At 40.0% G+C, this 58,516-nt stretch overlaps 1 protein-coding gene across 1 annotated transcript; it reads right to left on the reverse strand.

Annotated features, from left to right (window-relative positions):
* Positions 1–6,814: 6,814 nt before the first annotated feature.
* tacr1a (tachykinin receptor 1a) lies at positions 6,815–52,384 on the reverse strand. The gene is made up of 5 exons (XM_036599105.1): positions 52,159–52,384; positions 31,166–31,360; positions 12,834–12,984; positions 9,998–10,194; positions 6,815–7,701 (listed from the first exon to the last, which is right to left on the reverse strand). Exons 1-5 carry the CDS (start codon positions 52,359–52,361, stop codon positions 7,389–7,391), a joined length of 1,059 nt encoding a protein of 352 aa, XP_036454998.1. The 5' UTR covers positions 52,362–52,384; the 3' UTR covers positions 6,815–7,388.
* Positions 52,385–58,516: the final 6,132 nt, after the last annotated feature.

The raw sequence follows: 58,516 nt of genomic DNA on the forward strand, positions 1-58,516 counted from the left end.
AGTTAGCTCCAGAAAATGGCAAAGCTTTTTTTTTAATTAAGCTGGAAGCAAAGACCCCCCCGAAAAGCTATAGAAACATCAATGATAACGTGAGTCATTGGGCAACTCTGAGGCCAGCGGTGGGGAAACCGCCAAACAAAGTATGCTGATCACAAACTACAGTGACAGGAACAAGCCTGGAGCGACATGGGCCAGAAAACACATCATTTTCCTGAAAATACTCCCCGGCTAGTACACTTCCTCTCAAATTCATTTCACATGACCAAGCTCCATAAGAATCCTGTTTTAGTATCAGAGTCCATTTTTACATCTAAATGCATTCACCAGAGTCTAAAACAGGGGTGCCCAGTCCTGGTCCTGGAGATCTACCACCTGCAGAGTTTAGCTCCAACCTGATCCAGTTAATGAAGGCCTTGAGGAGCATCTGACAATTAGGCCCAATCCCATTTCTTATTTTTACCCCTACACCTCAAATGGAGCAGCAGATACATTCTGGTTTTTCAGGCATCAGTACTTCTGGACTGTTTAAGGTGGAATGGGAAATTTAGCTAGCTTCCAAGACATCAGCATACTACTAGCGATTTTTTATGCTTGTTATGAAGAAAAGGACCATAACACATTCAAATGACAATAAACTAAGGTAATCCAATAGGTATGGAAGCATTTGTGGGTTTCTTTGGTCTCTTGTTCAGCCATCTTGCCGATTTTTCTTTTTTTTCCTCTTAACGCTCTGTTTGGACTGAGCCTTGGAAAAACCTGTTTTGGGGGGCCATGTTGCCCTAACACTTCATCCTATTCCTCTATCTCAACAAGAATCGGGACACCCTAACCCTAGGAATGGAGGGCTAAAGGCTAAGTGGTAGGGGCAAGGGGTGAAATGGGATTGAGCCTTAGAGTCAGGTGTGGAGGACCTGAACTCTCCACAGTGGTAGATCTCCAGGACAAGGTCTGAGCCCCCTTGGCTTAAAAAGTGAATAATGCTAACTGTTCAGCACATTTATTCCAAAATACTATTTTAGGATCAGAGCATGTTTTATCATCTAATTGTATTTACTAGAACCTAAAAGGTAAAAGTTCAGCACATTTATTCCGAGAACTGGCCAAAATCCACCAAATGATTTTGAAATCATGAAAAGTCCAACCACAATAAGCAGGTTAGTCCCACCGGTGCACCAATCAATAGATCTTTAATGCAGCAGCGGCTAGCTCTGCAGCAAAGCAGCATTAAATAGTTGAGACATAGCGCTAATAGTGCTCCTATGGTCCACTCAGTATCTTCCATGCTAAGGATCATTTTCTAGCCCATTTTCAATCCCATTTTCTACACAAAGATGGACCACAGTTTATGGTCATTTTGTCCATGACTGAATGATGCTCATCAGAAACCTTCTGACATGGTTTGGTGTGGCTGAAGGAACTTGTTATTCAACGGAGACAGAAGGTGAAAACAGCCTCATTACAGATTGACCGCAACTTGAGAATGGTGTGGTGATGGATTTTTCTGGAAGGTCTATATCTCCATGGTAGAGCTGTTGGAGGAACGCAGCTGGCTTGCATCTTCAAAGACTTGAGGCTCTTCGCATTAACACTGAAGCTTGTTTCCTCAAAAGAAAAAACTAAGAACAAATGGCCTAAAATTCAGAAATGAAAGTGCCCAAAGAGAAATATCTAGATGCTAGTGAAGCTTGTTTATTAAAGATTGCTTAACAAAAAAGCAGAACATCATAAAATCAAAGAATGTCATATGAGAAGACTAGCATCGTCTTCAAGCTGCCTGAAAATATGGCATCCGGTAGCAGTGGGGTATTTTTGATGTCTTTTTTGTAAACACTTCTTTGCTGAAACTCCAAAAAGCAGCAGGTTGCTTAGATGACAGTCAGGCACCATTCAGTTAGCAAAATATTTTTTTACTTCAGCGATTTCCTGGAGTCCAGGTTTGCCAGCAGGTGCTGTGCAGGTCTTCTTTGTGTTCTGATGCATGAAAAACAATCAAGGATTTTTGACTTGAAAGTTCTGCACAGAACCTCGGTCCTGCATTCATTTGACGCTGTTGTAGAAAAGTTACGAGGCCAGACCGAGTTTCCTGGAAGGCCTTATCTAGTCACTTGATCTGAACTGTGATCTCCTGATATAAGCTGTTTTTTTAGAAGAACTAAATATAGTCCAGACTGAAGATTAGACAGTTGCAGAGGGAGAGTTCCTTATCTTTTCCACTGCTGCTTGAACCTTGAAGTATTATGTAAATTAGGTGTTTTAATTTCCTGTGATGTGTCATTTCACGCAATAGAAGCCAAGGCAGCACCACTAGAAGCATGATAGAGGACTTTGAGATTGAGTTTGAAATGTTGAAATGTTGATAGGTCATTCTGAGAAGGGCTTCAACCTCTAGATCAGTCCATTTGTCCATTTTGACCACTGAGCTACACAATTTGCCACTTGATAATTCCAAAAAAATTGTATTGTCAAAATGGAGGTCATCAGTTTTATGTCATCTGTGATGCTTTCTTTTGACTAAATGGTTACATTCCATGCATGTTTTGAAATGCTGGACCGTGGAAAAGTCTAGAACAAGAACTAAAGAGGTTCCTGAAACTACTTGGAAATCAGCCCTGGTTCTGTTAATGAAAAAGTTCTGAGTTCCTGAAAAAGTTGGCAGAAAAGAGCCTATAGTGTCTTCCTTATGTCTTCCTTATTGCATGAGGAACAACAAGAAATAACATTCACTGGATGAAGAGCGGTCAAATTTGGTCAAACCTGCTCAGCCTTTGCAACAGAGTGATTGTTTTTAAGCACAGTGAGATTTACAATATGTTTGCGTACCACCATGGGACAAGAACGCCTCAATCAAGTCATACTATTGCACTGTCAGGAGACCACCACAAGAAATAGAAACCTGGATGCTGCAGCTTAAAGATTCATCCAGCAAAACCACAGCCTTAAGGAGAAATATGTTGCTTCTGACGGCCTTGGTGAGGAACCGCCACCTCCAAATAATGGTAACTATATATACACAATATATATCTATGCAAACCAGTCAGGTAAAGATACCTACAGTAGCCTGCATAGCCTGCATTCACAATAATATCTGAATCACACCCACCACCAATAAAGAATGTAGGAATCTAAGGGCTACAGGCTACCGCACACTAGACATGTCGGGAAATAGTGACCAGACACACTTCCTTTGTGCTAAGACTCTCTGCCGGTACAGCACGGAGCTTCCCGTCTGGTGTGCGGTAGCCTTTAGCTGGCTGCAGTAGTCTTTCTATGCTTTCTTCTTTGGACAGGTAAGTAGGACGGCGTTTTAGGGGCACTGTTAAAAAAATAAAAATAATAGACTTTGAGAATAAAGTCGTAATATTTTGAGAATAAAGTTGCATTTTTAATATAAAATCATAATATTCCGAGAATAAAGTCATATTTTGAAAATAGTTGTAAAGTTACAAGAATAAACTTGCGATATTTCGAGGATAAAGTAGGCTAATTGGCTGCCGTAACACGTGGGGCTTTGGTTGCTGTAGTCACAACAAAGATGCCGAGCACGTTAGAGTTCTGCTCCTTTGGAATTGATCATTTTGATTATCATCTCATTGTCTTCTGTGAAACTACATGCCCTCTTCGAAAGTCACAGAGATGTAACCACCAGTAGGCTTGTAGACGTCACTGCCTGAGTTCTCCTTCAACAAAACAGAGAGTTTCCTCCGAGTCCGTCTGGCTCTTTATTCTAAATAAACAGTTTCTTGAACAGCCATTTCAGCCATTTTTTATACTAATAACAGGCTGGTGCTGATGTGTCAGGAGAGACCAGGAGACTGAGTATTTATTTATAGGAGAAATCGATACTCTGCCAACTCCTCAATGTCCCTCGTTTTAACACAAGGAGGTTGCTACCTTCTTTTTGCAAACCCTTTGGCTGTAATATTGTGGCTTTCCTGGTAATATCCCACTTAATGTCGTAATTCTACGACTTTATTATCGAAATATTATGACATTCTCAAAATATTACGATTTTATTCTCAAAACATAATGAATTTATTCTCAAAATGTTGCAACTTTACTCATAAAATGTCATACCATACGACTTTTTATCTCAAGATATCATGACGTTATTCTTAAAATACTATGACTTTATTCTCAAAATATCATACCATACAACTTTTTCTCAAAATATTATGACTTTATTCTCAAAACATCACACCATATGGCTTTTATCTCAAAATATTACGACTTTATTCTCTAAGTGTACTATTTTTAATTTTTTTAAAAAAAATGTAAAACGTTGTAGGTAAGACCGAAACATAAGACGTAAGGTCTTCACTGCCCTCTGAGTTGAGGCATCTCATGGTTCCCAAGAGAATCTATAATGTTAGTGACAACTTTCTTTTGTATATAAATGTTATAAAAAATAAAAATTATAATTAAAAAATTCAGACTCATCCTTCTGTAATTATCCAGTTATCTACCTTGAGACTTAGTCACCATTAATTCTCAGTCAATTCAGAATAATTTATAGATCAACAGAATTGCTCTTCTTTCTGGACACGTGAAATCTTTTCATTTTTTTACAGTTTCCTAATAATTGAAATGGACTAGGACTGGCCTACATGTTATGTTACCAAATAGATTTTGAACAATTGAAAACACTGATTCCAAACACGTGAACGGTACTGTACACATCCACACATACACACACACAGGTTACATGGAAAGATGCATAACACAGTCATTACGTGTGAATAGTGTCCAGTGTGCCAGCATGCCTCCAGTGGACTAGAACAGTGTGATCTCTTAGAACCCTAGGAACTCTGCCAAGCTAGAAAACTGACACCACTGTCACATACCGGAGTCCATAAACTCAAGCAACAGGTGCTGCATCCCTCCCTCTTTAAACCTCCCTTTCACAGCTCTCCCTCAATGCTTTGTCTATCATTGCTACACCCCCCGACGCCTCAACTACTACCAAACCATCCCCACTGCGGGGGACCAAAACAAACTCAGCAGGGGGGCCGGCTGACTCTGGAGCTAAATTTGTCAGTGGGACGCTAGTGTGTGAATGCTCGCTCCAAGAATGGGCGGATGTTCAGGGGAAAGCGGGGAGGGGGGCTTGAGTTTAGAATACAAACAGAGTCAGACAGACACTGACAGCTATTCCCAAAATTGGAGGGACGAAACTCACAAAAACAAAAAAGAAGCCAAAGTCACGAGTCTTGGCTCATTGTATATATGAGCTATTAGTGCTTTTGAGCCAGAGGAGTTCATGATCGCAGTTTGGCACCGGAACCCTGCTAGGCCTCCAAACATTTAATCACAATTTAGCTTTCCAGGCACAACTTGAAAAGTCATTGAATATCCTTCCATTCTAGGTGTCTGAATACGTTGTATCTGGCACAATCTCATGAAAAGAAAGATTGCACAAGTGCTTTTGGAGTGATGCCACAGAAAGTCCACCTTTGGTTCCCAAAAGAACATTTCAATAGATGTTTTTTGGTAATGGGATAGGTTCATTAGGGAACAATGAGTGGTTCTTCTATGGCAGGGATGTCCAATCTTAGGCGCAAAGGGCCGATGTGCTGGCAAGTTTTCGTTCCAACAAACCGGTGTGTACGTGATCAGCTGTTTAAAGACTGAGATCGACTGATTAAAGAAGTAGAATCAGGTGTGCTTCTGCTTGATTGGAAAGAAAACTGGCAGCTCCTGTTCTATGGCATTGCTCCAAAGAACCTTTTCGGAACCCTTAATTTTTAAGAGTGCAGTTGCTCTTCTGCAGTCCAGTCAACGTCGCATAACGTTGGTCCGTTGCTGATGGATTTGGTCCAAACTTCTCAGAGCTCACCTGAGAAGCCTTTAGTCTCAAGTCCTCCCATGGATCATGATTTCACTGTAGAATTCAGTGAACCAGATGTGATCAGTTGTGTGCACCATGCAAGCCATATTAAGGCAAATCAGCAAAAATGGGGGGGCTGATTGTGGTTTCATTTTGCTACATGTCCTTATTACTGTCCACACTGCATTTCACTTTGCGGTCATTGCTGTCATAAGACCTTGTATCTCCAAAATGGTAACTTAGGAAAAGGAAAAAATGCCTTTAAGATATGTTAATGCAGTTCAACCACTAGTAGCCATCATGGGTTCGATCACCAGCGATGCCACAGCCATCCGTTACTGGTAGACCAAGAGAGCATAACTGTTTTTGGTCTCTCTGGGTGGGTTGGATGGTCCTCCCTCTCCCTCCATCACTCAGGGTGATGCTAGCCGTCTGTTAGCTGACTTAACAGAATTAACAGTTAGCATTCTCCTTCAAGCACATTGACCTGTCCAAGGTTTGCGTTAGCAGCAATTCGGAGGAAGCTCATGCTAGCCTTCATCCTCCCAGCTTAGTGGCATCATGTGGGGATCAGATTTAGATAGGGTGCAGAATTGGACGTGACTAAATTGGGGTAGAAATCAAAAGCATAAATTCAATATCAATTATGAAGGTGCAGACGTCCGTACTACATTTGTGTTAATAAGCAGAAGCGGAGATATTTGATTGTGAAAGAGAAAAAAAAACATTCTTTATAGTTTTTCCACTTCGTCATTTCTTGACATTAACAGATGCAGAAAAATGTTGAAAAAGCAGCTCAGACCTGTTGATATGGAATTTAAATAGAATCTATATGTAAGTAATTGCGTACCTTAGTATGGTATTGAATATGTAATTACATTTGAACAATGCAGCAAAATAAAAGTAACAACTCGACTACTAAGGGTTAATTTTTTTTTACTTTTTTAAAGTTTTACTGCATAATTCCTTGAAATGCAATGGTGTTTTTAAATGGCGTAAAAAAATAATGCTATGCGATAACCTATTTTATGATAGGTGTCCTGCTGAACCTGACATTACAATGCTGCCTCATGCTGAGCTACTGAAGAAACACATTCACACACATTCACACAGAGGGGAGAGGCTGCGTGTTTAGGTTTTGCATGGGCTACACATTCCTCAACGTCACATGCGTGTAAATGTAAACTGTAATACACTGTGGCCGGCTCTTCTGATCTTGACCACATCTGTGTCTGTACAATGCTCATGATGCTGGCTCGTTCCATCAAGATCTCTGGTCACGTCCGGTACCAATGGGACTCCTGTGGTCACTCATTGCTAGGCTGGATAGTTACTGGGGTGAGGAAAAAGTGGTCAGTCTCCTCAGATGTGGCTGAATAAGGCTTTCAGAGAATGGTGAAGGACATGAGCCTCATGGGAACCAGACAGAAACCACACAAACACGAAATGTCTGATCAAAATGGTCCGTAACAGAGATTATACAGAGATGACAGGTTCATAGAGATGAATAGATCCAATAATTCTACCGATACACGTTTACGTAGCACTCCTTCTTCGTGTTTCTCTAGACTGGGAGGTTATTACTGGAGTAGAAGCTGGAGGTTTCTGACACGGTCTTGGACATGCTTCTGGAGGAAGAGCCATTAGATGTCACCTCCATTGAAGGGCTGTGGACGGGCGAGCCCCGCTTGGCTCCCGCCTTGGCACCATCCTCGGCCGAAGGCAGCACAGCTGAGACGGTGGTCTCCACGCGGCTGGCCTTGTACACACTGGTCTGGGTCTGCAGGTAGCGAGTGGACTTCAGCTCCAGGCCTTCGTATGAGCTGGCGGTCACACATGGACACCAGCGGAAAGCTTGTTTGAACCCGGCACGAAACCTAAAAAAAAAAAAGAAAAAAGCAGATTTTGTCAGTAATCTGATCAACGTGTTTACATGCACTTGAGTAATCAGATGATGGGGAAACTCCAGGTCTACATGAGTCAGGCAGATTTCTGCTTTGCAACCAGCCAATAAACTCACATATTTCCAGTATAGCAGTCTGTTTTTGCACATGCGCAGACTGAGAAATTCGAAAGAAATCAGAGTAAGAGTTTACATGCATTACTGAGCTAAAATCCAGCTCTCTTTAATCAGATTTCTAGATCTAGATCTAGAGTATGGTGTTTACATGACCATTTGAATAATCAGATAACTGCAGAAATCCGATTATGATCAGATTATTGAGTGCATGTAAACACACTCACTGATTTAATGCCTTGAAAACTGTACACTGTGTTTACTTACTAGGTGACCATAGAACAGGTGGTTCTGATGCTTTTGAGCAGGAAAATCACCAAGCTGTACCAGATAGTATCATCAAATGTGAACTGTGACAAAGTGAGTCGCTTGATACACGTAGCCTACTGTTAATAAGTTTTACCTACTTACTTAGTAAAGTCCAGCATTTTTTAAAGAAAGAAACGGTCAGATCAGTATCAACATCATTAAAGTGAAAGTGGCACTGTGTATCTCTAACATAATTCACAGTAGTTGCTGGATTTTAACCGAATAATACGTCTAACAGATCTTCAGAACAGTTTTTTCCTCTCCAAAATTAGCTTTCTGAAGATACAAGTGATGATACGAAGGACAGATGCGCCTAACGAGATGAGTAGGTGAGGAAAGAAGTGTGAAAAAGTGTGTGAGAGAGCAAGAGAGACAGTTTTAGAGTGTGTGGAAAATGAGCTGATGACAGTGAGTGCTAGACCGTACTTGAAAAGTAGAAGTACAGGGAAGGAGAGAGAGCTCCCACAGCTTTCAGTAATTTTTTGTTGAACAGGATTTTTATAGCAACATCCTCTTTCTGCTGCTGCAGTATCGACGCCAGACAGCGAGCATTTTTTCCTGTGCCACATCTCAACAACGCTGTGCAACGGTCAGATAGCACCCTTCACCAGTTTAACTTCCGAGCAAAATGGCCATAAAATAGAAGTTATTTATTTTTCAGCATCAAAAAAAGCAGAAAACAGATGTTTCTGAGCAAGAAAACAATTAATTTTGTACATTTTGCAGTATTTTAATTTCTCTCTTCACTCCATGTCCAAAAAATTCTTCTCTGCTGCTACTCTTCTGGGAAGGCTTTACACTATATGTTGGAACATTGCTGTGAGGATTTGATTGCATTCAGCCACGAGAGCATTAATGAGGTCAGGTACTGATGTTAAATGATCATAAACAACTCATCCCAAAGGTACTGAATGGAGCTCCATCACTCCAGCAGTTCCACAGCCCAATGCTGGACCCTCCAGCCAGCGTTCGTCATTGTGCATAATGACTTTAGGCTCATCTGCAGCAGCTCCAAAATGTCTCATTTTATTGGTCAAACTGTTTTGTGGCTGCTTGTGCACATCGGAATGCTTGTATTAGCAGTGGGAGCTCCTAGAAGGTGATTATTCAAATACACCACTTTTGTACTGTTAAAACAGACAATAAAGTTATTCAATAAAGTAAAAAAGGTTTTTGGCCAAAATAAAATTCTCAGGCTACTGTGAAATGTAAGAATTTTTACTAACTTTATTTAATATTTTTGTGTATTTTGTGTACTTTTAAAATAATTATGTGGTAAAATTTCATAAGGAATTTTCTCAAAATGGTTTTCCAAAGAATCATAATCTTATTGAACTGTTAGGAGGTCAGCGAGATTTACACCCCCTCTTAAATATTCAAATTAAAAATATTTATACTGATTGATAGTTTTCCATTTTTCTTGAAAACACCTCCAAAGTTCAGTCTTAGAAGTTGGTTGTATTTCCTGCTTCTCACAATTCTCACAATGATTTTTTTGTCTGTTTCCTTTTCTCAGTGAGGCTTTTTGACAGGTACACATCCTTTCAGACCCATAGCGTTGAACTGTCTTTTCACAGTGAAGGGATGACTGTTTTCAGATCTGAAGCAAGAGTGGAGATTAATTTTCTCCTCTCTCTTATAGATGAAAGCTTAAGTGCTGTTTATCTGACAGTGTTGGTGGTCTACCAGGTCTTCCAGGTGGTTGTTAGGAGCCCCATTTTTTCTATATTTTTACTCATTACTCATTGATTTTCCTCTTCCTTATGCAAGTCTTTCTCAGTACTTGCTGCAAGTCTCAAGAGATCCTTATATTTTTGCTTTCTGTGGTCTATGTGTTTGTGACATACCTGTCATTGAGGCAGCAGTAGATGATGGGGTTGTACATGGTGGAGCTCATTGCGAGCCACATGATGGCCAGGTACACCTGCTGGATGAAGGGTCTCTCGAAGAGCGAGGGAAAGAACTGGTGGAGGAGGAAGTAGACATGGTACGGCAGCCAGCAGAACGCGAACGTGCACACCACTACAATCATCATCTTCACCACCTGCAGACCAGGAGAGATGGGTCAGCATACCTGTGTCAGAAGATGGTAGTAACCGCTTCCATTTACTCCGTTTTATTGTATTTTGGATGGATATGTGTCCTTTTCAAAAATGGCCACAATTCTGAGTTTATGGGTTTAATTTCATTTTGTTTATTGGTTTAACTCTTGGCTCACATCTCTCGCTTTTGGTGCTTTAGTGTTTTATTTTTGGCCCAAAGGAACAAGACATGTGTAGACCCAAAACTTCAGTTCTGACAGACGCTGTATTTACTAAGAAGCTCCTCTGCACTACAAGGAACTTGGCATTTGAGAAGTTTCTACACAAAACTTTTACTTGAGTATGGATTTAGACCACTTTACCCACCTCTGCTTTGAAAGACAGAGCGAGAGAGTCACTGCTAATGAGGAGTGTAGGAAGTGCTATAAAAGATCCAAAAGAAGAAGCAAGAGAGCAAAATAGTGTTAAAGAGAGTTGAGAATGAGATCGAGGCCCCCAAACAGAGCAGAAAGGAGTGTTGGAAAGAAAAGATGATACAGCATGAAAAAGAAAGTCTGAACAAGCAGTAGAACTGCAGAGAGAAGGAAGTGTGAATAGAGATGAAAGCAGAGAGCTGTTCTGGTTGGCTGAGAGTTTCATAGGGAATATTTCACAGCATGAAACTGCATGAAATTCCCAATGCACATGTTTCTCCCAATGTGACCTCACATGAGGTCTCAGAGAGCGAACAATCTCAAATGAACGGCATTCCATATAGGCAGTGTTTTCTGGAATACCTTCAGCATGACTGAACCATTAACCATAATCTGTCACTTCATCAGAGAAGAAAATACTTTGGAAAGGAAAACAATGAATGAACTTGCTTTTTACTAAAGCCCTATTCGGCTTGGATTAGTTTATTATCTGTTATACATTTTTACACATAAAACTCTTGCAGCCAGATATAAATAACATGATGGCAGGTAAGGCGAGCTTCTAGTGGGTTGTATTTTCTACAATCACAGAAATCTAAGAGATGATGATATTGTGCATATGTGAAAATTAATTAATGCTTTATACATATAGCTGCCATGTGAACTGCCCCTCTAATAAATCTGGCTTATGTTCTTTATCCTCCTGCTAATGATCTTCCAGTGTAGAGAGGATGGATATGAAGTTCCACCACCCAGACCAAGTAAATGGTTGACAGAGACTTCCAAAGCAGCCATCACTTTGCGATGTTTAAGATGGACACCTGCACTTGGAGGCTAAATACGTTAAGTAGCAGCAGTCAAAAAACATTTTTTTCCAACACGAGGTGATATCTGCCTAGAAAATCACAGAAATGTGGACTAGAATTATCAGATGACTACTAAGTTGGGTGAAAAACTTAGGTAACTCTGCCTGTAATCTTCTCAGAAGAAAATGACAACAAATGTGAGTTACTCAAAGCTAACATTTATCTAACCAGCTGCAGTAACTAGCCAGCTAATGCTAACAGCTGTTTAAACAGCTGCTTGTGCCAGCGTTTAAAATGATCAGATGACTGCTGAGCTGGGTAAAAAACAACTGCCTCTGCCTGTAATCGTCTCAGGAGAGGAGGGACGAAACACCAACATGGCGGATCCAGACAGAAATAAACTCACACAGTAGCAGCTGTTAAAAGAGGAACTAAACTCAGGCTCCCATTCAGATTTATTCTCGTCCAAATTAGGCTTTGTTCTAAATTAAATCTAACTTTTATCTTAGCCCTTATCCTGTCCAAATGTGTTTATTAGGTTTATAAGGAGCTAGTCAGCTAAACACCTTGTTAACTAGCTTGGTATATGCATAGTATAGGCTAACTTGTGGTTTGGTTTTAGCTAGCTAGCTCAGTCGCTTTCAAAGCTGCCCAAACGTTTTACCCAACAGAACTTTTAATAATACCTGTGGTAAATGTCCTTACTCAGCCCTTAAAATATCTACTTTTTTGTCATTTAATGTGTAAATGGAGCTAGCTAGCTCGCTGGCTTTGTTTGGGCATGGTGTAGACTAACGTGTGGCCTGTTGGTGATTAGCATGCAAAGATTTAAAGCCAAATTTACAAAGTTACTTGTTCATTTACAGTTTTTTTCTTCTGCCTCATGTGGTAATCTTTTACTCAAGCCTTGTAAGGTTCCGATTGATCAGATTGGATGTACATAGAGCTTGCAAACCTACTAGCTAGTTGGCTTGGAATATGGCATGCTAAATGGACATGCTAACTCCTGTCTCAGTAGTTAGCAGGCTATGTTAATTTTAAAGCTGCTTTTTATTTCAGGTCACTATCAAGAGTTCCATCACCTCCAAATTTCTGATTTAAATCTTCTGCTGAAAAAATTATAGAAAGCCATTAAAAATTACTACTGGTTCCTGGTGGAGTACCAATAGTCAGTGATGGTATTTTGTGTTTTCCTAATGGGTTGATATTACCGTGTAAAGGGTTCTAATTGGGTAGTAGGTGCTCTGGGACTGATACCAGACGCCTTTGATGGTTTCCTAATGGGATCTAAAAGTGTTCTGCAGGAAACTAGTGGTCTCTATAATAAATATAAAGTAAATAATAAGCCAATTCGCATCAGAAAGCAAAAGCATCAGGTTTTAATTGTTCTAATGGTATTTGTGTGTGTGTGTTCCCATAGACCTTTCGCTTAGCGGCAAGTTGCTCCTGGTAGCGTCCAGAGGAGTCTCCGGGGATTTCGCCGGCCCACAGGTTTAGTCCCACCACCAGGTATGCCCAGCCCATCACCAACAGAGGCAGGAAGTAGATCAGGATGGCCACACATACATAGTAACTACAGAGAAAGAGAGAGAGAAAACCAGAACGAACGTCAGAGAGACAAAAAACAGTGAGAAAAAAATGAGGATAATGCATTTAGTTACTTATACCAATTAATGTGTTTTTGTAGAACCATATGTCCAAGAAAAGCAGCATTTAGGAACCTTTATTATGAAGAGTATGTGGGCCCACACTTCAATTACTCATAACTGCATAACATATATTAGTTTACCATATAATATACAGTAGTTACAAACGATAATCTTAAGTCTTAAGATCATGAATGCAATAATAAGCTTGCAGAGGTTAATACCATAGATAACTATGTTTCTGTCCATCCTTCCACTGTAAGAAGACAAGTCAGCGCTATGGGTCTGAAAGGATGTGTAGCTGTCAAGAAGAACCTCACTGAGAAAAGGAGACGGACACACCAAACAAAGAAGCTGAACAATGGACTGACCACCCCAGAGTCCAGACCTCAATATCACTGAATGTGTTTGATTACTTCAGAAAATGATCAACCAACTTCTAAGACTAAACTTTGAAGGTGTGTCTGCAGATTTCTTTGAGAAACTGAAAGTGAGTATCCTGAAAAGAGTGGAATTTGTAATGAAGGTAAAGAGTGGACACAGTGAATATTAAAAAATCTGACATTATGTTTAGATGAGGCTTCTTTATAATCTCCATTAAATATTTGTTTCTGCTGAAAAATCAATGATTGGGCCATTTTGACTGGAAATTAAGACTTAACGACATTCTCTGACTTTTGCACAGTACTATTTTGATACAGACACTTCATAGTTCTGTTTGTTTTAATGTCAAGAAAATGATAAACATGCAAACGTTGCAAGATGATTTTTCTGGCTGCAAAACAAATAGAAAATTTTCATCAGATTCGTATCATAATAAAATATCTTCTCTTCTTCTTACAAACACATATATAGTAAGGATTGAAAGCTTAGAGGCTGCACTTTTGACTTTCTCTACTTCTTAAAATGTGGTGTTTTTTATTTAAATAATACAATTATTATCAAATTATACCACTGCCAATAACGGCAACTTACATAGGTCTTTTAAAGTTGCATCAGTTCCTGACTAGGGTTTTATTCCTTTTGGTGACATTTCTGCTCCCTCAGTTCTATATAAATTCTCTTTTAAAGCACTGCTGGTGTCCTTAAGTCTCTCTGGAGTAAATCCTGTCGGCTCCAGTTCACTGGAGCCACCCTCAGACGAAGATGATGCTTGTCTTGCAGCTGACCGTGACTGCGGATCAAAACCAGGACCACACATGCACAAGACCAACAGTCACAATAACGGGTTCCTCCAGCACTTGGTTTCAATAATACTGGAAATCTACATTGTGTAGATTTGGTCCTGGTGAGCCACATCGCGACTCAGTTACATGTTCCTCCTGCCCAAACACATCTGATTACACACGAGAAGTGACCTTCAAACGCCTGAGTCAGGTCTGTCTGAGAAGGGGAAGAACTAAGGCTGGCTTTATTTTTATTTGAAACTTGCATGCAACATTAGTTGCTTGAGACCTACATGAGACTAAATTGCAATTGCCCTTGAGTTGGATGTAAAGTGTCCTGCAACTCATTTGAAACTTGCCTGCAACAGTTGCAAGTGTGCCACAAGCAGTTTCATGAAACAACCAATCCAAATGCTGAAAAGGCATCATGTGATCATGTTGACCGACATTGTTTCAAATGATTGATTTCACTGAATCAGTGGGCAAGAAAATAGAACAGAAGATGGTTTACTGGGTCGTTGAAAAGCAGCTCCTCCAGATTAACTTAACAAAGGTTGGTAGCTTTTCATTTTGTTGGCTTTCTGAGCCATGACAACAAAGACGATGCTAACATTTCTGTAACCAGCTGCGTTAACTAGTCAGGTAATGCTAACAGCTATTTGTGCTACTGTTTCCTGTTATTTAGCCTCCTGATTTTAAACAGAAGAACCATAGACAGATAGATTATTAAATAAATAACAGATACACCAAACAGCCTTAACATTAAAACCACCTCCTTGTTTCTACAATCAATGTGTGTGTTTACATGCACTCAATAATCCGATCATAATCGGACTTCTGCAGTTATCTGATTATTCAAGTGGTCATGTAAACAGCATACTCTGATTTCTTAGATTGGAAATATTAGTATAAGGGCTAAGATAAAAGTTAGATTTAATTTAGAACAAAGCCTAATTTAGAACAAAGCCTAAAAGGTCTAGAAATCTAATTAAGAAATCCGATAAAGAGAGCTAGATTTTAGCCCAGTAATCAGATTTTTCAGTGCATGTAAACTCTTACTCTGATTTCTTTCAGGTTTCTCAGTCTGCGCATGTGCAAAACAGAAATCGGATTACTGCCTGACTCATGTAAATCCAGAGTTTCCTCATTATCAGGTTACTCAAGTGCATGTTAACGTGTTAATCGGATTACTGACAAAAGCTGATTTTCTACAGTTATTAGATTATTAAGCGCATGTTAGCACTCATTGTCCATTTTATCAGCTCCACTTACCTTATAAGAGCACTTTGTAGTTCTATAGTTACAGAGTGTAGTCCATCTGTTTCTCCATATACTCTGTTAACCCCCTTTTAACTTGTCAAGTTGCATGGAAATAATGTTGCATGCAAAGACCACCCACGACTGGATTTGGACACTGCTGGTCTGATATGATACAGTTGACAGTTCATTTAAATGCTGTTAATTGATTTCATGTTTAAGATGAGTAACAAATAATCCAATGGATTTCCAAAATCCATTTTTTCCTCCAACATCTGGTTTTATGTACCAAGAACAGTCTTAATTCATTTTAAATGACCACCTTTCAGCCTCACTTAAAAATCAAACAGGCTGTTTTTTACAGTGCCTTTTAGACTGATACATGTAAATGAGCTCTGATCTGATTGGGTGCCCTGTATTGCGCTTCACTCTAAAAAACAGTCCAACCTAAAACTTGTTAAAAAATTTTTTCACTTTTTGCCTAATTTTAAAGCACATTAAAGGTTCATAATGAACCGACCAACAGAAATGGCCGAAAATAACTTGGAAAAAAATCCTGTTCCATTAACTTCCATTCAAAGTAACGAAGGTTTTTTCCTTCGCCTGTAAAGCTACCTTTTTGGAGTTCCGACAGAAACAATATGGAACTGTATCCGACTCCCATTATGCCAATCTATTCCCTTGCACTCAGCTCATGCCTTTCCACTTGGATCAGTTCAGCGCAGCTGGAGGGCGACAGCGTCCAGCAGGAATTAAACCCATGACCTCTCATATCATAGGAAAATGCCGTGACCGCTGGGACACCATGCATCTCAGCAACAGGTATCATCCCAGGATTCCGCAGAAGGAAGGGAAAAATCAGACCATGACTTCATTAAACCTCAGCTAATCTAGGTTGCATAGAGACACAGGTGGTGCCGGTGCCATCGAGAGGCTTTTGTACAAATCTATGAAAACAGAAAGTAGTGGAACCCCACAGAGGAGCTCTGTAGGGAGACGGAGCCCAACCTATTCGCCCTGACTGGCTACCGCACAGCTGAGGCCTTCCAGTTCATTTCCCCACCAATTAACTACAATCAGAGACGGAGAAGGCGTGATCAGAACAGATCACCTGCTGAGCTGTTGATTAAAGTACACTAAAAATGGCAAAAACATTAAGCACTCATCCATCTGTCTGCAACAAGGCAGCGCACACACAAAAAGCCTTGATAGATTTATCATGCGGCCGTCCAGGCAGCCAGTCAAAACAACATTGGAGATGGACCGCGTGTCTTACTTAACTTGATATCTTTCAGTAGGCTTTTAGAAAAACGTGGCTCCGTAATCAAGGCTAATTGATCTCTCCTCTTACTGGAAGACATGAGCGCAATTACATGCTGGGATTGCGACATGCGTCAGAGCAGAAATTAAAATGCCATATGTCTCCACAAAAGGCTCGATTCATAGCTCTAGGTGAGTGAAGGAGCAGCGACGGGAAGTCATTTCTGAGACAGGCTCCTCCGGTTACGCCGTCCATCCGTTCAAGAAAGAAACGTCCGAGGCCTCCAAGCGGCCGGCGGTAGTAGGCCATCAAATTTCCTGTCTCGCTTCCACCCCTTCCAGTCTAAACACCCCGTGGTTTGTTTGATATAGCCGCGGGACGTGAGCGCACTCGTGAGTTATTATCCTGCTGCGGTGTTTAGAGAGTGAGACTGCAGAAAGCTTTTCGGTCTCACTAGACTGTCAAACACGGGTAAAATGAATAAGAACAATTATTGGCTTTCAAACGGGGCAATGCAGATAACCTCAGAGATATATATACAAACGCAGGTGATGGTCTTAATAACATTTGAAGCTCTCATACACAGACTAAAGCCCACCTAGTGATAGATTCTGGACCGGGACAACACATTGTGTAATCCAGAATGCATGTGGGTGCTTAACCCTTTAAGGTGGACGCAAAAAAAGTGTCTGTTTCTGCCATTTAATGTCATTTCTCAATGCTGCTGTTGCATTTACGTTGACATATAAAGAACATGATATAAAATAGACAAAAATGTGCATCACAAAGTACCTTTCTGAATGAGAACAAAGCAAGAATAGGTCATGCAATTAGACACGTTTTGTTGTTACTCTGATTTGACCAAACTACAGTAAGCTCTTACTGGACTGAACTGTGTTTTGAATGAGCTGAAAAAATCGCAGAGCATTCAAACTTTTATACAGTGATAGAAAACACAGTATCACACGAAAAGTTTCAATTCTATTATGATTTTTACTATGGCTGATGTGAATGTGCACGCACACCATCTCCATTTGAATGAGTTACCGAACCAGCGAATTGTCACTGTCCAAAGAAAAGGCATCTCCAAAATGGTAACTTTACAGGAGAGGGCAAAAACGTTCTTTACTTTTAATGTAAATTAATGTAAAGAGATCTTATTCCAAGCAATTTTGGAGCATTTCTATTGATCCGTTCATCGTGAAATTTTCACACAATGCAAAGGGCAGCCTCTTTGCTCAATTGAGGTAGAAAAATAAGAAAAAAAATGGAGATATGTTTTTTGGACAGCCACAATATGCTGTGGATATTGGATGCTGATATGCTGGTCAGCAGCAATCAATGATATTAGGCTGATCATCAGCAAAACCAGTATATCACTGCTGTCGGAACAAAACCCTGTATGTCCATTTTTGTCGTTTTTCACTTTTTGAAACAAATTGAAAATGCTTGTTTCTCTGTACATGTACGTGTGTTGATTTCATGACAAATGGACCAAAAAAAAATGGCCAAAAATGACTTGGGAAAAATTCTGGTTTCATTGACTTACATTAAAAGTAAAGTATGTTTTTTCCTTCTCCTGTAAAGTTACCATTTTGGAGATACAAGGTTTTGTTCCAACAGCAGCGATATGTTGCGCTTTGGATGCTGGTACGCTGGTCAACCAGCAAAACCATGCTGGGTGCCTAGCTAAACCAGCACTAGACCAGCACAGACCAGCTTCAACCAACATGGAATTCAGCAAGGTCAACATACTGGAGGAAAAAGTAAAACTTTATGCCTATATGATTTTTTTTTTTTACTGTTTTCAGTGCCACCACTGTGCCCTTCTAATACAACAGTGATAAAGTGACTGCGTGTTGTCCAGAGCACGGGATGCTGTCCAAAGGTTCTTGTGCCCAAGGGTTTCAAGGACCTACATTCGTTCTTCTGTACAACCCACTTCAGACTTCCTGTACACAATTTGCCGCAATGTATTGGCATAATAGTGTAGGTTATTTAATGTTATTCAGCTTATCCTTTCAAACCTCTGGAGGCCAGTGCTTCCTTCCACCCTCCCTGAGAACATTATTTCACCTCATACAGTGGGTTAATAGCAACACAGCCATCCTGGGGGAGAGATCATTTCATTAGAATCCAGCCAAGCGAGCGGCAGAAGAATGCAGACAGCGCACTAGACGGAAAGGTAGCATAATTGCGAAAGCCACAGCAGGGTTTTTCAACACGCATCACATTTCTATTCTCGGATTCTTCTGTTCTGAACTCTGCATGCCTCGCTGCTGCGATCCGCTGAGTTCTGCACTGGGAGAACACCGAATCAAAGTGGCGTTTGATGAATTTGTTAGACGTCTGTGTTGGAATGCATGTAGAAGAGGCATCATAAAGAAAAGAGTCAACCTGCTAATCTGTCGTGGTCAATGTGACGCATTTGACAGCGCCTTATTATAATAACAGCTCATATTACGTCTCTCTCAGGAGTGTCTGGCGATGATGTATAATGTGTTTTAGCTCAAGGGAACTGGAAGTATTGTGCTAGCATCTTTCGCTAGGATCTGCTGCCTTATATGGCTATGAAAAACTGCGTCTGCCAAAAGGCAAGACATGACACCTCATTAGCAGCACTACGTATGATTATGCTGGGCTAATACAATGGAAATGCACATGTAAACAGTCAGAGAGGACCTTCATTTAGCTTCATTTAGATATCCGATCAGATATATCCACACACCCCCTAGGCCTATATAGACAAAAGTATTGCCCCCCCAAAGCACAAAGCCTTGCAGTCTCCATAGACAAACAATAGCAGTAGAATGGGTCGTACTGAAAAGCTCAGTGACTTTAAACATGGCACTGTCATAGGGCGCCACCTCTGCCACAAGTCAGGCAGTGAAATTTCTGTCCTGCTAGAGCTGCCCCAGACAACTGTAAGTGATATTATTGTGAAATGGAAGCATCTAAGCACAACAACAGCTCAGCCACGAAGCAGTAGGCCACGCAAACTCACAGAGCGCACAGTGCCTATCCTCTATTAAATCACTCACTAAACAGATCCAAAATGCCTCTGGAAGCAACATCAGCAAAACAACTGCCTATTAGGAGCTTCACAAAATGGGTTTCCATGGCTGTGCAGCTAAACACAAGCCTAAGATCAAAATGCACGATGCCAAGTGTCGGATGGAGTGGTGTAAAGCGCCGCCACTGGACTCTGGAGCAGTGGAAACATATTCAGTGGAGTGACTAATCACTTCTCTATCTGTCAGTCTGATGGACTAGTCTGGGTTTGGTGAATGCTGGGAGAACATTACCTGCCTGACTGCATTGTGCTGACTGTAAAGTTTGGTGGAGGAGGGATAATGCCATGGGGTTGTTTTTCAGGGGTTGGCCTAGACCCCTCAGTTCCAGTGAAGGGAAATCTTAATGCCTCAGCAGACCAAGACATTTTGGACAATTCTGTGCTTCCAACTTTGTGGGAAGAACCTTTTCTGTTCCAGCATGACTGAGCCCCAGTGCACAAAGCAAGGTCTATAAAGTCATGGCTGGGTGAGTTTGGTGTGGAAGAACTTGACTGACCCTCACAGAACCCTGACCTCAACCCCACTGAACACCTTTAGCATGAACTAGAACAGAGATTGTGAGCCAGGCCCTCTCGTCCAACATCAGTGTCTGACCTCACAAATGCTCTTCTGGATGAATGGACAAAAATTCCCACAGACACACTCCAACATCTGCAAAGGTCCTGTGAGTGTAATGTGTAGTTGTCCCAATACTTTTGTCCATATAGTGTATCTATATATCCTGTTTTTGTTCATTGTTTAAACATACTAAACACAACATACACACACCTGTTTCTGTTCCACGTGAGCAGAAGTGTGTGAGTGTGTGGAAATGGATGTGCGGTGGTGGTAGAAAGTGGGCAGGTGTGTCAGTCTCGGCCTGCCTGGTGGTGGTGATGGTGGTGGTTGGGGGGGCGGTACAGCAATTTGAAAAAATCAGTGCTTAGCTGAGTACCACCCATCAGAGTCCAGCACAATGAGAGAGACAGTAAATTACACAGAGGGGGAGAAAACGAGAGAGAAGAGGGACGGGGGTGGGGGCAGGGGGGGCAGGCGAGAGAGAGGGGGAGAAAAGATAGGAAGAGAGAAGTAGAGGGAAGAGGGACCTCTGATGAGAGGATGAGAGGGAGAGAGAAAGAGTGAGAGAAAAAGAGAAGCAAAGAGAAAGAGAGGAAAGAGTGAAGTGAGTGAGGGAGAAAAGAAAGGAGTAGAGATGTAGAAAGTAGAGAAAGAGAGAAGACGTGGAGAGAAAGAGAACAGAGTGATAGAGAAAAAGACAGAAGAGAGAAGGGCAAAGGGAAGAGTGAGAGAGAAGGAGAGACAGAGAAGGAAAGAGAGGGAGAGAAGAGGGATAGAGAGAAGAGAGAAAGAAAAAGAAAAATGACAGAGGGAAAGTGAAGAGTGAGAGAGAAAAGAGAGATGGAGGGAAAAAAGAGTGAGAGCAAAGGAGAGAGAAATAATGTGAAGACAGAAAGAAAGAGAGAGGGAGACAAAACAGAGTGGGAGTAAAGAAAGGAAGAAAAGTAGAGGAAAGAACAAGAGAAAACAGCAAGAGGAAAAGAGAACGAGAGAGGGGAGAGAAAAAAGAAAAAGAGATAAAGAGAGGGAGAGAAAAGAGATCGAGAGAAAGAAAAGAGAAGAGAGAGAGAGAGGCAAAGAGCTGAAGATGGTGAGAGAGGAAGAGTCAGTGAGAGGGAGTGAAAGCATGAAGAAGTGGTGGTGCACAACACAAGTGGTAACGAAAGAGAGAGAGAGAGAGAGAGAGAGAGAGGGAGAAGAGAGAGGAAAAGGGAGAAAAGACAGAGAGAGAGAGAGAGAGAGAGAGGGAGAAGAGAGAGGGAAAGGGAGAAAAGACAGAGAGAGAGAGAGAGAGGGAGAGAGAGAGAGAGAGGGAGAAGAGAGAGGGAAAGGGAGAAAAGACAGAGAGAGAGAGAGAGAGAGAGAGAGAGGGAGTGACAGCTACACATAGTAAAAGACAGGTGATGAAGACAACACATAAATAAAAGGGTTTGGGTCACTGGCTGGACATCTCTGCTTTTTCTGGTCAGATTGGAGACCACCTGCTGAATGAAACCCCCTCAGAGAGAAACAACCCCCACTTTTTTTGTCAGTGAACCACAGAACAGGGTGGAGAAGTTCTAATAAATTTAATATCAAGAATAAGGTTCTAAAATTTAATATCCAGAATGAAGTTCTAAAAAATTTATATCAAGACAGAAGTTCCAATAAAATTCATTTCAAGAATAAAGTTCTAATAAAAATAATATCAAAATTGAGGTTCTAATGTAATTAGTATTGAGAATCAAGTTTTAATAACATTAATATCAAGAAAAATGTTATAATAAATTTAATATCCAGAATGAAGTTCTAATAACATTAATATCAATAATAAAATTTTAAGAAAATTCATGTCAAGAATGCAGTTATGAGAAAGAAACAATAAAATCTGGCACCAGGCACTCAATTTCACTCAGATTTGATTCTTTAAAAATAACAAAAATCAAGATTGAATTTATATTCAAATAAATATTTAATAGAATAGAATATTAACTGTACTGATTACTGTGATTTCAAGTGATTAAATCTCAAGGAAGTTGAGCGAAAATGACTTGTAATGGATGATACAGTAAATTCTTTATCATTAATAACTTTTTTGTTATTTTCCCACAGAAAATATAATACATAAAATGTGGAATAAAACATCTAAAAATACCTTCTAGTGTCTTGCTTAGAATATTTAAACATACAGTCCAGTGCAAAAGTCAGAGACCACCCTTCATTTATTTAACTGCCAGTCAAATCAGCCATTAAGTACAACTTATTTATTTTTCTGAATCAAGAGTGGAGCTTGGAGCTTGAAGAGTGGAGTGCTGTTTATCTGAAGCGGGCAGTTCTGATGGTCTACCAGGTCCAGGTGGTTGCTAGGAATCCCATTTTCCTTGTAGCTTTCACTTAGTTTACTTTGACCTGCTCTTTCTTCAAAAGTGGATTATTTTATATCTGATCTCCTCAGAAAAATCCCCTGAACAAATTAATAACTTTAACTTCTGAACAGTGCATCTTTGTGCCTATGGGCTATGCGGTCAGTCTCTCTCTCTGTCCAGCACCCGAATGGAGTGGTGGGGGATAAGCTGACACCCGGCAAAATGCCGGCCGACTGGCACGGCTCACAGACTCCAACACAGGCTTGCAAATCTGGAGCGTGTGCATGTCTGAGAGAGTGTCAGACAGAGCGAGCTATTGTGTGTACAGCGAATGTGCTATGTGCATTACCTCCTGCCAATGTGTAGCTAGACCAGTAAGCAGAGCGCAGGAACTCAGGGTGGGAAGCCAAGCTTTCATAATGCTAACGGCTCTATTTATACACCCAGCATTCATGTTCATATCACCACTAACCAAACCTGTATAAGCTCTGGATCTGAGGTCTCTCATTATTTGTCCAAACCCGACAAAGCCCTATTACGCCAGGTGTCAGGTTTGGACATAATCTCTCACATATTTGTTGGGCTCGAATCATAGTTGAAGCACCACTGAGGTCCATCAGAAGAACAACACTTTAACCTACAGTTATAGGAAAACTGTGTGGGGCAGTCGTGGGCTAGTGGTTAGGGAACCAGCCCTGTGACCTCAAGGTCGCCGGTTTGATTCCCTAAGTTTGAGTATGTGACTGAAGTGCCCTTGACCAAGGCACCTAACCCCCAACTGCTCCCCGGGTGCTGTGGATAGGGCTGCCCACCGCCCCGGGCAAGTGTGCTCACTGCCCCCTAGTGTGTGTGCATTCACTAGTGCATATGCGGTGCTTCACTGCACAGATGGGTTAAATGCAGAGGTGAAATTTCACTGTTGTGGGACTAATAAGGGTCACTTAATCTTAAACACCTGGTCTAATTACACATTCTGTTGACCTTCTAAGTGATAAAAAGTCGACACGTCCTCTAACATATTGGGAAAAAAACATAAAAAAATAAAGGGTGCCTTTAGTTTTTCACAGGCTACATATTACATTTTATTTTTTCCCCAATATGTTAAGTTCAGCACATAAACAGTAGCTGTGCATTAAAATGTGCTGTTTGTTCTCTGTAGAGGACGGTACTTCAATCAAGGGCGCCAAAACCTTTGCTAGGCTATTTAACACTGTTACCTATGTAGCACAGCAGGCGCTATAATTCAGAACTTTTTTCCAGGGGGAGGTCGGTGAGTTCAGGTTGAGTTCATGTTCAAAACTTGGTGTTGGGGTCAGATTTGGGCAGAGTGTTCTCGGGCTGTGTGCAGGTTCCGGCCGAAATTTCAGGCCTGATTAAAGCTCTCTGAAAAAACCTGACCTCCAGTCAGATCCAGCACGTCACGCTACACGCTACCTTCACCATTTAACCCAGATATGCCAGACATGGTGGCTTCATTATGAAGATAATAAGCGCCACAGCTCCTCTGACATGATCAGGCTAATCCTCATTGTGCTGCGGGTGGAACCGGGCCGGCTGGGAGACGGCCTCTGGACGGCCGTGGGCGACGCTTTCGGACTACTTAGCACTCATTGTTCTTCTTTTCAGAAAAGGTGAGCGTGAGGGCACGTCTCCTCTCCTCCGGCGATGATACCTCGTTGTTCTTTCCGCCTGAGGGTGAACAGTCTTCTCTAAAGGCTGTGTTCACACATCGGGAGAGAGTCATCGCTTCGCTCTGCCTGTTAAACACGTGTAGCACCGTGTTAGTGATGAGAGTGAGAAACTGAACATGCTTCACACTGCAGACTCAGACAGTGTTAGCATTCGAACACTCCTGTAGGAATTCAGGCGGAATGGAGGTAACCGAACAGCTCTATTTTGGTGATTGTGGAACACTGTTAAAGGGCAACTGCACACATTATAAAAAAAAATCTGCATAATTAAAGGGTTGAGCTGTATACAAAGTCATTCAGAGTGGTTTGGTGTAAAATGCTCTGTAATAGAGAAACTACTCGGGTCAGAACTGTTCACAGTGGTGGTGATAGGAACCAGACGTCTAAAGAGTTCAATGCCTTTAATAGCCGTTAAACATATCTTTAAAACACATGCAAAGTGGAGAGGTACATGCAGGGTGTTGTGAGGCAAAATAGTCCCCAGACCTTTATTAACATTACATATATAGACTCAGAAGACAGATGTAGGCTCATTGTTGGTTTTGGATAGTAAATAAAATGGCTATATTTGGGTTGTAGACATAGGACAAGTTCTGGTTCCGTTACTTGCATAGTGTTGCCATATGGCAACAATTACTTTATCTCAATTCTACCAAAAAGCAGTAAAATAAAATCTCTGTTTTCCCATTTAATTGTGGAAAAAGGGTCTTTTACTTCGAAAGGACTAAGGACATGACCAGGAATTCTTATTATGATGCTGTTTTTAACCATATGTTTCAAATACCAATTGAAATTGTATTAATTTACAGGATTTGTAAATACTGGGTTATACATTTCACTAAGCATAAGTTGGATTTGTTTGGTCTTGTTTTCAATAAAAGGATGTTTTTAGAGAAAGACTTTTATGGTGCTTTATTTTTTTAGATTTTATAGTGCTATGGTATGATTGTGCATTGTGAATTTACCAAATTATTTTTTCAAATATTTCCAATTTGTAAGGAAATTTAAATAACAAAAACACATTAAAACACATGGGTTTTTTTTAACGTGAAATACCTTTCAAAAACATTGTTTCATTCCAAAAAAAAAAAAAAATATTCTGGCCATTTTAGCACATTTTCAAATGAATTTGATACGTACATTTCACATTTACTTCTTTTCTGAATGGATTGCTAAACTGTTTTTATGAATGAGTTGTGGGTAACGCTTTCTAAGCTCTAGGTAACTCACAATAATTGGATAGTATTTCGAAGTACCTCATAAGTGGGTTTCCATTTGTTTTTTAAGAATTTTGAAGATGTGCAAAAAACATGAATGAAAAAAAGCCCTAAATTCAGAAAAACACCAAAATATCACAAAAAAGAATTTTACGCTAGGATGAGGTGGAAAAGTTAGAACATCGCTAAAGCTCAAACGCGAAGAAAGGGTGGTGGAAAAGTGTTTTTTGAAAAACTGTGATGTTTCAAGCCGTAAGTGAGAAATGATTGGCCCTACAGATGGTTCGGTTATGGCGCCTAGCTTTTCAAAAGGTTGCTTTTGACATTCTGCAATGTCTAATTAAAACTCGTTTGAAAAGTGACTCAAAATTGTGATCCCAGATTTGTCTGGTGCATTTGCGTTCGCAGATGCAAGGTGGGCGTCGTTGGCATGGAGATTTCAGCCCTCATTAGGTGGGCCTTTGCTCAGCCTGCCCTGCATCTCTGAGCTGCAAATGGCATGGCAATAAAAAGATGGCAAATAGCTGTAAAGATAATTCTACTTAAAGCAAAAAATGAGTTAAATATCTCCATCTCGCTCGTTTCAATGCAGCCTCTAATCATAGTGGCCTATGTCATCTAAAGTTTCTTTGCGTAACTGTAGTGGATGGAAACAAAACTTAATCTGCATTTTTTCTACTGAAATTTTGTAAATGCACATTATATTTGCGAAAAAGTGAAAACCCAGCCATAGTTTGCTAGTGAATTTTTATTTGCCAATTCGCCACAATGTGTAACTTAGCGTTGCAGACCTCTCCAACAAAATTTCACATCAAATTTAACTTAAGTGAACTCTGACATGCAAATTCATATCCTCAACCAAATGCGCCACTACTTTGGCTGTGTTGACTGTCCGCATGGGTGGCCCATCTTATAGCACTAAACCTCCAAAGTGGAGCAAATGCTAAATTAACCCAGCACACACCTTTTAACAACTCTTCCCCACTAGCTACAATCAAAAACACAAAAGAGAGACTGTATGATTCACAGTCAGTCAGAACACTATATTAATATCCTTACTTTTGTGGTTTTGTTGTTTGTTTTACACAAGTTAGCAAGCTTGCTAATTGCAACATTTGCTTCAGGGCTAACTGCAGCTGCACACAAGTCACCCAATTGCCAACAAACATCTACAAGTCAGTCTGTCTAAATTACATCTACAAATTACAAGTCTAAACTAAGCAAGTCTAAACTAAACTACATCTACAAATCAATCAAACTAAATTATATCTTCAAGTCTAAACTTAACAAGTGTAGCTAAATTACAATAAAATGAGTAACAGGTTCAAGCTATTAAGCTGACAAAGGAGATAAAAATATCTCATAATTAATTGGAGTAAGAAGGTGGTTAGTACAAACTAACTGCTTGAGAAAAACACAACTTCAGTGTCGCCTTTTTGTCAAGGTGAACTTTTGCTTGTTTAAGCAGGCAAGTAATTTGGAAACGCCTCCAAGTAGCGGGTAGCCAAATGGTGCGAAATGATGAAAATGTCCAAAGATAGTTTTCTGATGTAAATGGTAAAGATCCAGTAAAACTACAGTAAGAATCATGTATTTCTTTTACAGGTCAGATTCAGTATCATAACAGGTACATACTGAAGTAAGACTCTTTGTACTTCATTCATGTACAGTCTTTTTGTGCCATGATGTAGCTGGTACTCTTCACCCAAAACAACTGCACAATACTTCAAACTTCAAACCCAGCTGTACAGCTTACTTCTGAAAGCCTTATCATGCAGTATGAGAAACTGCTTTATTCCCATCTGCCCAAAAACATTCCACTATAAAATCGCTTGCCTAACTGGCCCTGATGACCAGAGCGCTATGTCTTTAAAAAGAACCAATTTCTAATGATGTAGCTGAGTTCATGGCCGGCTACCCTTCAAATAGCTGGACATAAGTCTACATCTAAGTCAAAGGAAGAAGCCAGCAGGCTGTATTTGCTCATTCAAATTAGCATCTTTTTAAGCAGCCTTACTGTAGGACAAAGTTGGGCCACACATCATGTTCATGCTAGGATAGAAGAGGTTACAGTCTCATGTCTGGAGATGGGATCAACACAGTGAGAGAGGAAGGATGTTTTAAAGGAAAAAGAGAAATGGAAAGTTGGAGGAAGTAGAAGTAGGAGGGGATGAACAGAGGAAGAAAGAAGGGAAATGCTCACTGAACCTGCAACTTGTGTTTTCAGCTGAGCCGGACCAAATCCCATTGACTTAAGGACGTCTGTAACAATTCACACCATTTCCTTTTATCTCTCTTTACAAACTGTACCCCAAACTCTTCAGTGGTTTTGCTCCCAGAGCTCTGCCGAGCGTGCAGTGGCTGTCTGTTTTAGAAGCGTGGGTGTTCTCGCTCTAGGCGGGTCTCTGCATGAGAAAAACGCGTCGCCTTTTTGTCAAGGTGAACTTTCCGTCCCGCTGCTTCTTTGGAGGACGAGGGCTTCGTTCTCATTTTTACACCCACGCTGTTGTTTTTTGCAACGCTCCGCTGCCAAAACCCAAGAGACGATGGGCTCATAGAAAAGTGAACAACCATGAAATTAAGTTGTTTCATGTTCTTCTGAACCCGAGTGCAAGAGCGTCTATTGGACCCTTGCATATACAGTGCATTTCATGATGAAGGAGGTGCCATAAACTATAGGAAAATAAAGCCTCAGACAAATTGTCTGGGTTTTGCTCAATCTTAGCTTTATGAGTGATGTTGTAGAAGAACCACTTTCGGTTCCCTAAAGAACCATGTTTGAAAAAGAGATTTGTGAGTGTGAAGAACTTTTTAACCTGTTTTCACAGTAACTACTTTGGAGGTCTCTCAGTTGAACTGTTCAATATGTATTTTCTCCAAAAATCCTTTATTTTAAAGAGTGTAGTACCCAAATGAGTCAAGCCATCTTTCAAATATATTACAGTTAAACAATCAATTAATATGGTATCTCCTTGAACATATATTAATTGGACATTTAACCAGTGATGTCCAGTACGAAAACATGCCTCATGGTCTTGAGGTTTGGTTTAAGCCTGTGTTTTCGAACTTTGGTTCTGGAGGCCCTGCACATTTCAGTGCTTTAGCACTCTAAATTCAACCAATTCAATTCATAAGGGCTTGTTAATGTGCTGGTTAGTTGGATTAACACTATATATATGCAGGACAGGGGGTCTCCAGGACCTCCAGTGTTAGGAAACGCTGGTTCAAGCTATCCAGCTAAACTGAATTCCTCCTTTCTGAAAGAAATCACTATGTCTGGAATGCGTTGTTGGAGCGGCTGGGCGGTCTTCTTTGGAGAGCAGTGATCTGGAAAAAGATCCAACGCTCCAGACTGCCACAAGCTACTGTGATTAATTTATTAGGCTCAGAACTGGAACAGTCTGGAACTGCTTTATAGCCATTAAAAAGGACTATAAAATTATACTTACAGTGAACGCTTGCCAAAAAAACTATTTGCATGAATTTCATCTTATTCCAAATGTAATCAATATCCCAAGACATGTTTGCTTCTTTAATTTAGGGCTGGAGTTAAGCGGCTAATGTGGCTAAGTAATGTAAGCTTATACCCCACCAATTAGCACTGTGCAAAATGCACCTTGCCTCAATCTATGCTACATTGTTAATCTCAAACTGTTTTTATGTAATGTCTTAGCTGATTGGTCAGCTACAAAGTTAGATTTTACACAGAACTATCGCTTTATGTTTCCATGTTAAGGTGCCATGACCTGATCCACATCCTAGACCAGGGGTCGGCAACATGCGGCTCCGGAGCCATATGTGGTTCTTTACTGCCCTGTTGTGGCTCCACAGCAAAATGAGATTTCTAGGTAAAAATAAAATAATCCTCCTTTGCAGTAAAATAAAGCTCTGCTGATCGTTCAACACAGTTTTAACAATAAATTAACTTCTTGGAGTTGGAGTTAATGTATATCTGCTAATTCACTCTTTAACCCCCTAAGATTGGCGTGCAGACTGCTGATCACCATAGCAATGAAGACAACAGTCTCACCTTGCTAGTAGCTAACAAAAAGGGAAGGGAAAGTTTTACAACGAACATCGATAACTTGCAGACAAATACTTATTTGCATTTATAATTGCTCCAGCTGGTTTCCTGATATGTTTAATCTGCAATGAGAAACTGACAAACACTAAAAAGGCCCAAAGCTGAAGTCAGTTTCTCGTTAGAATTCTCCTGTACCACCTTAAATGGTGCAGCAGTTACATTCCGGTGCCTCAGGCACCATTTAAGGTCGAACGAGAAAATTCGAACAAGAAGCTGGAGAATGAGAAGCGACTTCAGCCTCGCAAAAAGTCGAATATTAGGAGACACTGCTCTACTTTTGCGGAAAAGTTTCCTGCCGGAGATGTGAGAAAAGCGGTTATAGGTGAGCTAAAGCTTAAAGCAGAGCAAAGTGAGTCTGCGTTTTCGTTTATATTATATTTTTTCACCTTTACTAGTACATTAGCACATACTGAGTTAATTTACAGCCAAGCTGGCAAAATGGACATAAAAATGTTGTGGCTTCCAAGGTGGTTTGATTTTTGTTGAAAGGACAAAATGGCTCTTCTTAACATTTGGGTTGCCGGTCCCTGACCTAGACCATGTAAAACGCCAGTTTGCTGAGCACAGGCCTACCACTAAAGCTGCTATAACCACTGAAGACAAAAAGGCCACTGTGAGCTAGACAGTCCAGTCTGATTTCCTTCATGTATCCAGAAAGGGCCTTAACTTTTCCTTCAGATCTCAACAGCAGCAAACTCCAGAGTTTTCCACTCTGATCTGTATTTCAGCAAATCATTAAACTTATACCTTGTCCAAACACACAGACCCAGCCAGGTATAAAAGAAAGTGAATCTGATCTGAGCCTTGAGTGTAGACTAAACAACTGTAATTGTTTAGTCTAGGCTGAACAGACTAAACAGTATAAATAAACAAGAACTCACAAGAGGCTTTGAGATTGAGCCTTTATCTAATTAACACCAAGATAAACCCTGTGCTAAAGGGTAGATTGTGTTTTCCAGAGAAAGATTAATTGTACTGTAGGACTAGCACTGTTGATTGAATATCCTCCAGTGAGATACGGAGAGACTACATTTTTCTAGTTCAGGCTTAAGCTGTATCATCATTTTTAGCAACTTCATCTGATGGCAGACTAATTGGAAATAATTCCACCAACCTACACATGAAACACTTACAATATACGAGACACTCCATAAGGATGTTATTTATATTATGATAGATTTGCTTTTCTGAGTATATGATGGGTATGATAAAATTGAACAACTGTTCAAACCGTAAAAAAGAAAAGATTTAGACCAATCCTAGAGAGCCTGTAACTACTCAATAGTAACAGCATAAACTGTATGGTAACAAGTAACTGATAGGGTGTCAGCCCATGATGACATCATCTAATTATATGAACTTATTTTTACCAGTTGTTTTCTTACTTGTTTGCAAACCTTCCACCCCCATAAAAGCCCCATTTCCACTCCAAATGAACGGCAGAATCATTCTTACATTGTTTTGAAGTTCATGACGGTGTATTCAGGCCAGTCGATGTAGCAGACGATGCGGCCAGGCAGCTCATCGGTGTCGGAGTAGTAGTACTGCGGGAAGGCCAGGAGGAGGGCTAACACCCAGATCACCCCAATGATCACCTTGGTCTGAGTGGACGACAGCCGCTGCTTCAGTGGGTGAATGATGGCCATGTACCTGGACGGAGGAAGCCGGAGAGCACAACAGTTATCAACACTGAAATCACTCTTGGGTGTAGGTAAAAGCAAATGGACAAACCTTGACTGAGGTGAAATCTTCACCTGAGGGCAAGGGGCAATAGCCAAGACCCTAATAGGTATTCATTGGTCTCACACATTGTAAACCAGAATGTGATTGGTTGATTTCTCTTTTGCTTAGTTATTTTGGTGGTTAATCCAACATTTAAGGCCTTCTGTTCAGCTCCTGAAGTCCTAACCAATGGGAGAGCTCACTTGGCTGTAGCTGCCTAGATACCAAAGAAAAAAATCCTGATTGTATAATTTTTGGTCGGACATTTAAAGATTTTAACGTTTTTGTTTCCAAACAAATCTTAACAACAAAGTATCACAACAACACTTGTAGTGTTTAGGGACAACCCAGAAGGCCCTGAGGGTTCCTCAGTATCAATTTCCAATGTTACCTCATGTGCACCAGTAGCCATCTCTGTCATTTCTGACTAAAAGTAGATATTGACTCAGTTAGTACATGAAGCAAAGTGGTGAATGTACCAGCCGCTTAGCCATTTTGGCTTTTGGTGAATATTAATCTTCACTAAAGAGCTTTTTTTTTCAATTTGATGAATTTGTTAGTCAGGTCTCTCCCCATCACATGATGTTACCAAGCTGGGGGAAGTGAAAGCTTGCATGTGTTTCCTCTGAGACACAGGAAGCTCCCCCACATGTTTTTGAAATGCTGCTAATGCAACACATTGGACAGTTCAACATGCTTGGAGGAGAACACTAACTGCCTCTTCTGTAACGCTAGCTAGCAGATGCCCAGATTAGGTAGCATCATGCAGAGTGATGGGGGAGTGGGAGGGCTCTCCTACCCTCCCAAAGAGACAGCATGGACAATTATGCTCTCTTGGATGAACCTTCATGGATAGAACACTGTTGTTACTCATATTACAGGCAAATGATGTAATCTTGCTTGTGAAATCCAATTTGAAAATGAGTTTCTGATGCAAGTGAAATGTGAACAGCTCTTGGTAGTGAAGTCAGACTTTTTGACCCTAGATGTGATTTATAATGGCACAGTGCTTTTAGGTTTTTTAGGTAATTTCTTGAAGGCCACATTACTCTACAACCTCTTTCAAGCTGATTTAATTTAAAGTCCGGCACTGTCACTGTATTTTCAGAGCACAAGGACGTCATGTTTTCTTTTGTCTATAATATATTTATGGATTTTTTTTTATTCGGTTAATTAGGCATGTTACTACTTGTGTGAATCATTTCGGCTGATTGTGTTAAACCAGGCAAATCAGGAGAGTATCTTAACAGAGATAAGCCTTGTCTATTCTGGGTCCGGCCTTGTATCCATCTCATGGTGTAATGCATGTTCCATCCAGTGCTTTAAATTCATTTTCTCAAATTTTAGTGTTAGAGAACGTCCCATTAGTGAAAAACAAGTAGTTTCAAAATATTTTAAGAAAAAGGTTTGCTGGAAGCAAAACTATATTCAATGATTTTTCTAATGAGTTGTAAATAATAAAAATAAAACCAGAGAAACATGCCAGATAATCTTAAATGATCTATAATTATTTATTTATTTCTTTTTGATTTCTAAATGAAATTCAGTTAGAATTTCACGGGATTCTTATAGGATGTCCAATAAGATTGCTGTAGGATGATCAATGGGATTCCAACAGGAGTCCTACAGGATGTCCAGTTTGATTACTACAGGATGATCAATCAGATTCCAATAGGATTCCCAGACGATGTCCAATAGAATTGCTATAGGATGATCAATCAGATTCCAACAGGATTCCCAGACGATGTCCAACAGAATTGCTATAGGATCATCAATACGATTCCAATAGGATTCCTACAGAATGTTCAACAGGATTGCTATAGGATGATCAATCAGATTCCAACATGATTCCTAGAGGATGTCCAATAGAATTCCTATAGGATGATCAATAGGATTCCAATTGGATTTCTACAGGGTGTCCAATCCCCTGGTCAAAAAAATCCTATAGGATTCCAATAGAAAAAAAATGGGAATATTACTGGATTTCTATCATATTTTGGAACTAATCCTGTAGGAATCCGTTCCAAAATATGGCAGAAATCCAGTAAGTCCAGAAGTCCTATGGGATTTTTTATGACCAGCAAAACCAGATCATCTGAGATATTTAGTAAGGCTTTATGGACCGGTGTGTATAAATGTGTAGTTGGGAGAATTTTGGGATCATGAGAAGCAGAAAATATAAACAAGTTCAATGACTTGGAAAACTTTCCACACCTCTAAAGTTCAGTCATAGAAGTCTCTTTGCAAATGTCTTTAAATGGACTGAAATCAAGTCTCCAGAAAAGAATAGAAGCTGTAATGAAGGTAAAGAGCAGATACACTAAACACTGAAAAATTTTATATTTTATTTTATTATATCATATTATAGACATTACATTTTGACTTTTGTGTAATTTTCTGTCAAATATATGTATTTGTTTTTTTTACAGTGAAAAATGAATAATGGCTGTTTTGACTAGAAATCACATAAATGAACGGTGATCTCTGACTTATGCACAAAGTACAGGTTTTCATTAAAAGAACATTCAGGCTGCATTTATTTCCAGTGAACCTCCTTATGAATATTTCATACACCCACTCTCCCTAAATGTTCCTAGATCAGTAGACGCAACCTGGAAATAATGTATGTGTGTATTTATCTGCATGAATAAACAACTGCAAACATAAAAACAATCTTCCTGAGCTTGTTTCACTTAGAGATTGTGTAAGTCTTTGCAGTCACTGATCGCAAATAAACAACTAATTGGCTGCTTTTGAACTGTTGTGTCGTGGTTTGTACAGAGCAAATTTAATTTGATTTCCCCAAACAGCTTCTTCTCTGCATCTGCACAGAGAACAAAGCGTGTTAGCACCATTTGCTTGTGCTGGTGAAAGTGAAGCAGCGCTTCAATCGTTCTTTTCACGAGAGAAGAATAGAGTAAATTGTGGTTCCATTTGACTCACAGAGCTGTGCAAATGAAGGCAGGTCACGTGTGCTTCTGTCGCACCCAGCCGTCACTTTGCGGATTAATGAGGCAGTGGATGACTCACACGACTTTATTTATGCATCATTTAAATATACTATATGGCCAAAAGTATGTGGACGCCTGACCATCATACATATATGAGCTTGTTGTACATCCCATTGCAAAAACTATGGCCATTAATAAGGAGTTCCGCGCCCTGCAGCTATACCAGTCTCCATTCTTCTGGGAAGCTTTTGGAGTGTATCTGTGGGAATTTGTGCCCATTCAGTCCAAAGAGCATTTGGGAGGTCAGGCACTGATGATGGATGAGAAGGCCTGGCTCGCATTCGACGTTTCAATTCATCCCAAAGGTGTTCAGTGCGGTTGAGGTCAGGGCTCTCTGCAGGCCATTAGAGTTCCTCCGCACCAAACTCGTCAAACCATGTCTTTATGGAAGTCGCTTTGTGCAGTTATGCTGGAACAGGAAAGGGTCTTCCCCAAACTGCTGCCACAAAAGTTGGAAGCATATAAGTCTAGCTGCTGTCTTTGTATGCTATAGCATTACCATTACCCTTCCCTGGAACTGAGTGGCCTGAAAAACAGCCCCAGATCATTATCCCTCCTCCACCAAACTTTACTGTTGGCACTATGTATTCCGGTAGGTTGTGTTCTCCTGCCATCTGCCAAACTCAGATTCATCCATCAGACTGCCAGATACTAAAGCGTGATTCATCACTCCAGAGAACACGTTTCCACTGCTCCAGAGTCCAGTGGTGATGTGCTTTACACCCCTCCAGCCGCCGCTTGGCAATGCCTTCAGCAATTTTTTATGATGTCATTTCATTGTGCAGCAGTTTTAGCTAGCATGTAGTCTCATAGGTCAGATGTGATCTCGTATTGAGAACCTGTTAAACCTTGGTTAAACCTGGATTGCTAAATTGATAAAGTTACACTCCCACTAAACCCGGCACCAAAATTGATTTAGTCCATGTTCTTTTAACATTCGGAATACAATGATAATACAAGTTAAACAAGCTAGCTAGCAAATCGATATCCTTAGCTAACGGAATTGTCTTTCCCGAGATAATGTTTATTTAACCACATGTAATTTGTTCTCTGCTAACATGTGACTATTGCTAATGCGACTCACATCTACATGCTTAAGTGGAGTTTTTTGGAAAAGGGGGGGTTTCAGTGATGATAACTTACATTACGTATATGGGCTAACGACAGGCTTGTTGTTCATTGAACAATGTTGACTATCGCATCATCACCCCCTGCTGTGAGCTCTGTCTTCATGGGGTGTTGGATTGGTTAAAAAAATTTACACAGATTGTTATCACCTTAGTAAGTCTATGTTGCCTCCCACATTTAGCCCAAAATTTCAGATATGTATTCTCGTTACATGACCACATCTGGCTCCACAAGACTCCTTTGCCTGTAGCAACATTTACATTTCAACTCCTTGGAGACCCTGTAATTCAGAGTGACAGAGTGATTCCAGTGACATTTGGAGGAAAAATGTCAAACTGTATCGGCTTTAAGACATTTTTATTTACCACAGGACGCAAATAGCAGAGATGTCAAAAATGGCATTCATTTTTCCAATAGAAAAAACAGCTTAGACCCAGACTTTCTAATATGGGCATGACACCAACTGCAGGATGGTAACAAGACTTCAGGGGTCGATTTAATTGCTGTCTGAATGCTTATTTTATCTTTCAGTAGACTAGTAAAATGTTATTACAGACAATCCCCTGATTAACAAATCCAATCCAAATAGGGCTTTTGTGGTATTTCTATTTCCAATTCTGTAGGAGTATATGTAAATGCTAATGTGCACCACCTGACCACACACACATCCACAGAACTGTCTGTTCTCAGGAGCTAATCTGCATTTGATCCTCTCTAATTAGCTCCTTTAGTCCATAACAGCACCTTTATGAGTATGAAGATGACAGCAGTGATACTTAACATCAGCACCAAAGCTTGGGAGTTTCCTCTAGAGCAAATAAAAGATAAGTGACAGATCCTGCTTTCTCCATCTGGCACTGTTGATCTCCATGACTTGAACTTGCACTATAGCTTCAGTGCAACTTGACATTGACACTACATGTCTCTGGAGGGATGGAACACCCTTCTTCCCAAAGATATTCCCTCTGCTGGTGTTTTGATGATGGTGCTGGAGAGCATTATCCAACACGTCGCTCCAAAATCTCCCCTAAGTGTTCAACTGGGTTGAAATCTGGTGACTGTGAAGATCACAGCATGTGATTTACATCATTTTCATACTCAATGACCCCTTGTGCCCTGTGGATGGAGGCTCTGTCATCCAGGAAGAGGCCAGGACAGAAATGTTTCATCATAGCATAAAGGAAACCAGTCAGTATTGATTTGCAGCGAGCCTTCCGTCTAAGAGGACAAATGGACCCAAACCATGATAGCAAACAGCATAATAGACCCACCAAATCTCCTCACTGTAGGGGTCAAGCATTCACACTTGTATAGTTCACTTGGTGTTTGCAGCACATGCACTCTCCCACTTGTGAAGAACATGGCGAAAGATGATGTATCTGTCTGTATCACTGTTTTCTACATCTCTGTAGACCTGCTGAAGGTTTCTACACCACTGACCCCTCAAACGGTCATTCGTCTTTGTAATGGGGGAGTTATGCACTGGAGTCCTACTATGATATCCCTGCCTAAGTACTTGGGGACAGACTGTTCTTGGTGAAACCGTCTGATCACTTCCTGACATTCTCAGACAAATTTCTTATAAGTGACATCTTACTTGGCCAACCAAACCAGTTCTGATTCCTTAAGCCTATTGTTGGATGGGATTTACAAAGGTGAATTACCACAGAAGGTGTAGTGTGGTCCAGGTTTCATTTCTGAGAAATCACTCAGTTAGCTTTCCTGTGGAAAGACTCCGAAAGCCCTATCAGTTATCCACTGGATTACGTTCTGGACAGCCACTGTTCAGTCCAAGTCTAACAGCCCTGACTGCTGCGGCCAGATCAGCTGCTAATGTCATTTCAGTGAAATGAATGGGTTGAGGTAAGTACAAAATGGAATATGGGTCTGCTGCTAGATTTATAAGCAGAAAAACCATCTGTCTTCACCTAGACATATCAATATGACATTGGGTTGCTAATGCAAGTTCAGGGTAATTATGACGATTTATACACTCATCGTCCACTTTATTAAAGCTCCTACCTTCCACTTTATAACATCCTTCTCATGGCTTATCGAAAAGTTTGAGGACAACTTGCCTTTTGTTTTGAAATATTGCTATTTTTCAGTTCAGGAACAAGAAATACCTGTGAAAGGTTTTATTAGAATAGAACATGATACAATATATAATTATAGAATTATGAGTTTGGGGTAACAATCACTGGAGCTTCAATGTGAAGTCATCGAGTGCGTTTACATGCACTCAATAATCCGATTATAATTGGATTTCTGCAGTTATCTGATTATTCAAGTGTTCGTGTAAACAGCATACTCTGATTTCTTAGATCAGAGTAAGGTCCAGAAATCTGATTAAGAAATCCAATAAAGAGAGCTGGATTTCAGCTCAGTAATCAGATTTCTCAGTGCATGTAAACTCTAACTCTGATTTCTTTCGGATTTCTCAGTCTGCGCGAAAACACAGATTGTGTGAAAACTGATCGTGGTACCGGAAATAAACTAGCATCATTGCCGTGAGATTGCAGCAAAACACTTTTGGAGTGATGCTGAAACCAAATACATGCTTAACGAAATCATCATCATCGTCATTAACCGCTTAGTCCAGCTAGGGTCGCGGTGCTTAACGAAATGATGGATTTAAGTATTCTTCATGTTCTGGATGATGTATGTTTATATTTTCAGGTAAAGTGGCATAATTTGGAAAAAAAAAACACGGCATGAAGTTTTACATTACGTTTTGTCATGTCTTCTTCTGTGAGTACTGGCCGGTTGCAAAGCAGAAATCCGATAACTGCCTGACACAAGTAGATACGGAGTTTTCTCCTTATCTGATTACTCAAGTGCATCTAAACGTGCTGATCTGATTGCTGACAAAATCTGATTTTGTGCAGTTATTGGATTAAGAAACTTATTCTGTTTCTCGTGGCTTACAGCAATAAACAAAAAATAGACTTGAAGCTTTGAGCATTAAAACCGTGCATCCTTTTCATTGTTGTTCATGCTTGGTAATCGCAATTAATGATCTTGCTTGTTGACGGTATAAAAGTCTGATAACACAGGAGCACTCTGGAAGTGACAGCAGTGTAAAAAAGTGGTAGTTTCTGTTTCTGATTTAAAACATGTTTAATTTAGCTCTACACTCATGGAAAAACAAAAATAAATTTGAACTAATCCAGCTTCCTCACGGCCCACTCATCCACACCCAGCCCACAGTTTGAAACTCACTGGCTTAGGTAGGTCAGCATTCTGCTTTGATTACCATTGCATTTGGCATAATGATCACAGGAGCTTCTGGGAAGTAATTATGTTTGTAGTGGCTTACAGCAACAAGCAGAAAATAGACTTGAAGCTTTGAGCACCACAACCATGCATCCTTTCCATTGTTGTGCGTAAACTTGTTTGTTGCCATGACCATGACAATGCTTCCTTCTGCCATCATCCATGCTCAATAATTGCTATGTTGTTTTTTTTATAAAAGGCCACACTAATAACGCATGAGAACCTGAAGCGACTGTGGTGTAGAAGTAGAGTGGTTTCCATTTCTGATCTAAAACATACTTCATTTAGCTGTGCACTCATGGAAAAGCATAAACAATGCACTGATCCAGCCCCCTTGCAACCCACTCATCCTCCACACTGCCATCTACTAGTTGGGTGCAACCCACAGTTTGAAAATCACTCTCTGTAGGTTCGCTCTGTGTCCTTATCGCTGTTGCTTTCAGTGTAACAATTATTGGAGCTTTACTGAAGAGTAATTATGGCTCAGTACAAGCAGGAAAAAATAGACTGGAAGCATCATTACTATACAAAAAAAGGGGGCCTTAACTTTATTCCCAAGGTAGGACTTTTGTCAATTCCTTCACCTCCTTCAGTTTTCACAAAGTAAAATGAGAACATCTAAACAGATGTTCTGTTTCAAAACATCTCTCTTTTACTTCATTCGCTATAGTACTGCCAAAGAAAACATGCTTAGTTGTTCAAAACATTTTGAAAAGCAAAACTTTTGAGGCGTATAACTATAGACTGTGGTCCATCTGTTGCTTCAGCCTCTCTCTACCCCATTTATCATTGGTCAGTTTCTGACCACAGGGCTGCTGTTGTCCAGATATTATTTGGAGGGTTGTTCATTCTCAGCACAGCATTGACACTGGCATGGTGGCAGTATTGTTGGGCAGATGACCAACAAAATATATCCACCCAAGTGTGACTCTGTGGTCAGAAACTGACCACTGATGAAAATATAGTGGCCGGTCAGTGAAAATACACCCATACAAGCAAAAAAAACACATTTTTAGATACTTTAATACAAAACACATCTGACCAACAAACACCCCCACACACACTCTGACCACAATGGACTGTCAGGATAATGCTCTCCATCGTGCTCTGTGTGCTGCACAGCATCTCCGGTCATGCTTGCCTAAAGCAATTTGCTGGAGCCCAAGGCAATTACACATGATGTGGATGACGCGGAGAGACAAGGCCAGGTCAAAAGGTCATGCTCAAATATGCTACCGGTCATAACCCTAGAATCACCTGATATACTTATAATTTGTGTTCAACAATAACAACAAAAAATACAAGACTAAAATGTTAACCTGCACACCAAATGGATTTTTATTTTTTATTTTATCCAGCATTTATATTTGAAATGTTTTCTCATTATCTATTTATACTAATTTGTTGTCAACTTATCTGCATCGAGATCACTACTTTCCAAATATGAAGCATATTCATATGACGATATTAATTTTATTCTAACTTCATACTGGATTTTATTGGAACACCACTGTACAAATTATTTTTTTAAAGGTATAATTATATTATAACTTTCAGAATATTCATTTTATTTTAACTTAATTCTGGATAGTCACTTTATTAGATATGAATTATTGATATTAATTTTATTAGAAATTCATTCTAGATATACACTTTATTGCGACTTAATTTTTAGATATGAACGAAGTATGACTTCATTCTGGATATTAATTTTGTAATAAAGTCACTCTTGATATTAATTTTATAATAATGTCATTATGGATATTAACTTTATTAGAGCTTTATTTTTGAGATTAGTCTATAAATAATTCTGTATTTCATTTTTGACAAATTCCTACTAATTATGTGAAAAATCATACTGGAATAATTTTATACATATTAAGAGTGTGACATATGTATACCTATGTATATGTATATATATGGTGTTATAGTATTGGAAACAGGGCTTACAAATGTTTCATATATGATTCCAAACTTCGGGATGGTAACGTATGTTCCAATACATTCGTATCCTGAGGGAGGCATGAAGCTCACTGCTGTTAAACCAATAAAGACAGTGTGAAGATCGAAGCACAAGATGACTACCTTCCAGCTGTAGCTCGAGCCTGTTATTTCGTCAGTAATCTCATGTCTCTGTTTGAGATTACTTGACAGCTCAATGTGGTCTGAGGCAAGTGTTGAATTAGGCATTAAATTTGTATGATGCTAATTGGTGATAAGCTTCCACTGCTTGTTAGCTACATTAGCCTCGTAGCTCCAGTGTAAAACTACAGAAGCAAACTTCAAGCTCAGAGCGGGTTTGTAGGTGCTTGGACCCCTTTAACTTGATAAGAATTTCATTTCTTATCCTGGGTCTTGTCTCTTCAGTGGGGGTTCCTGAAGGAATGGAGTGAAACGGCCTGCGGTGGATGGGCTAGAAAAGTTCCGGTTAGTGACCAGTGTCAGGAAAAGGCTAAATAAATGCTTTTTCATAACCGCAGATGATTCGCTCTCTGTTCCAGGACTCTGCAGCCATTTCCCCCTGGCTACTCAAGGCCATCAGAGGGTCTAAATCTGTATCGAACTAATGCTGTACCACTCTATCTTTCCCTTTCTAACACACAGGGTGCAGAAGTGGATTTAAAGGAGTCCTGTATTTATTTTTCCCTGAGGCTCACTTATGACATTTATGTATGTTTCTGTACCAAAAACAGTTTAAGTTCATTTCTACATGACCATTTTTGACCATTAACTCTTACAATTAAACAGGGTGTTTTGCTACTGTGCCTTTGAGACAGATGTATAAATGGCTGTTATGATTGGCTGCCCCTGTATGGTGCCTCATTCGAAAAGCAGTCCAGTCTGAAACCCTCCTTATAACTTCAGTGTGAGTGGGCGAAGCTAAACTGGTGTACGTTGAATAGGCTGATATAAGTACCTTTTGTGACACACTGTATAGACTGGGGAGTGACACCACTCCCCCACCACCACCCAAATTTAACAGTGATTTCAGGGAAGGCCAATAGCCCTCATCTGATGTTCCACACTTAAAGGAACATATTGGGGGATTATTAAGGTATTGCTTTTTCCTCTAAATGGTTTATTCACTGTGCATTATACATCATGACCTGTATTTGTGGATAATTGGAGATCGGTTATGTAAAAATCACTAATAATCAAATTATTAGATGTAATAATGCACAATAAACACTTTGTTAAGACCCCAAATTGATTGCATGGATTATAATCTAAATTCACATCTTATTAATGTATTATGGTTGCATTTTATTTCTATGGGTTCTAGATAGCATCTATCTTCTATAGCGCAGTTTTAGTCATCGCTAATTAGATGCTAAAAAGCGTTACACAAGTTTTTGATTTCAGTCAGTTTGCATCAAAAACTGAGCACCTATTTATGGTATTTCGGTTGCCAAAATAATTTAGCAATGGCTAAGACAACCAATAGCGAATGCATCTTTTCTTATTAAGGAATGAACAGGTGCCATAATACACTAATTAGATGTGAATTTAGATCATAATTCATGCTGAATAATTTGCATAACCAATTCTTTACAGTGGTGGTGATATGAACCAGGAATGTCTACAACTCAAATATAGCCATTTTATTTACTATCCAAAAGCACCAGTGAAACTACACGAGTCTTCTGAAATTTATATGTGTAATGTTGATGGTAAAATTGTGTTAAATCTAAAAAATTATGTTTTCTTTGGGGACTATTTCGTCTCACAACACCCTGCGTGTATCACTCCGACATGCAAGTACATAAAAAGTATGTTTCAGGCCAAAGCCTCATTGGAAAAATTATAATAAAACAATGTCTCAGACTTCAGGCAGTGAATTCATAACCATTTCATCTAATAACTTTCTGTGAGGGAGCTTTTAGAGGTGGATGTCTGGTTCCTATGACCACCACTGTGAGCAGTTCTGACTTGATAAGCTTCTCTAGAACACCAAACCACTCTGAATTTCCATGACTTTTACTGTGTGCTATAAGCATCCTGCCCAGTCACAGCTCCAGATATGTTTCTATGGGTGTTTTGAGGATTCAAAGCAGTCAAATATTCCAAGAAAAGTAAATAATTTTGACCAAAATATATCACAACATGTTTCGCAATCAGAATATGCAGCATTTCTCATGATACTAATATTTTGTCCATATCATGTAGCCCTATTTGAAAGTAATGATAATAACAGCTATAATAGCAAAATACAGCCAGTTTGGCGTGGAATATCCACCATCAGGACATATCTAATTTGTATTTTTATCAGCTCTTTGGCTGCTAAAACTGTAGGAGGCCGCCTAGCTTTGCCTAGCATGAGGTTCGCTCCTGGGGTGAGCCTCCATGTATGCGGTACAGCCAAAAGAAGTGAGCCAGAGCGTCAGAAGGAGTGAAAAAAACAAAGAAAGAAAAACCAAAAGGGAGCGAAACAATGCAGATGAAGCGTCCGCAGCAGATGGAGGCTGACGTGAGGCGCATTCCGTTTGGATAACAGCTCAGGAAAGGAGCCACACACGCTGTGAAAACAGTTAGCATGAAACCCGGCACCACAGGACGTCCAAGTTTGGACAAAAATCAAGTCCTCACATTTTTCTCCCTTACCACAAATCAGCCGAGGCAAGTTTGGTGTCTGAAGTTTGCTTCTTTAGTTTTATGCTAAAGCTACGAGGCTAATAGAGTGAAGTAATGCTTATTAGCATGTCAATAGCATAATACAATCCATGTGCCTAAATCATCAACATTCTTACCTCAGACCGTGTGAAGTTGTTCTGTAATCTTATACAGACTAGCATATGTGGTTTCTGATATTGTATGACATCCGTTATATATAAAAATGGACAAAAGTAGAGGTAAAATTTATAGCTGCGACCATGTAGCGGCGCTAGAACCATCAACTTTCACAAGTGAGCTAAACTAAGCAGCAATAATGTCTATAACTTGTAATATTACCAGAATTTCTCATTATTATTCTAGCATTTATGGCTAATAAGCCACATTAGAAGTTGAAAAGTGTAGTCATTATATATGTGTAATGTTATATGTTGTGTTTATATGCCCTGAGTCTATATGTGGTGATTCTGGTCTTGGAGGAGCTTCGTTTTTTTCTGTGTATAGCCCTATTGGAGCTGGATTAGTATTACCAGAGGAGGTCCGATACTGTAATTTGCGTTTGATTTGACTGGATGATTCATACAGGATAAAGGATCTGTGTAATTTCCACTATTGACCCCAAATAGCCCAGACTGAAACATCATTGCACGAACGTTTAAGTTAGCATTATGCTAAAGACACCACACTTCTGAATAATAAACAATACGTTGTGTGGCTAAATGGTATATAAACTATCTATAGGCTATAAACTTAAAAAAGATGTGTTTTTAGTAAAGGCAATGGATTTGTTTAGTCCTATATAGAACCATATCATGCTTAAATTGTTCTATGCATAGTGAAAGGGTTCTTCAGGGTTCTATATTGCACCAAAAAGGGTTCTTCTACTGTTACAAGCTTGACATCGTAAGAATAGCAGAACCCTTTTTGGTGCCAAATACACACTTAAAAAAATTCTTCCAGGGTTCTATTTAGAACCAAGAGTCCTATATGGAACCATTTCATGCTTAAATTGCTCTCTGCATGGTGAAATTGTTCTCCGGATTGATGGAGAATGTGTTGTATATGGTTCTATACTGAACCTTTCTGAAAAGGGTCTTTATAGTACCAAAAAGGGTTCTTCTATTGTTACAAACTTGCCACCATAACAATGGCCAAACCCTTTTTGGTGCTGCATACACACTTAAGAAAGATGGTTCTTCAAGGTTTGTTTAGTAAAGAAAATGGTTCTGTATAGAACCGTGAACACTCCAAGAACGTTTTGCATGCTTAAAGTGTTCTTTGCATGATTCAATGGCTCTTCAGATTAATGGAGAATGTGTTGTATATAGCTCTATTTAGAACCTTTTCTAATAGCACCAAAAGGCGTTCTTCAATTGTTACAAGCTTGACATCGTAACATTAGTAGAACCCTTTTTGGTGCTATATAGAACACCTTTCCAAAAGGTTCTATATAGAATCATACACAACACAATCTCCATCAATCTGAAGAATCATTTCACCATGCAAAGAACCATTGAATCATGCAAAGAGTCCTTTAAGTGTTCAAGGTTCTACACAGAACCATCTTCTTTACTACAGAACACTTGAAGAACCATCTTTTTAAAGAGTGTAGAACCATATACAACACATTCTCCATTAATCTGAAGAACCATTTCATGATGCAAAGAACACTTTAATCATGGAAAGGTTCCTTTGAGTGTGTATGGTTCCATATAGAACCATTTTCTTTACTAAAGAACCCTTGAAAAATCATCTTTTATAAGAGTGTGGAACCATATACAACACATTCTCCATCAAGCTGCATTCTCCACTAATCATGCAAATGGTTCTTTGAGTGTTCATGGTTCTACACAGAAACATTGTCTACTAAAGAACCCTTGAAGAAACCATCTTTTTAAGAGTGCATATACAAATGACTCACAATTATTTCTTCAGTCTTGCTGGAAAAGTATCTCAGGTGGCTCTTCATGATGCTGCTTGAGGGAATAATAAAAAAAGCTGCACTGAGGTAAAGGGGGGCTTCTGAAGGGTCTACAGTAGACGACCACTTGGACCACTTGTTTTGGTCACTGTATAATTCCATATGTGTTATTTCAGAGTTTTAATGTCCTCACTGTCGTTCTAAAATGTAGAATATAGTAGACATATGAGCAGGTGTGTCCACATGCACTGCACACTGTATCTTTCAAGGTATGACTGAAGGCCAAACTGAATACCTGCAACATAATAACAGTTATTTGAAGCCTCGACATGGAAAAAGTGAAAAGACTAAAAAGAAAAAGAAAAGAAAAAAGCGTCTCTCCTGCAGCGTAAGGTATTGTGAACGTGTAAACACTGCTTTGACCGACTTCCTAATATAGAATCGAAGCGTTTGCGCTCCAATGTTCATACGGAACGCCTCGGCGGCTCGGCTCGGAAAGAAAGGAAACAAAAGAAGCTCGGCTGGCTGCCTCTGAACTAACGGAGATATCCAGCTAATTAGACTTGGGGCGTCCCACCTCGCTCTGGGGGTCTGAAAGCAGGCCGGGTTTTAAATGAGGAGATTACAGACCTACCTGCTCTCTCTCTCTCTCTCCCTCTCTCTCTCTCTCTCTCTCTCTCTCCCTCTCTGTCTTCTCTCTCTCTCTCTCCCTCTGTCTTCACTCTCTCACTCTCTCTCTCTGTCTTCACTCTCTTTCTCTCTGTCTTCACTCTCTCTCTCTCCCTCTGTCTTCTCTCTCTCTGTCTTCACTCTCTCTCTCCCTCTGTCTTCACTCTCTCTCCCTCCGTCTTCACGCTCTCTCCCTCTCTCTTCCTCTCCTAACTTTTTTCTTTTTATTTTGTCTTTCTCCCTCTCTATTTTGACTTTCTTTTTCTGTTTTGTCTTTCTCTCTTTTTTCTTTCTTTCTGCCAATCTCTTCACTCTTTCTCTCTCTTTGCTCTTTCTCATCATTCTTTCTTTTTCTTTCTGTCTCTCTATTCTCTCTCTTTACTCTCTTTCTCTATTTTGTCTTTCTCTCTCTCCCTTTTGTCTTTCTAACTTCTTTATCCCTTCAGTCTCCTCACTCTCCCTGTCGTTATTCTCTTTTTTCTCTCTGCCCTTCTTTTTTTTATCCTCTCATTACTATCTCTCTTTTTCTCCTTCTACATTCCTACTCTCCTTTTACTCACCCTCTATCTCTCTACTGCTCTCTCTTCAATCCCCCTTTGTCACTTTACAGTAGGGTGGGGTTATGAGGGATGGGGGAAGAAGGGTGGGGATATGTGGGGTGAGGGTCAGTAGGGTGGGGTTATGTGGGGTCGGGGTCAGAAGGGTGGGGTTATGAGGGGGTGTTACCCACTGTCTCTGAGCCGGTGACATGTTGTTACATATTTATCAGTGAGGGGGCCTGAGTGCTGCTCTTCAAGGATTATTCGTAATTTTTCAATTTGTGTATATTGAATTTTTCACTCTCCCTTTACTCTTTTCTCTTTTTATTTTACTCTGTCTGTACTCCTTCTATCCTTCTCTCTCTCTTTACTCTTTCTCTCTCTAGTTTCTCTATCTCTACTCTCTCTCTCTCTCTCTCAATGTCTTTCTGTCTTTATTCTATTTCTCTCTCTCTCTTTCTTTCTCTCTCTCTCCCTCTCGGGTAATTGAATTTTAAATACAGACTAAAGGTTGCGTTTACGCTGCTGCATGCTGAGAGACAACAGATAAGCAGCAGGCAGACGGATTACAGACACTTTAATGCGTGATTAAAGCACAAGTGGAGGATTAGAGTAGATGGATGAGTTTAATACTGCAGTATATGTATAAACAGCAAAGCAAGCAATAAAAGCAGTGGTGGTGCCATGACTGGGCCCAGAGGGCCGAGGCCCACCCAATTTTATCATTAGTCGCCCCCAAAATTACTGCTCAGATTTACTTTAAATATTAAAATCTTAAGAATAAATAACCCAAAAAATAAATATGACATGCTTGACATTCAATTTGAAAATCCCAGTTTAGCCAATAACTATAACTGTGTTTGCTAAGCATCGCTAACTCCTGAGACACCAGTATACTCTCAAACACCCAGCTACAGCATTCAGCTCTGAGAATGGCAGTCTCATCACCCTGGTACAAAAACAATTCACACTCAGTTCACTACTGAGTTTAATTATAAGTCCTGCGGTGATACTATCAGCATTTTGGAGACAAATGTGGGTTATCCATATGTTAGCCTATATTTATGTTACTGTTGTTTTCATACAAGGTTCTGCAAAAAACACAGTCATTCAGAGCTAGGATAACAGAACAAATCAAATTACTTGCAAAAGTAATGTTATTATATTGGCAGAATGTAGCAATAGAAGCCCAAAGAGTGCTTCCCTGTGCTGGGTTTGAACCCTGCTCTCCCATTTGGAGAGTTACAAAACATGGCCAGTTACAAAATACACACGTGCACAGCTCAGAAACTACTCTATCCTGAGCTATTAGCCTGTAAAAATGCTTAAAATGTGATGACAGTTTAAAATGCAAAGATTGTGTGAAGCAGTAACGGCCTCTGTTACAACAAACCTGCAGCATCATAAGTATCTTTTTAAGAAGTTCAATATATATTTACTTGTTTTCAAAAAAAATTTACATATTTATAGAGTTACAAACGCAGTATTGATATCAATTTCTGTACAGCTGTAAGTAAAGTATGTTTCATAGTTTTGCTCACCATCTCTTTCAACAACAACAACAATAGTAGCACAGTGACAGCAGGAAACACATCCCAGGCTAATCCAAGAAGCTCACATGTAGACTTTTATATGTTGTTTTGTTGGGCTGAACTGTATTTGAATGTCCTCTAAAGCTAGAGATGCAATGTACAATTTAAAAAATCTTATACTTTAATGACTTACATGAACACTCCACTGTGTGAGCACCAAATTCCACCAACATGTCACAAATACACCAGATAATGCAACATACAACCAGTGCAAATCACACTAACGGAACCCCATTACCTGAACAACTAAGTCAGGCTTCTTTCAGTAACCACTCATTACTGCTGTATAGTCAGTTACAGTCTGAGTTAATGCTAGTCCAGGTTGTTATTGAGGGAGCGAACACTAGCGAGACAGATGGAAGGAACTACCAGTCTCTTGGGGTAAAGACAGCCTTTAGCCTTAATCTAGCCTTTAGCATATCAACCTGCTAGCTGTGTCCACTAGCCCCACCTGTGGTGCGCCTTCATTGGTGGTTGTACCACACAGCAGCGGGGTCTCGCGGTCTGTTGTTTCAACCAAGCTGGAAAAAACTCTGAAAACCATCACTGCCAGTGAAACAACATTTAGCACCATTTTTGTCCAGCCGGAGAAGCTGTGTGCTTATGTGTACACACCACAGGTTTATTTATATATTTTTCAATTCTGTTTACTATTTTGCATAATAAAGATATATATAGGTTAGTATTGTTATCAGTAATCTGTGTCAGCCAATACTTAAGGATTGGTAATGGTATCGCGGGGGAACACTGACAGTTTTAAGACTGGAGCTTATAAAACTCACTCACATTTCACAGGTTTTCTCCACAAGGGGGCGCCATTAGCAGCCGAGTAGCTTTTGAAGCTTAATAGCATATTTCTCATTTGCACAACTCTGCAACATAAAAATACTTTATTTAATTTTTATACACTTTTGTCATTTTGGCACTACTGGCACAGTTCCTGGAAGTAATGATTTCAAAACAATATCGAAAAATCAAATAAATGAGCATTTAGAAACAGCGTATCGAAATCATCCTCATTCTCTCTTCTGAGGGTCTCTCATTTTCCCAGCTTTTGTGTCACTGTCAATGATAAAAACTAGCCATCTGAGTTCAAGTGGGCAAGGTGGGGTGGGGCTTCTTCTATTGGAGTAAAGTTTGGTAGGGTGTGGCATATCTTATCAGAGTGAAGTGGGCAGAGTGGGGTGTGGCTTATTCTATTACAGTGATGTAGGTGGGCTAAGGTGCGGCTTATTCTGCCAGAATAAAGTGAGTAGGGTGGGGTGGGTCTTATTCTATTGGATTAAAGTGAGTGGGTGGGTGTGGCTTATTCTAACAAAGTGGGCAGGGGAGATGGGGCTTCTTCTATCAGAGTAAAGTGGGCAGGGTAGGTGGGGCTTATCATATCAGAGGAAAGTGGCCAGGGTTGGTGGGGTGGGGCTGATCCTATCAGAGTAAAGTGGGCAGGGTAGGTGGGGCTTATCATATCAGAGGAAAGTGGCCAGGGTTGGTGGGGTGGGGCTTCTACTATCAGAGTAAAGTGGGCAGGGTAGGTGGGGCTTAAAGGGGCTTATGCTTATAAAGTGGGCAGGGTGGGGTGGGACTTATACTTTTAGGGTAAAGTGGCCTGTGTGAGGTGGGGCTTATACTGTCAGAGTAAAGTGGGCAGGGTGGGGTGGGGCTTATACTATCAGAGTAAAGTGGGCAGGGTGGGGTGGGGCTTATCCTATCGGAGTAAAGTAGGCAGAGTGGGGTGGGGCTTCTCCTATCAGAGTAAAGTGGGCAGGGTAGGTGGGGCTTATCATATCAGAGGAAAGTGGCCAGGGTTGGTGGGGTGGGGCTTATCCTATCAGAGTAAAGTGGGCAGGGTGAGGTGGGGCTTCTCCTATCAGAGTAAAGTGGGCAGGGTGAGGTGGGGCTTCTCCTATCAGAGTAAAGTAGGCAGAGTGGGGTGGGGCTTATCCTATCAGAGTAAAGTGGACAGGGTGGGGTGGGGCTTATGCTATTAGTGGGCAGGGAGGGGTGTGGCTTATACTATTGGTGGGCAGGGCAGGGCGGGGCTTATACTATTAGTGGGCAGGGTGAGGTGGGGTGAAAGTAAATTAACACATGATCTACAGAGAACACACTTCTGCACAGCTTTAATACACAGTTACTGCTTAATTGCTGCATTTAACAACACATGTAATTGCTTAGATTGTGGTGTTCAAACTGTTGCACACAGCTCTGTAATTCACTGTCTCCACAGTGATTTATAAAGACAGAACACACACTCTGAATCATATAAATCAGTATTAGTTCTGGCCTCGTGCACAGAAACAGCTTTCATTTCAGTTCAGTAATGGATGCACTGATTCATTTCATTAATCAATCATACCTCATCGCTCATCAGCGAAAAGCTCAGAAGAAAAGCCATGAAATCCAGAAGCCTCTGCACTGACGCTGTTACATCTGAGCCACCCACAAATCTGCGCTGCGTACGCTCCACAATCAAACCTCAGTCACTGCACTTCTACCAATTTAGTAGGGCTGCAGTCAAGACCACCTTCGTCGAGTCTAAGACAAGCCCAAGACCATGACTAGTAGAGATGGAGTCAAGACCAAGTCTAAAGTGGGCTGAGACCAAGCCAAGGCCGAGACTCCAAAAAAGGAATTGTTTTAATTAATTCTCAAGGCTGTACAGCTTTCTGAATTATTATGGAATCATCTACAGCTTATTAAAAAGTCTTAATTTTCACAGCTTCCAGCAAATTGTTTGAAACCACTAGAATATTAGCAACAAATTAAAGTCATTTTATATGTGTCTGCAACAAACACAGTTATAAATTGTTAAAAAACGTGATGTAAATTACAGCTGGAGGTAAGGAGTTCTGTGATTAGTTATGCGGCTCATTTGCATATATCAATATCATGATAAGGAAGCTAATACATCACACAGCTCATAAACATTCATTAAAGCCTGAACAGCATTTGGCAAGAAACAGCGACATGTTTAGGGATCAGCGTGAGGCAACTTGGCACAGGAGGGTGCGTCAGCAGAGTGAGCGGTTTCTTATGTCTATGATGAAAAACCCATAAAAAAAAACCCATAAAAAATGTATTTATTAAATATTTTTGCAGTGGACAGTGGATAATAAGTTTGGAACGCATTTTGGAATGAAATATCATTTATGGCCATTTATTTTCCCATGTATTTTCCCATATATTTCCATTCCCATAAATATTATCGCATATTTTCCCATTCCTACGCATTATATCCCAGGCATTTTCCCATTTATTTCCATGCTCATGCATTTTATCTAATGCATTTCCCCACACATTCCATGCTCTTGTATTTTAGCCCAGGTATTTCCCCTAATATTGTGATTTCCCCATATACTTCCATGCCCAAGTATTTTATCCCAAGTATTTCCCCCTACATTGTGATTGCCATATATTTTATTCCATGCATTTTTCAATACATTTTCATGCCCATCTACTTCATCCCAGGTATTCCCCCTACATTGTGATGGCCATATATTTTATTCCTACATTTTCCCATATATTTCCATGCCCATGTATTTTATCCTGTTTACTTCCATACCCATGTACTTTCTCCCTTCTATTTCCCCATGATTTTCCTTGCTCATGTATTTTCAAGTCTTTTCATATCCATATACATCCCCTTTGAATTTTCCCATCCATTCCCAAGCTCATGTTTTTATCCCATCCATTCCCAAGCTCATGTATTTTCCCATCCATTCCCAAGCTCATGTTTTTATCCGATCCACTCCCAAGCTCATGTATTTTTCCCATCCATCCCCAAGCTCATGGTTTATCCCATGTTTTTTTCTCATGACTTTCCTTGTGCATGTATTTTATCCCTTGCATGGAAATTCCCATGCATTTCCAAGCCCCTTTACGTTCCCCCTTGTATTTTCCCGTCGATTTCCATGCCCATATATTTCTCCCTATGCATTTTCCAATGTATTTGGGGAAAAAACAACTTTTGTGCGCTCACCTGTCCACGGCTATGGCCGTCATGGAGCAGATGCTGGCGAAGACGGCGGCGATGGGGAAGAAGTTGTGAAAGCGGCAATAGACGAGGCCGAAGTACCACTCGTTGTGCGCCGCGTACACGAAGTTGACCACCGTGTTGAACGCAGACATGCTGGCCTCGGCGAACGCCAGGTTCACGAGGAAGAAGTTGGTGACGGTCCTCATGCGCCTGTGCGCCAGGATGATCCACACCACGGTCACGTTGCCCACCACGGACACCAGCACTATAGCCGAGTAGGCTACAGCCCAGAGCGCGATGCGCCACGGGGGCTGCACGAACTGGTTCCAGTACCCGTCCGTCCCGTTCGGTTCGGGCGTGCTCCAGTTCCACGCCGAAGCCTCCGTGGACGTGTAGAGGGGGATCCATTTCGAGCCAAACTCAAAGTCAGAATGCAGCGAAAAAAGTCCTCTAGTCGGTTTTTCAGCGCTTAATCGACCATGTTCGTGTCGATTAATCGACTGAAAACGGCGCTCACCGGTTTTTGGAGAGCTTCCGTGGCACAGTGCGAGCGCAGAGTGAAGAGAGAGCGCGGTGCGACTGGGAGCTGCTTCCCCGGCGCGCGCGCGCACACACACGCACACCTCCCCACCCCCTTTTCAGCGCGTGCCTCGCGTCTCCACGTTGCCTCTCCTCCCTTTGCTGCCCAATTTTAGCTCCTGGCTGCCTGCAGCATGCGCGTGTCCCTTCTCAGTGTCAACACACATGCATGCACGCGCGCACATTCCCTCCTCGTCTTTTCACCGCTATCCAAGCGCGTGGTGCGCTCGAGCGCGCGGGAAGAACTTCAGAAAACCAATAGCCCCACGAGAAAATCTGATATATGGCCATATGTGTACATAAATTTAAGACTGGGAAAAATATTTTGAAAGAGTAGCGATGGCTGAGTACTAAATACGCTGTGCTAAATGTATTCAGTAATGTATTCTGGTAAATAGATAAAAAGTTACATATTCAGAATACATTTAGAAAACATCCTGGTAAAAAGCACATGGGAAAAACCTTTATTTATTTATTTATTTATTTAGACTGTTCCGCTTTGTTACTGCTCGGCAGTTTTTCCATGTAATTATTCTCTTAATACATTTCATGAAAAATAAATAAAAATAAATTCATTTAAATGAGGTTCTGAAAATTATGATTTTTTTTTTCTTATCACACAATCCCACAATCCCGCGAGCAGGAGTCCAGTACAACACCAAATCTAAATTTATCCCTCGTAATCATGTGACACTGAGATTAATAACTGATCACCACATTGATTTATCAGTCTACTCAGGCTTTAGCAGAGCTCAGTAACACTGAGATTAATAACTGATCACATTGATTGATCAGTCTACTCAGGCTTTAGCAGAGCTCAGTAACACTGAGATTAATAACTGATCACATTGATTGATCAGTCTACTCAGGCTTTAGCAGAGCTCAGTAACACTGAGATTAATAACTGATCACCACATTGATTTATCAGTCTACTCAGGCTTTAGCGGAGACTGAAGTGTTTGTAAAGACATTGTTAATTAGGGCCTCTATAGAATTTGTCCAACACATGTTTACTACATGCTGTGCACTGATTCTAAAATAGTTTATAAACAAGCATTGATGGTGTTTCTTTTGAAGATTGCATTTTTTTTTGTTTGTTTGTTTTATTTAGTGGGTAGATATTCTCCTAAAAATGTAAAAAATATTCTGAATACTGCCTTTTGTAAATTGTAACCTAGACTAAATACAGATACCTATATAATATACATATTATTGATTTCAAATTATATGTTCATATACGTTATGTACATATGTATAAGTATCGAATATTGCACATGTATGCATGTCTAATAGTTGGATGAACACTTATATGTATAATATATTGATCACAAATATACTCTGTGTTTGATACACGGATCATTTAAAATAAAAAATCTGAAATGAAACACACCAGCAACATACATCCAATGAAAACCCTTATATGATATAACATGAAGCTAGCATATATGAGTAATATATACCATCCATATATGATTCAATGTAATGCAGTGTTAATGCAGTTTATTGTATTAATAATGGAATGATGTACATTATGTTATTTGATTTAAGTCAAATAAATGCTTCACACTGTTAGAAATGAAAGTTCTGTGCAGGTACATTTTTTGTTCATCAAGGTACAAACAATATAAATGTTTCCTCAAAGGTACAATAGTGGTTTTAAGGTCTAATTGTGAACCTTAAATATGTTTTTCCAGGTGAAAAGTACATATTTGTACCTTTTCATAACCTAATGTTTATAAACAGAACAATAAAATAAAAAGCCTGGAGACGAGACGGGTGTGTAGAGTCAATACAACTTAGAAAATATTATGTCAGTGGATTATGGTACAGTTATGTTCCCTGACTAAAGGTACTGAGATGTAACCTTGAGGATCCCAGCCCAGTGACAAGAGGGGCACTGCGACAGTTTAGTACCTTCATTTCTGAGAGTGTATTTTTTATGCATGTCATAACTGTAAACTGACTGCTTCATTTTCTCTTCCCGTCTGCATCATAAATGCCAGCAGTGATCAATATTAGTGTTTGAACAGTCGTACAGACACATCATGTTAGTTCATGTGTTTGCTCACTGGCTCCCTCTAGTGATGTTTTGCGATGGACTCCACTGTTTTAGTGCACCTGCAGTGTATCACAGTCCATGTACACATACGACCACAAACAGTCATTAAGTACAAGTTATCCATTTTTCAGGAACAGGAAAAAGCAGAAAACATGGTCACTGTCAAAATATAATCTAAATATAAATGTCTAAATATAGACATGTCTAAATATAATGTATATTTTTTCAGTATTTATTGCATACACTCTTTCCCTCCAAAGTTCAGTCTTAGAAGTCGGTTAGCATTTTAGCATTTGGTTAGTATTTTTAGCATTTTATGCTTCTAATGATCCAAGTAATCCCACACACATTCGGTAATGTTGAGGTCTGGACTCTGGGATGGTCAGTCTGTGGTTTGCCATGTTGCTTGGGTAACACTTCACTTAAAACCTGATAGATATAACCATGCCATAAATGTGTCATGGCAGATGTTATCTAATGTTGTGAGTCATTACCAACTCTGTAATTGTCATGACAGACGTAATAACGGTTGATGTAATGACGGCTAACTGAGTACACTAAGTTGGTTTATGCTGGTAGGGTGCTGGTTTAGCTGCTCACCCAACCTAGTCATGCTGGTTGACAAGCATACCAGTTTTCAAAGCTGGTTTTTCTAGCATAGTTAGCAAAAATTAGCATGTGACATGTCATCAAATATTATGGCATCTGTCATGTAATGATAATACAACACCGTTATATTACTGAATCCAAATCTGCCATGATAACGCATGCATAGCATTAACCTACACGTTTAAACTAAAGAGAGCATATTAAATATGTTAGCACATTAGCAAATATTGTTAGCATATACATTTAACATGGCAAAAGCAAGTGTTGCAAGTGTTAATGTAGAGTCAAGATCTTTTTTATTTGGACTGTTTGCCAATGATGCTACTGCATTATAATGTACATTGTATTATAACACATATCAGTACATTAAACATGTGTCTATTTTCATACATTGCAAACATTTATGACAAATTCTTAACAGTTCTTTAGCATTGTTGTCAAATGTACGGAACATGCTGTGGTACATTGTTCTAAATTTTTTATTACATGTTTATGATTTCTAATTATTTTTTTATTTTTTTATATATATGTGTTTATGTTTTGCTTTCTCTCTTCTGCTCTTTGGTTTTATTAGTTTTATTGTTTGTTTAGGTGTATTGTATGTGGGCAGAAGTAGGTAGAGTAGCTTAAACCCATTTTTTAGCTAATAATGACTAGCAAAAACAACTTCATTTAAAAAGTATTAGCTCCAAAACTCCTTTATAAAAGCACAATGGAATGTCTTAGTACATCCAACATCTATTAGCATAAAAACCAAAGTTTGTTGGGTTCTGTTCTTCTCGTTTTTGGGAGCCTTTTGGTCTGAAATAAAAAGCAAACACTCCTGAGAGGTGTTAGCATTAGCAAGACAGAATGAAGCAGTTACTGAAGCCCCAGAAAAGAAGGGATTAGGAGCAAAATATGAAAAAAACTGAGGTAAAAGTGGCATATTTTCCTCAGAAATATACTTGAGTAAAAGTTTTTTGAACATACCTAAAACATAAACCTAGCAAAATTGAACTGAAGTATGTGGAAATTAGCAAACAAAGCTAGTTACTGGCCATTTCCAGGTCTGCAACAGTAAGATTTCTGTTCTTCTTACATGCTAAATTGTGTCATTTGTTCAAAGATAAATGTTTTCTCATCCTCTGGTATGTCAGAATTGATTTTCCTTCATTTGGCTGCTCTCTCTCTCATGGCCTGCCAATATGAGGAAGTGATTGATGTTGCTGTCTAGCATTCGCAGTTGAAATTTGATTGATGTTTGCCTGTGCAGCTAATGCGGAATGCTAATCAGCTCGCATAGTTCTTAAAGGAATGGTTCAGTCAAAAGGCTAATCTTACTAAATGAAAACAAATAGTCTTCGGTTAGCATTACACAAATTAAATGATGCTAATTAGTGGCTGCTAACCTCCATCCATTGTTAGCCACATTAGCTCTACTGGATTAAGAAAAATGCTAAAATGATTACAATTTAATAAAAAAAATGCATTAGCATGCAATGATTAGCATTATACAAATTCAGTGATGCTAATTACTAGCTACCAACTTCCATTCAGTGTTAGCTACATTAGCATTGCTTTAATGTGAGGCAACCTTTCATTAGTATGTTGTAGTGCATCTGTACTGCATATAAAGTGAGGAAGTCATCCTGCTTTTCAAGTCAGGATCAATATGTGGCGCAAAGAAACAGAAAGATTGACTGTCCAAGTCATGGATAACATCTTGAGCAGCCACTGAAGAGGGCAAGGGGGGGATTTCTTTTGGATGCAGATGGATTCAGAGCAGCATTAGCTGGATTGCAGATTCTTCCATGAATCTCCAAGCAGCAATCAAATGGATTGATTAATGCCGTTTCACGGACACTAACGTGTCGCTAGTAATCTCTTTATATCCCTTTTCACAAACTTCTGCCTTGTGCTTATATCAAACTAATTACCTTGTTCTTATATCTAATACCTTGTTCAAGATAATTAGAAGAGCCCAGATCTTTAACGTTGGTGGTTCATCTTCTGGACTTCCACATCTCGGTGCCTCTGTTTGCAACAATACTTGCAATTACTAAATCATATTTACTGGTGAAAACTATACATTTCTCGGGCACGCCCCAGATGAGGATGGGTTCTCCTTCTGAGTCTTGGTTCATCTCACTGGTTCTTCGTCATGTTCCTTGTGAGTTTTCCTTTTGAGTCTTGGTTTCTCTCAATGGTTCCTCCTCATTCTCTTCAAGGATTTGCCCTTTTGATTCTTGGCTTATTTTAGTGGTTCTTCCGCATGTTCTTATATAGTTTTTCCTTTTGAGTCTTGGTTCCTATGATTGGTTCTTCATCATGCTCTTATGAAGTTTCTCTTTTTGAGTCTTGGCTCCTCTCAGGGGTTTCTCCTCATGCTCTTAGGTGGTTACTCTTTTGAGTGTTCTTGGTGGTTCTTACTCATGTTTGAGGGAGTTTTTCCATCTGAGTCTTAGTTCCTTACATTTGTTCTTCTTCACTCTCTTTGGGAGTTTTTTCTTTTGAGTCTTGGTTTCTTGCAGTGGTTTTTCCTTATGCTTTTACAGAGTTTTTCCTACTGAATCTTGGTTCCTCTCACTGGTTCTTCATCATGCTCTCACGGAGTTTCTTTTTTTGAGTCGTGATTCCTCTCAGGGGTTTCTCCTCATGCTCTTGGGTAGTTCCTCTTTTGAGTCTTCTCGGTGGTTCTTCCTCATGTTTTGAGGAAGTTTATCCTTTTACGTCTTGGTTCATTTGAGTGGTTATTCCTCTTGTTTTATATAGTTCTTCCTTTTGAGTCTTGGTTCCTCTAACTGGTTCTTCATTATGCTCTTAGGGAGTTTGTCTTTTTGAGTCTTGGTTCCTTTCAGGGGTTTCTATTCATGCTCTTAGGTGGTTTCACTTTTGAGTCTTCTCGGTGGTTCTTCTTCATGTTCCAGGGAAGTTTTTCTTTTGAGTCTGGGTTCCTATCAGTGGTTCTTCCATACATTCTTAGAGTCCTTTCTTTTTGAGCCTCCTCGGTGGTTCTTGCTCATGTTTCGAGGAAGTTGTTTCTTCTGAGTCTTGGATCCTTTCAGTGGTTCTTCCTCTTGTTCTTAGGGAGTTTCTCCTTTAAGTCTTGCTTCCTTTCAGGGGTTCTTCCTC

This window comes from Colossoma macropomum, unplaced genomic scaffold, assembly GCF_904425465.1.
Source record: "Colossoma macropomum unplaced genomic scaffold, Colossoma_macropomum, whole genome shotgun sequence".
Taxonomy (NCBI): Eukaryota; Metazoa; Chordata; class Actinopteri; order Characiformes; family Serrasalmidae; genus Colossoma; species Colossoma macropomum.

What these genes read in the sequence shown, in the direction of transcription:
- tacr1a (XM_036599105.1), bottom strand. Translation starts at nt 52,361, where the DNA reads ATGAGGACCGTCACCAACTTCTTCCTCGTGAACCTGGCGTTCGCCGAG. An exon ending in ACGGCCATAGCCGTGGACAG is followed by an intron (nt 31,361 to 52,158) that starts GTGAGCGCACAA and finishes TCCTCCGTCCAG; the next exon opens with GTACATGGCCATCATTCACC. An exon ending in TACTGCTGCCTCAATGACAG is followed by an intron (nt 7,702 to 9,997) that starts GTATGTCACAAA and finishes TTTTTTTTTTAG; the next exon opens with GTTTCGTGCCGGGTTCAAAC.